The following is a 72,089-nucleotide window of genomic DNA, read 5'->3' as shown; positions in this document are numbered from 1 at the left end:
GCTCAAGCTGGATGTAATCCATTTGTAGTACCTCGAATGGTGCAGAAGGTGGAACGAACCCTCCTTTCGGAGTATGCGTCCCTTTTGCAGGATTGTGCTGTAAACATATCAGACAGGTCTGCACTACTCTCTTGGCCGTGTTAGCAATCTCTGGATGCTCCCAAACTCGTGTTAGCAATCGAGTAATTGCAAGAGCTCCAACATGTGCCAACCCATGTGTCATCTGGACCATCGCTTGCTAGTAAGCTGCAGGCAATTTCCATCGTTCCATATCTTTACTCCTCCAACAACCCTCATCATCCAGCACCCCCTCTGCTGCCCAGGTTGCAAGTTCTGCTTCAGTCGCTGATTTCTGAATGTCTAATATCTCCGCTCTAGCATCATGCCATCGCTCGGCCTGCGACTTCACTACATACATGGGGGAGTCATTTCGTGACATAGCCGTTTGTCTTGCTATACTGTCTGCAAAGGCATTACCTTGTCCCACTTTGTCAGTGACCTTTTTATGTGCACTGCATTTGATTATCGCCACTTTCTTTGGACAAAGTAACGCGTTTAGGAGATCACGCACTAGTTCTCCGTGCATGATGTGTACTCCATGCGAAGTCAAAAACCCACGCTCTCTCCAGAGTAGGCCAAAGTCATGCGCTACTCTGAAGGCGTACCGGCTGTCTGTGTAGATGTTCACACATAAGCCAGTACTCAGTTCGCAGGCTCTTGTCAAAGCTATCAGCTCCACTGCATGGGCCGATTTCTGTGGTATTCGTGCTGTTTCTACCACTGTCTTAAGTGTCGTGATCGCATATGCTGCAGAAGTTGTGCCATCTGGCAGCCTCAAACACGATCCATCAACCCACAGTTCCCCATCCACATCTGGAAGTGACGTATCCTGTAAGTCGACACGACCCTTTGTTTGTTCTTCAGTCAGGAAAACACAATCATGGTGTTCTTCCTCCTGGCCCTCAGCAACCGGATACGGCAATAAAGTGGCTGGGTTCAGAGTAGCGCATCTTTTTAGTGTAATGTGTGGCGCCAGAAGTGTAAGCTCATATCCTGTCAAACGTGCGCTTGTAAGATACTGTGTTTTCGTTTGATTTAACAGGGCATCTACTGCATGGGGAACTAGTACCAACAGTTTGTGCAACAAAACTATTCCCTCACTCTGCTGTATAGCTACTGCTGTTGCTGCAACCGCTCGGAAACACCCAGGTAACCCTCGTGCTACAGGATCAAGAATGGCTGAGAAATACGCACATGGCCTCTGCTTATCCCCGTGTGTCTGCACTAACACTGATAACACGCACCCATCTTTCTCGTGCACGTACAACGTGAAAATCTTTGTGTAATCTGGTGCACCTAACATGGGTGCAGAGCAAAGGGCCTGTCTCAATTGGTCAAAAGCGTTTTGACATTCATCGGTCCATTCAAGGGGCATTGGTGTAGTTTTGGACAATAACGCTAACAAAGGTTTGATAATGTGCGAAAACCCCATTATCCACTGTCTACAAAAGGACGTTAGTCCTATGGAGGCGCGTACATCTCTCTGAGTGCGGGGGACTGGTGTATCTAAAATCGCTTGAATTCGATCAGATGTTAATGCACGCCCCTCCTTAGACAAAAGATGACCGAGGTAGGTCACCTTATATCTACAGTATTGTAGCTTTTTCTTAGAAACTTTAGGATTATTCTGAGCCAAAAAGGAGAGGAAGGCAATTGTACTTTCCTCACATTGTGCATAGGTATCTGCAGCCAATAGGAGGTCATCAACATATTGAATAAGGGCTACTCCAGATTGCAATTCAAATGAATCGAGCTGTCTTTTTAAAGCCTGGCTATAAATGCTAGGGCTCTCTGTGTAACCTTGAGGAACACGACAAAATCTATACGATTTATTATTTAACGTGAAACCAAATAGGTATCCGCAGTCAGGGTGAATGGGAATGGAAAAGAACGCATTTTTAAGGTCAATAACAGAAAAGGTCGTTGCAGTGGGGGGGACCAAAGTAAGCAATGTTGTGATGTCAGACACCACCGGTTACTGGGGAATGACAATTTTGTTAATTTCTCTCAAATCAATAATAAATCGATAGACTTTGTCGTCAGTGTCTTTCTTAAGGATCAGAAGAATAGGGCTGTTACAAACATTGTAAGGAACTTCCTCCACTACTCCTGCAATAATCAAATCCTGAACGATGTGCGTCAGGGCAATTTTACCATCTCTAGATATCTTATACTGCGGTACACGTGGCAAAGATACTCCCTCCTTAACAGTAATTCGAATAGGCGGGATGAGCATCTGTCCCACATCCGTATCTGATGTCGCCCATAACGTGTGTGGGAGAGAGGCTAATGCTTCAATTTCCTGCATGGTACAAAATCTGCCTGAATCTGGGTAATTGTCATTCAAAATAACCCGCACTCCTTCTGGAGCGCAGCGTATCGTTGCTCGAAAATATTTGAGCAAATCAATGCCCATAATGTTGTCTGGAGTATGGGGTGACAACAAAAATGGACAAAAACCAAAAAACGTATCAATACAAAATGCAAGAGGTTGTGATAATGGGCTTGGAGAGGGTGTGCCATCGAACCCTATACATGTAATCGTTTCGCCAGACAGGGGAGCCCTTGGAACCAAGTTTTTAGACAAAGCACTACGAGTAGCTCCTGTGTCAACAAAAAACTGATCAGTAGAACCCAAAATGCCCGCTGATACATATGGACCTCTTCGATCTACTGGCACTTCAACCGATTCCACACCCCATCCTACGCAATCCTATGCATGCACATAATCTTGACTCTCCACGTTCTCACCCTCCGATATCTGATACTGATTTCGCCGATCAAAAGTGTTTCGTTCGTCCTGACCACGACTCCTCGCTTCAAACCTACCACGATCACCTCCACCACCTCTCGCTCCCGAATAACTATTCCGCGACCTTCCACCTCCTCGACCACGCTGACTAAGTTGCTCACGAAGCACTGGACAATCTTCAGCCCAATGACCAAACTCTTTACAATATGCGCATTGATCCTCAGCAATATCTGTACGGCCATACGACGCAGTACCCCCTCCTCGTCTGCCTCTGTCATTCCCTCTAGATTGCGTACCACGAACCTGTGCCAACATCACCTTAGTCTTCAACTCCTTCGCCTTCTTATCTACACTTTCCTTAGCCTCTAATTCCTGCCGCTCATAATACTGTGCCATAGTTAACAAAGACGCAGGGGTCGCCGTGGTCCAGGAACTTTCACTTGTTTTCAATCGCTTCGCAATCTCCGGTAGGAGATTAGCCACATACTTGTCGACAAACAGATGTCTACCCGTATCATCTGTTAACGATTGTCCACTGTAATCATGAAACGCTTCTTCAAAACGTGTGAAAAAGTCAGAAACCAATTCATCTTGTTTCTGTTTGCACGATGCTAACATAGTCCAATCAATCTTTTTAAGGGGAACAAGCGTTTTTAATTTATTCAAAATAGCTGTTGGAAGATCTAAAATCAACTGACATGGTTTGCATGCAGGCTTCCTGTCTAAATCAGCTTGGCTTATATCTTTCCAAGTTGCCCCAAACATTGCTTGACTATCGAACTTACGAATCGCTCTCCACATATCAGGGGGGAGAATTAATCCAAAGAAAAGATCTATATCAACGAGCGTCATAACACAAGAAGAAATAGCCCCCTCCACTCCTTCATAGAAAGCTGCCGGATTCTTACGGGGATCGGGTAAAGCGTTTTTCAATGCCATAACATCCGCTCTATTCCAAGGCGTATACACCCAATTATATATAAAATACCCTTTTGCATCTACGGACGTTTTATCATCATCTGTACCTTGCCCTTTAGGGGGAACATACAAAGGTGCAGCTTCACGCATAGGCATAACATGCACTTTAGAACTCTTATCTGCTCCAAAGATAGAACAATCTTTGGACTGCTCCGTCGACCCCGGCACAGACTTCTCTGATGCTTTTCGTGCTTCCCGCAATCTGGATGCCTCATCCCGTAGCTGGACCAATCGTGGAAAAAAGGTATCCGAATCTGAAATATCAAATAAACCTTTACGCATATTATCATGATGAACTGATATATCCTTAGATTCTAATTCCTCGGAATTTTTACGAAATCGGGCAACAACTTCGTCTGCAAAAGTACTTAAAAAACACATCTGTTCACGTTCTGACCACTTATTCCGTTCAGCATTAAGTTCTGACAAAGTTATGTTATTCAGATTTAGTTTCCTAGCGAAACTAAGCAATTCCGCGGCTCTATTAGCAGACAGCCTTATACTTGCACTATCCCGGCTATCATCACCAGAGTCCTCTTCCGGAGCCGTAGGCTGAACATACGGAGGCGGAGATCGATCTAATAACGAAAAATCATCAACTTCATTAGTAAGGACAGGATAAAGCGGACGTCGAATAGGAAATTGACCGGTCGTTTGCAAATTACGTTCCCGTGCCTCCCTCTCTTTCTTCTCCTGCAATTCCTTCTCCTCCAGCTGTAATGCCTTATCTCGAGCAGTCTTGCGCTGCTCTTTGTCCGCCAAGGCAATCTCACGCTTCATACGTTCACGCACTGCTTTCTCCCACATTCGCACACAATCAAACATATCCTGTTTAGACCTGCGCTGAAACAAACATTGCTCCACAAACTGAACCTTTCGTAAATCAAACGACCCATGTAGTGGCCATTGCAACTCGGGATCAGATTTAGTATATTTGTTCCATAACTTACTGTACAGTATAGGGGGAAGGCCAAACTTTATATACATTTCACGATTAGGGGTCCCCTCTGGGGGAGCCGGCTGAGATTCATTTAATCTGTATGTGGTACCATTTCCAAGACAGCACATCCCTCGGAGTGTGCTTAAAACAGGCATGTTCAAAAAGTACCGCGGAAACGTGATACCGTAAAAATGGCACTTACGATACTTCACACAAATGTGCCGCTCAAAGTACAAATGAAGTTAGAGAAACATCTCTACATGCCTGCCTATGTGAAGTGCACTACACATATGTGTTCAAATTCACAAACTCAAATGTTAGCTAACTCAAATCATAGTCACATTCATAGAACTACAGTAAGCGTCCGCAGACTACCTTACCAATCACAATTCTTACCCAAATCTCAAATATCCAGGTTCCAACTGCCAAGGTCTTTGATCGAATCAGCCAAACAGGCACTGTACAGCAACGCAGACGAGCAGGATCTCAGTCGGAGACCGGCGCCACCTGGAAGGTCAGATCAGAAGGAAGGGAAGAAAACACCGTGGGTGCCAAGACTCGGGTCACTCAGTGGCAGCGTACGCGTCCATGGCGAGTTTCCAATCCTTCGTCACGACCTCTCCTTCGGGCATCCGAGTCGCCGATGAGTCCCTTCATGGTCGCCAATTTGTGGTATTGGGTTCTCCAGGCCTACATACTCCGCAGAATACCCACTACACCATAAGAACTGTTGGCACGGAAACTAGAAAATGTAAAAGACAAGTTTATTAAGACCCCATGGGCTGGTGGTACATTCCTACAGCACCCTTCGGCAATGCAAGAAGTATCACACCGAACATCGGTGCGAGTCCTTCTTTTATACAGTTTACAAACATAAAAAGGTAGGCGGTACATGGTTACAGAGTTTTAGGTACATATATGGTCATTTTTGGAACACAGCCAACTCATGGGAGGGGTTACAACACCACTGGTCAGTTTGGCGGAACATTCCTAAGGGATGACTGGTCAATCGGAACTGCGCATGTGCGGGCTTGACCGTTACTAAAAATAGCCTGTTGCTGGGCAAACTCAAGTGGTCAGTGGCACGGACAAAGGACTAAAGGGCACGCTGACCACGAGGCAGCTCGTTCTCTAAAATGGCCGCCGTAACATTCAAAATGGCGTTTTTTAAGTAAGGCCAAGATAAGGGAAATAACGTGTAGCAAAGCTTAACGCTAACCCAGTCATTGTCAAATTACGACATGCCCAATTCCTCCACGTGATAGGATGCATAGATGGGACACCTGTTGCAATATCCCGCCCTCAAACAATGAGTACGTGTTCAGGAACCGCAAATGCTACCATTCACTAAACATACAGGTGGTGTGTGATGCCAAACACATCATCACTGACATAGTAGCAAAATATCCAGACAGCACACGCTTTCATCTTACGTCACAGTGGGATATACCGTTGACTCTCAAGAGAAGAGTTTAGCGAGGGATTTCTACTAAGTAAATGCATTAAAACATAGGGCACATTTGTACTGACTACCATGTGCAGTTCAGTGACTAACCATTAACATTTCAACCCACTGGTGACAGTGCATATGCAGGCCGGGATTTCATTTTGACGCCCTACCGGAATCTTGACAATACTGGGGAGCAGCGATACAACAGAGCACACATAGCAACCAGAGGCACCATTGAACGAACATTCGGGATACTGAAGAGCAGATTCCGCTGCCTCCATAAAAGTGGAGGTGCACTACAATACAGCCCAAAAACATGTTGCAAGATAGTGGTAGCATGTGCCATGCGGCACAACATCGCCACCAGGAAAGGCACACCAGTGGAGCTGAGTGAATCAGAATCCTCTGACGAGGAGATGCCTGGACCAGGACGTATGGCAGCTGGTGTAGCTGGTGTAGCAGCTGGGCGCCAGAGGCGTGATGAGATTACGCACAACTATTTCTAGGTAAGAAAAAATGACACAATGCCATATTTTATGTGTGTGACTGTGTTTTTATTCCTTAAATGCAGGAGAAATAATGTCACACATCCTTAATGCCAACTAGTCACACTCCATTTATCATGCACATGTTTTCCTCACAGTGCAATATAGAAAACAGGAGTGAGTGTAAAGTCAAGTCCAAAGCTCCCCTCTATCAGTGGTATCAAACTAAACACCTCATATGCGGCGCAGCCTAGCTGAGGCCCCTGTTGGTTGTTGCACAGTGTTATCCTCATTGGACATTGTAGGCCTACTGTTTCTGCCACTACAGAGCCTCCCCATGATGGGTGGTGGGGTGTTGATGCTGCGCCCTGACTGTGCATCCTCTTCACCGGGAGTAAGTACTCCAGGCCCTGTAGTAAGAACTGCCCACAGCTCGTCTACAGCAGATGTTACCTGCACACAACAAATCCCGCTGCATGTGTATGCTGCACTTGGACAGGATGTTTGTGGCAGAGGCCAGGTGGTTAATGGCCCGTGTATATCGATCCAGGCACTGTAGCTCTTGGCGGCTAGCAGCACGGTCTGCGCGTAGTTCTTCACAAAGCGCCTGCATGGCACCCCTCAGTTCACCCGTTATTCTCCTGAAGCCTGCCCTCACCTCTCTTTGTAATGACTTAATGTTTTTTGCTTGCAGGTGCTGCACCTGCAACATATTCAATTCCAGGCCGGCAAACACTGAACCCTCACCCCGAACTTCATTATTGCTGGTTGTGCGACGTCTGCACCTGGTTGTGGCTTGTGGGACTTGGTGATCTCGTGCACGTACTTCTTGCTGTGGCTGTGTGGTTTCTGAGTGCACATTTTATTCGCTGTCCTCTGCCTCGCCCTCCATTGGTGGTAGTGGTCTGACTATGTGTCTCCTTTGTTTCTTTTGAGTGATGACAGGGCTGTCCTCCCCATCTGTTTGCTCCTCATGCCCAGTGTCTCCTAAGTTTGGACGATCAATCAATGTTCCACTGCCTGTAGGCTGTGTTGTAGACGGTGCTGTGGACAGAATAGCACACATTTAATAACTGTACTCACTTGCACTTTGAAAATAATACATTTCAGCGTTTGGGATTAAATTTGTTAATATTTCCCCTTTCCTAACCTGCACATGCTATTTGGGACTGGCTGGCTGAAAATGCACAACTTTGAATTTCAGGTGACTACATCTCCCATAATGCATTGCTGTGTCTGCCTGTGTACCCGTTCTGGACTACAACACTTTTTTCCTGCCCCTAGGTCGCTGCTGGGGGTGTTTGGGTGGTGTTGGGGTGTAATGGCATGCTTCTTATCTGATCCAGATGCTGGTTGATCGGAGCTGTCGAGATCAGCCACGCCCATTACTCTTTCTGGTTGCAGGGTCCCCTCCACCAGTGCCTCCAGAGGTGTTGAGTCCAAAACTGTTGAGGTCCCTCCACCGGTGTGCCTGGACTGCTCCAGCCTGGCAGCTAATTTCTCTTTGGAGCGCTGGTGCAGGTCATACCAGTGTTTTCGTAGTTCATCTAAACACCCCCACTGCATTCACTTTCTGCTGTATGTCAGGCCAAATGCTCCTTTTGCGGGTCTCTGGCACCTTCAAAGATTTCCTGCCAAACAGTAGCTCATGATTTGGCACCATTTCCTGTATTATGGCCTCCAGTTCAGCCTCAGAGAATTTCTGTTTCCTCTTCCTTGCACATTCTCCCTCCTGCTGCTGCTGCTGCGTTTCCTGGCTGGGCATGTCCCCAGTTTCAGCCATGTTTATGAAAAAGCACAGTTCACTCTCCAGCACTCCTTCACTCTGACTCTGACTCATCAACTCAGGTGCTGCATGGGTAGTCAGTCACTTCCTGGTTGTGATGCCATCAAGCTGCACTTGAGTTTCCGATTGGCTGATTTGCGAAATTCGAAAGATTGCGATTTTTCCCGTTAAGAAATCTCAAAATTGCGATTTCTTAAGATTAAGGAATCGCATTTGTGAATCTCGCCATTAAATAGCGATTTTTACCGAATCGCTATTTAATTGCGATTTGTTACATACATACCAATTTGCGATTCTGAATCTGCGATTCGCAAAAAATGGCAAATTCAGAATCGCAAATGGATACATTGATACATATGGCCCTCAGGCACCATGCTTAGAACCCTATGGGTACGACCAGGTTTTTCACTCATAGTTTATCCCTGGGTTACAGGGCACAGCAATTCTGACCCATCAAGATTTGGACGGACTTTGGTGGGAGGTACACTCTTGTGGAGGGTACACTATATGGAGATGTATTGATTCTGGGTAGCTTTTATGCCCCGCCCTTAGGGCAGGCATTTACAGATAGGGTCCTGGGCCTCTGGGGGGAACTATTGGTCTGTTTGTCGGTGATGGGGGGTGACTGGAACAACATCATGGTGCCAGTTGACAGGTGGTGTGTAGAGGGACTTAACCACAACACAGGAGAGTCCAAGCTCCACTTCCTGGTGTCCTCCCTGGGATGGTCAGCTGTGTGGAGTGCCTACCACTCTGCAGAAGCTGGCTATACCTTCTTCTCTGCAGCTCACAGGTCCCTCTTTAGGTTGGACTATCTATTCCTCCCCCACCCCCAGGTTCACAGGGCCACAGCGGTCTTAATCCTGCCCCTAGGACTGTCAGATCATTCTCCAGTGACACTCAGATTACACATAGGGCCACAGAGATCTTCATTTCAGTGACAAATATTGCCCTGGCAACTGAGAGATCCATCTTAAAATAACACCCTCTACCAGGCAGTCACAGACTACTTGGCATCCAATGTCGACACTGCTCCATCGGGTCTGATATTGTGGGAAGCCCTGAGGCCCATGTTGCGGGGGGATGATATCAGTTACTGCGCCAGTGAGAAACATTGCAGCTCTACACAAGTTGTATAACTGGAGACCAATCAGTGAACCCTTGAGGCCGAAGTAAGAGAAGGCGGCAGAGCATGAGCCAAATGCTGTCTACTCCGCTCCCAACAGCAACTGCACCAACTACTAACAAATGAGGCCCACCAGGCATGGCAAGTGACCCTGTGTAGAATATACCAATGGGGTGATAAATCAAGCAAGATGCTGCCCCTCCAGTGTCAAATGGCACAGCAGCCAACCCCAGTGCCAGTACTACAAGATGCGGAGGGTGGCCTGTGTACTAACCCCTGTGCAGTTGCTCAGGCGTTCGCAACTTATTACTCAAGCCTGAATGTGAAATGGGAAGTCCTGTCCCAAGACCAAATTAGTGAGTTATTAGGAGTCATACTGCCAAAAGCAGTCTCAGAAGAACTCAATAAAGCCCTATCAGGCCTAAGCCCTGGCTGAGCTACGGGACCCGATGGGTTGACGAGCGGAATATAGCATGTTATGATGCATGCTATTACATCGCATTCTATTACAACAGGGTCGTTACAATGACCGCCTTGTTAGAACGGGATAACTTTACATCGCAAGTCATTAGATTGACTTGCTGTAGGGGTACGCTGGACTTAGGAATAGTATCAATTACTATTCCAACTCCAGCATGTGCAACAATAGGGAAGGAGTTAGAATAGTAAATTATACTATTCCTTAGTTAAGAGCACCCACTATCGCGAGTCGATCTAATAACTTGCAATGTAAAGGTATTGCGTACCAACAACGCGGTTGTTGTAACAACCGTGTTGTAAGAGCACTGCGATGTAATGGCAGCATTGTAAACGCTGTTTCCATCATGAGCGAGTTCCTAAGGCTACACATGCCCCAATTGTGTCCACACCTGCTCAGAGCACTCCAGGAAGCCTTTGAGCAACAGATCCTCCCATTGGACTGGCAACATGCAGAAATTGTGGTATTCCACAAGCCGGGCTGCCTGCCCAAGGAACCTTCCTTATTTTGCCCTATCTCATTACTGAACTTTGAAGCTAAACTCTTGGGCAAGGTTCTTGCGGATTGCTTCTTCCCACATATCTCTAACCTCATCCACCCTGACCAGGCTGGCTTCATGCCAGAGCGAACCACACGTCACAATATCAGGCATGTCCATAACACCCTCGTGAAGGCGCCAGAACTCGGTCGACCCACAGCCATCTTCTTAGCTGACATTGATAAAGCATTTGACTTCCTCAACTGAGATTACGTATTTCTTCTCCTGCAAGCTCTCAACTTTTGCTTGAGGTTCCTGACATATATCTGCCTTCTCTACACAGACCTCTCTCTCTCAGTGCGCGTGGTAGGGGCACTATCAGATCAGTTTCCAATCCATAAGGGTACCAGGCAGGGGTGCCTGCTATTCCACTATTATTTGCACTCGCAGTCGAGGCATTAGCCACACCGGTGATGCGTGACCCCTTGTGCGTGGACAATGGTCCACCGAGACATCGGACAGGATCACACTATACGCAGATGACACCTTTTCTTCATTATGGATTCAGGATTCACAGGTCCAGGAATCCTGCAAATAAAGAGTATTCGGGGAAACCTTCCGATTTTTGGTTTGTGCCTGGGTTTTCCTTTTGTTTTGTTGAAGTTTTGAAAGACTTGTACTGCTCAGAACTGTACTGCATCTTGATGCTTTTATATGTGCCTTTTAGGCCATGCAGTTTTACCAATAAAACCTCAAAAAATTGTTGTTAAAAGCAAAAAAAAACACTGTGAGTGAACGGTAAAATGACAGTGCATCACATCCATAAGAAAGGACTTTTGATTCCCAGTTCTATGATGTTCTGACAGAGGGTAATGACTTTTTGACAACCCCATTCCCGATAGTAAATGTGGAATTCACTCCATATATTACAAATACATTCAAAACTGACAGCCGTTGATGTGTATGCATTCCATTGTAGTTTGGTGTAATTTATTTAGTAATGTCAAAGGACATTTCAAAATGGTCACCACAGATGCAGGCGTATTAAGGCAGTTTTGTAAGCTAAACAACTGATTGGCAAAGTGAACAACTTTCACTGCTAAGAACTATTGGCTTTACTAATGCTTGTTAATATTCAAATCTATTAAATTGATATTTTGGGGTTAACAATTAGAACGTGTTACATGCTCTCTGTTCATTCTCTCTGCAAGCCCAAATGCAATAATAATTTTATGGGCAGTTGATTTGTGTTCATTCAATGAACCCCAAATCCTTCCGTAATTTGTGATTGGTATGTTGTATGTTGTATTAAATTACACTGTTCATTAACCAGCAGGCACCTTTACATGAAGTTGATTGTAAAGAACTTCACATATTTTAAAGGGCTCATATCTTGCTTCTTTCACAGTTGAAGAGTGTGCATTGCTGTAACACAACTGCCACATACAAGACTCATGCCAACAGTGCAGACAACAATGTGTTATGTGATTTTCTGTTATGTTATGTTATATTGATTAGTATAGCACACTAATCACCTGAGAAAGTATCCAGGCGCTTGGGCAGATCAGTAGTTTTTTGGTCCTCAAGGTGCTTATTTGAAGAGCCAGGTCTTCAGCTTATTGCGGAACTCAAGGAGTAGAAGTCTTTGATGTTTTGAGGGAGGTTCGTCCATGTCTTGGGTGTGATGTAGGAGAATGAACAACCTCCAGTTTTGCTTTTTTGGATGTGGGGAATGTGTGCGAGTGAGAGTGAGGCAGAGAGACAATAGAAGGTTTGTAATTTAGAGAGAATTATTATATCAATTGGATTTTCTTCCACAAAGATCTCAAAGATCATTCTTAAGGTGGCAGTTGCTAAAATCCTTTCTAAATGTCCATTGACTTTGAGTTTAAGACCAATTAAATGAATCTCTGGCTGAATTATACATTGCATGTGGATTTAAATGTCATATTCCTATCTGATTTGTATATTCGTCAACCTTTTGTTATTTCATTAAAGCCATAAGCCATTTGTAGCAAAGTGACTGGCAAATGTTGCAGTTGTTTCTTTGACATTAATTTTCTTTGACAAGAATTAGTACTTTACAAGAGAGAGTACCTATGATCTTGACCATTTTGGTAGTCTACATTAATTACCAAATTATTAATTTGTTCCTAAGGATTCATTCCCTTACTTAATGTTTGGTGAGAGGAACACTGTAAAGTGACAGCCCTTCCACCTCACTAAACCATGTGTTCCCCTACTTTATTTAGAGTTCAGGAAACAGTTGCATTCCCATTTGTGAAGCCTTTTCTGGCTCTGCCAGCAATAATTTCTAACCTAGCAGTCCATCCACCACAGGACTCCTGGGTCACACTGACATTTGTCCCACCCTATTGAGGGCAAGATGACCGATGATCTCGAATTTCTCTTGCCTTTGTCTGCTATGCAACCAGAAATGGGTGGGGGAAAAAGTTAAATAGCCCTACAGGCAGAGAAAAAGTTTGATGTCTATCAAGGCAATATACATTTTGCTCGGAGAACAAAACACCATTCAGGTTAGCTGGGCAAGTGCTATAAACATGGTACCCACTTAGCAAACTCATTACTTTGAAGGTCACTTGCCATGGCTGTGGCTTCCTTCACAGTAGAGAGATGATCTCAAGTGCAGGCATCTCTAAATATAGCATGCAGCCATCCATCGGAGAGAGCGACATCATGATCTCCCTCTCCTCCACAGGGCTAGGCCTGGGCGGTAAATTCCGTTCCACTCTATGGGACACTTGCTAAGGCCTAAAAAAGGTTTCATGTATTATTTCCCTCTGGCAAGGGCATTTGCACCTGTTTATTCCTCACTCTGCAATAATGGGTCAGAAGCATAGCTCATAATGTGTAATGGATGGAAGAAGCAAATATTAGTTAGTGTGTGGGAGCCTTAGACAGTAGTGCTGTGTTAGCGTGCTCTCCAGCCTGGGTACTCGTAAATGAATACACCACACACAGAGCTTGAAAATACACATCTTTATTACTCACTGTGTAACTATAATCTCAACACTCTAAACATGAACTCCATTCACTACATCTGAACACTAACATCATAGTTCTACGGAGTCCATCAGGAACACAAAGGGTCTAGCATCGCTAACTCACATGACACTACATCTCCCCCTTTGTTAAATAACATATTCAATTTTATGCAGATATGCATATATATACATTTCAATTTCTCAATAAGTCGTAGTGGAGCTCTGACCAAATGCCCAGATCATGTTGTCTGATGCTGGGACGAGAGAAGAGTAGTGTCCATGGCTGGCACTGGGGATGTAGGGACAGATGCAGTCAAGGGGTTCTCTCCAGTCTCAATTGAACCAATTTTAACTCTGACATCAGGTATTTGCAAATGATGAGGCAGATGCAAAGTGGAAAGAATCTCACAAAAAGGACTTTCCAGGATGGTGAGCAGTCACCAGGTGTTGTTTACTAGTCACAACTTTGAAGTTTTCAGCATCAAAGGGAGCATCAGATTTGTGTTTCCTCTGTTGTCGTGCCAATACTCTATCACCCACATTGAAATTAGTGTCTTTGGAACTTTGATGCTTGTCGAAATAAACTTTCATCTTTTGTTTACGATACAAGTTTATTTTATGAAGTTCACCACCTGGTGTAGATCTTCTGTTGGCCCATTGTGGTAACTTGGTCGTGATGGCTCCCCGGAGATCAGGGTGGCAGGACTTTCAACTGTAGTTGAATGAGGAATCTACTGGTAAGCTCAAAGAGCAGCATGGATAGCAGACTTCAGATCAAGCCTCTCCAATGTAGCATGCCTGACAGTCTTTTTATGTGTGGTCATAAAACATTCAACAATGCCCTTTGCTTGTGGCCAAAGAGGTTTGCTTTTCTGATGCTTCACTTTGAAAGGATTAAGAAAGTCTCTGAATTCTCGACTAATGAATGGTGAGCCATTGCCAGATTTTAAATCAAGGAACACCCCATGTTGTAAAAATGCAATCTAACCTCTCGATGACTCTTTCTTGAGTGTCAATGAGCAATCTTCTACCATTAGAAAACAAGAGTATTCATCGATAACCACCATCAGGTGATGTCCATCTTTAAGAGGGCCAAAGAAGTCAACCACAGTGATTCTCTCTCATGCAAGTTTTGGTAAATCAGACATATTCAAAGTATGTTGAGTGGTTTTGAGAGATAAGCAATTGCATAAATGGCAGGCCTTCAACTCTCTTTCAACTCTCTTGTCAAGATGAGAAAAACAAATTCAATCTCGGAGAGCTTGTTTAGTGGAAACAAATTCACGATGTCCTTCATCGGCCACTTCAATTACTAATTGTTTCAGACTCTCCGGTATGACAGTTCTCGAACCTTGTAAGACAATACCTTCTTGACTAACGGGCAGGTCATCTTTCACATTTTTGAACATTTGATACTCGTTGGCACTTGTGAGAGGTTGATTGTGCTGTTTCCATGACTGATGTGCAATAATGTCTTTTAGTATCAACATGTCACTATCTTTGCTTTGTGCAGCAATGATTTGTTCCAATAAAAGAATGGCAGGTGTATTGGACTTTACAAAGGAGATAATGTAGGCTTCAGTCGCTTTGGAAGGGGCACCTTAGCACCGTACAGGCACTCATGAAAAATATTCAGCAGGGTTTTGGTCTTTCCCTAGTTGGTGCACAATAGTGTAGTCATATTCCAATAGTCACAAACCCCAACATTCAATTTTAGGAGGTATCTTGGCTTTTGAGTTGCCAAAGACGCTTGATGATCTGTTACAAGAGTGAAAGGTTTTCCATTTAAGAATACATGGAAAGGTTCACAAGTCCACACCTCTGCTAAACTTTCTTTCTCAGGTTGTAAATAGGCACGTTCAGTTTGTGACAAACTCCTGCTTGCATATGCCACAATATGCCTTCGAGCATTTGGATATCCACTGTGTTGGACAAGGATCACGCCCAACCAGATCAGGCTTGCGTCAAGAACAACCTCCATATGGAACTTCAGATCAAAGTATGCCATTTCAGTGACATTCTCAATTGCATGCCTGATTTTCTTAAAACTTTGTTCCCATTCATGTGACCATTAAAATGAAGCATTTCTTGTTGCCAAGTCTTTTAAGGGAGCACTTACTGTGGCAATGTGATGTATGTAATGAGAACAGTAACTGGCCATACCAAGGTATGAACGTAACATGGTAACATTTTGAGGGGGATTGGTGGAAGACAGAGCTAGTGCTTTAGCTGGATCCGGCATCACACTCCCATCAGAAAAGATATGGAAAAAGAATTTCAGCTTTGTTTTGTGGAAATCACATTTCTCAGCATTCAAAGTTAAACCTGCATCAGCAAGTAAACAACACACTTGTGTAAGAGCTTTCTAATGTTCCTTTTGGGGAGCTCCGAAAACCAATATTTCATCCCTGTAATTGAAAGCATTTATGAAAGGTCGTATGATACGTTAAATAGCATCTTGAAAATGTTTGACAACTGACAAAACACCAAAACCTAATAGTTTATAACTGAATAAACCAATATGGGTAGAATAGGTGGTAATTTATCCGCAATTTTCATTGAGTTTCAATTGAGGAGATCCTTTGTTCAGATCAAGGTGAAAAAAGACTTTGGCACAATTTAGCTGTGTGATCATGTTGGCAATGTGTGGACCGGGATGTCGTTCTCTTTCAATTGCCTTGTTGGCTTGACCCATATCAACACAGACACATGCAGTTCCTTCACTGTCCTTTTTTAACACTACCACTATGGGCAAAACCCATGGAGTTGTACTAGTATATCGCTAAATGATATAATGCTATAGCTCTTTCTCAACAGCTTCCTGTAGATGAAATGCAGTTCATCTATGTCTTTGAACAACAGGACGAGTGTCTTCATTGATAGCCAGTTGCACTTTCATGGTCCTAAGTTTTCCCAATCCATGAAACAATGACAGGAATTGGCCTACTATTTTGTGATGTGCATTCATGTTGTAGTTCACAGATATCAGTCCCATATCAGCAGCAGCATTGAATCTGAGTAAACAGGCACTTCATGCAGTACCTTAAATTACATGAATCGACTCTTTAATGACATCAATACTGCACAGGTGTACACTTTAGTCTTTGACTTTGTGAGACTGGACAATAGAGACAGTTCTTTGTATTTCTTCTCAGGTATAGTGTTTATTGATGCACCACTTTCGATAATAAAAGGTATTGAGCAACCATTTACTTTGAGTGTTATTTTTAGGCAATGTTTGAATTACTTTTCAGATTTTTCTTGTCAACTTTTCTTAGACTCGTATTTCTCTTTGCATGCGGCCAGTCCGATATGCGCAAATTTTTCAGAGATAAACATCAATATCACACATCTGTCTTCCTCACTGTTGATTGACAAAGAAACTGAAAAAGTCTTGGAAGAAGATTTCAACAATGATAGACTTCGTATGGTGTTGATTTCCTCAGCTGGGGCTGCTGCTTGGCCTTACGGGTGTGCATAAAATAAGGCTTTTGAAATGTTCGGGCAGTGGTGTAACAATAGTCCCCACAGCCCCTGCGGTGTTGGGGGGCTGAGCTCCAGGGGACCCTGTCTGGCACTGTGCATGGATGGTGGCTGAGAGCTCTGGAGTGGGTCAAGAGTGTGGGGGGGCTTTATCTGCTTTTCAGGGGGGCATCAAATTTCATTACACCACCACGTTCGGACATCCATTTTGTTTTCTCATCATGACTCACTTAGCTTTTCCTTCCTGTTGTAAATCATCACAAAATGGTACTCCTTCCCACAGCCTTTGCATACTTGTACAATGGCAGGAAATTTACCTTCATGTGAAAACAAAAACCCACATCTAAAGCATAGTTTCTTTGTTTTTTAGAGACATCACTTTGTGTCCTTGAGCTTTGTGCTTCTGCTTGCTTTTCACTTTAATGACTGACTTTTCTGGGCTCTTCTAGCCTCCATGTCATCAGCTTGCCAATCCATACGTTCTTCACCTCTGGCAGCCATGAAAACTCACTCCGGATTAATGGTTTCTCTCAGCATTCGTCATCTGAGTGATACTGAAAGACATCCATTGATAACTCCTAAACATATAGCTTCTTCATCATTGAAATGATTGAACTGACAGTGTATGATGAGCGAATCAAGTCTCTTAACACATTTGTCGATTGTTTAACCAGCTTTTTGTCCTTTCTGACTGAAGATATATCTTTCAGAATGGTTCTGTAGTGGATTAAATTTGAGATTTAAAGCTTCTTCAGTTTGACGGTATGTGCCAATTTGCAGTATTTTCTTGATCATTTTTTTTACTTCTTCACCGGCAAGATGTTTGAGGGATTTGACACTCTTTTGTTATCTGTTTCTTCCAGTCCATCGATGAAATCATCAAACATTTCTCTATCCAGGTAGTCCATCTGTCACCAATATTTTGCTTTTTAGCAGTGTTGAATGGAGGTGGTGGTTTCAAGAAGGCGGCAGCTCCATAACAAGATGTGTGACCTACTAATGCTGACATTCTATGCTGTGCGACTGGACTTGCACCATTCATATCATCGGCAAGACCTTGCGACATGCTTGTTTTGGGGTCGATATGGCCAATCAGAAAGTGTTGAGTTTCTTTAGCATGGCCAACAGAGCATTTCAACGCTTGAACGACTTTCAAGTCATGCGGAACGCACCCAGCACTTTTCATTATGTCTAGTAAAAAGCTATCCCTGGCAAAAAATACCATGGACAACTACCTAGTCCAGGTAGTAGCTAAAATCAATAGTGAGAGAAGATCCTCACTTGGGTTGGGTGTATCACCTAAATCACCTAAATCCACCTTGCCAGCACCTGACCTGGCCCAACTCCCTGATTCAGACAACAGTAGTAGCACTGTTGCAATATTTGACCCTGTTGACAAGGCCATTTCGGCTCAGATTAACTGTGTAGCAGTAGATAGTGATAATGGGGAGGAGGTCGAACTACACCCAATTTAGGAAAAAGCCCCTACCCCAGTGCCTGCACCGCGTACCACCAGAGGAGTTAGAAAGGGCGAGGCTAAGCGCGGAGGGCTACGATCGAGCCGGAAAAAGCCTGTTTCTCCACCTAGCAATATTGTTGTGGTGGAGGAAGAAGGGTTAATTGATGAAGTTTGCATGTCTTTAACTAATGAGCAATTTAAGAAGCTGTTGGGTATGATAGACACGAAGATTAAGGGCATTGTAAAGCCTTTGGTAGGCAGGATCGAGAAGCTCACTGACGAGGTAAACAGATTAGGGGATCTATTGAATAAAACTCTGTTGAAGTAGAAAATTTGCCTGATGAAGTCGCAAATAGAGTGGAGCTAAAGAAGGGAACCTCTAGATCTGAGGGTGGCGGTGGAGTTTTTCCTTTATTCAATCAACCGGCGGCTCCTCAGGTAGCCATAGCGGATGGTGAGCCAGGGGAAGTTGCCCCTCCAGTTGTATCTACTGCTCCGAAACCCGTGAAAGGCTCGGTTGAGCTTATTGTTGAGGCTTCCCCTCTAGTCCTTGTTTTAGCTAATGTCCCCACATTGGCCCAAGGACAGGATGAAACTACCTCATCCCTGCTGTCCAAGGCCCTACACTGGCTGACTAACAATATGGTGATAACTCCCTGGGGTAAGCAACAGTTGGCAGAAGAATTAGTTATGGCCAGGAAGGTGGAGTGGATTGGAAGTAGTCCAAAAAGATTTAGGGGTGATTGTGTCGTTTTGAATTTTTCAGACCCAGATGTATTAACCAACATACTGCCCAACCTTCTACCGCCACAGCGAAGATCCACCGACATTATTCCACTCACCTTAGACTTTTTCTACTACCGGAGTGGGAGGGGTCCTAACCAGTGTACACTAAGGACAAAATGGAATGTTGTATCAACCAAGGGGAGGAGGGTTGCCCAATCTACTGAGTGGGGACTAAATATTGAGAATAGGTTCTCAGCTGTCTCTAATTTGAATGAATGTGATTGACTTCCTGGGGGCAAAAGTTTCGCACTATCAGCTTCAACCGATCTGAGTATATGCAGCTTGCCTGCCCAGAAGGGCAATTGTTACAGAAATAAGATGGTGCCTAGGTTTGGGGCCGGGTTCGGCCAGAAGGATCCTCAAACGGTCACAGCCTTATCCCCTGTATGCTATGATTTTGTATTTGGCTTGCAGGGGACAGGTAACAGTGATGTCATAAGCAATGTAGCCCAGGCAACTCCTGTAGTGATAGTAGCGGGTGAGCCTAGTAACCCAAACCCTACTCCTAAAGCGCTAGCTGGTTCTTCGACTGGGACGGGGAACCTAATCTCTTGGAATCTGGCCGGGCTGTGTTCTAAATTAGATTGTGGTGACTGGCTTGGCTTTGTTAGTTTATTCGATGTATGCATATTTCAGGAGACTTGGGCATGTGAACCTGTTTTTGTGCTGGGAAATTTAAATTTTTCTGTGCCAGCAATAAAGGGTCCAAAAGGGAGACCAATGGGGGGTCTCACAATTTGGGTCCGACGGTCCCTTAAATTAAAAATCAAAAGTATAGTGACTAGCCATAATGATATCCAGTTGATCAAGATAACTAATGATATTTCAGGGTCACTCGATATCTATAACATATATGCCAGAAGTGCCAAGGGTGGTCGATCTGAAGTTTTAATTGCCTTGGGTAACTTTCTTGATACATATTCGCAAGACAACCATATTGTTATAGCAGGTGACCTTATTCGGACTTTTGAGCCTTTGGTCACGGGTGAGTACTTCCTTGGAGCAGAAGAGGACTCCCACTGGGGTATCCCTGAGTTAGAACTGAAGCCAGTCACACATTGGACCGAGAACATAATAGATCTGAACGCCATGTGTCTCGAAAAAGGTCTGAGAGCTTTGAATGGAAGAACAGCATTGGATAAAAAAGGCTCTATGACTTTTGATAACGGGAGACATAAAAGCAGAATAGACTATGTAATCTGTAGCATGATGCTATGGCCATCTGTCTGCGACATGGAGGTTGTCGTGAGACCCGAGAGTGACCACAATCCCCTATGTGTGGAGCATAAATGGTTGCCCGCTGGGACTAATTCAACTTGCCCGAATGCTCTTGTTCCACCTTTGATCATTCCAGAAAATAACATGTGCAGGCTCAGATGGGCTAGTGTAGTGACAAACCAACAGGCCATCGATAACATTAACCATGAAACTGACAAAGCTATACTAGCTATGGAATCGACTAGCGTTTATGCCTCTGGCTTGGGGGATGTGGTCAACATCCATGATACCCTCTTTGGCAAGATTAAAAAACACTTTTTGAAACCTGCTAAGCGCAATGATGCAAGAGTTTGTAAAAGTCCAAAATGGTATAATGCCGAATGTAGGGCGGCACGACTTGCTCTGGGTCATGCCATTAAGAAGAGGGAGCCCGAGACCATCCGCTTAGCCAAGAAGGGTTACAAAGCCTGTATAGCGAAAGCTAAGAGAGCCTGGGACGAGCAACATTGGTGCAAACGGAAAAAAGCTAGTGACAGAAAGGATTCCAGAGTGTTCTGGAACATCGTCAAATGGGGTATGGAGAGAGTCGAGGAACCCCCTAACAACAATGTACCACAAGAGGAATGGGTAGAATTTTTTAGCTCACAGTATGCTGTTAATATTCAGATTACAGGTGAGGACAGTATTACTATGTCTTTTCCCCAAGGTAATCTTTTTACTTACAAAGAGACTGTGTTTGCCCTAAATACAGTGAACAGAGGGCGTGCCCCTGGTTTAGATGGCGTCCCTGCCGATATCTTCTTAAATGACAAAGAGCGATGGTGTAAATATATTCACTTACTTATTAACTTCATCGCTAAAGGTGCTGAGGTCCCGGCTTCGTGGAGGGGAGCTGTGATCATCCCAGTATTTAAAAAGGGAGACCGTGCGCAGCCAGGCAATTATAGGCCAATAAGCCTTATCGACACCGTGCAAAAAATAGTTGGTCGTGTGGTCGTAAACAGGATCCTTGACTGGGCAGAAGACAATAACATCTTATCACCCTACCAAGTGGGATTTCGAAGGGCAACAAGCACGGTGGACCAAGTATTCCGCTTTCAACTGCTACAATGGAAGACTGTGGTGCTGGGAGGAGGTTGCCTAAATGCGGCTTTTGTCGATTTAAGGGCTGCCTTCGACCTGTTGCCACGGGTTAAATTGTGGCAAGTCTTACAGAGTCTAGGGGTCCCTGTGGAGCTACTGACCTTGATAATGCGCCTTTACGAGCTTACTTTTGCTAAAATCCAGTGGGGCGGTCATGGGATGGTCACAGCTGACTTTCCCGTTGAGCGAGGGGTTCAACAAGGGTGTTCAATGGCCCCAACCTTGTTCACTTTGTACATAAATGGTCTTGTTTCCCACATGGTATCAGCGTCAGTAGATGCTCCCTCCCTTTCAGGTCTAAAAATCCCTATTTTAATGTTTGCGGATGACACGCTTATTCTATCTAAAACTCCCAGTGGCTTGCAGCGTGCTCTGTCCATTTTTGAACATTTCTGTGGGGAACCTGGTCTAGAGGTGAACGCAACTAAAACTAAACTCATGATTTTTAAGCCGCACCGCAGTTTTAAGTCTAAAATTGTCATGAGTGGTCGGCCTCTTGAGGTGGTTAATTTATTTACGTATTTGGGTATTCATATTGCAGATAATAACAGGTGGTGTCAGCACATAAACGTTGCTACCCTGCGACACAAGCAATTAGCTGGTGCCATCAATTCGGAACACAGAAAGTCTTTGACCAAACCCGTCAAGCCAGCTTTGCTGGTTTACGAAGCAAAGGCAATTGGGTCCGCACTCTATGGTGCGGAGATGTGGGGCTTTGAAAATTTGAATACCCTACAAGCCTCAGAGAACAAATTCTTACGGTTACTCACTGGTACCCCGAAAAGCACTCCACTGTTGCCTTTAAGATATGATCTTGGTAGGAAACAAATCAAGGATCTAGCCAGACTACGACCAATATTGTATTGGCGAAGGCTCTGGACTACTCCCGAGCTTTCTCACTATGCTGAAGGTTTTATTGATGTCATTAAGGCGGACTGTTTTCATAAAATTAGCTGGCTCAAATCACTGAAAGCAATATTGTCTGAGCTTGGGTTAAGTTTAATAGGGCTAGATCCAGCAGGTGCAACATTTCCCACCAAGTCTGTCCTAAAAAATATATTTTGGGAAAACGTTGCTAGTAGGAGTCTGAGTAGATCTAGCCATGGGTCTATGACTGCGGGTTTTCTTGAGGTTAAACTGTATCCCGCTTTGGAGTTGTACTGGGATATTATTTCAAAGCCGGGAAACAGAAAGCTCCTATTCCAACTGAGAACTGGAGCCCTCCCCATAAGATCTCTGACAGCTAAATGGGGAACAGGGGGGTGTGACACCTGCCCAGCCTGTGGAATGGGGAAGGAAAAACTTGGTCACTTTTTGTTTTCTTGTAATGCTTACTGTGCTCCAAGACGTGTCTGGCTAGCACCTATGTGTAGGAACCTTGGGACCACCTGTAGTTCTGTTGCCCTGCGTATCATATGTTCAAGCCCACTTACATGGATATTAATAGCCACAGCAAAATATATTGGATGGGCACGGGCGATCAGACAGAGACTGCTAGTTAATTAACTATTCTCTGTCGGTAAAATCTGTCTCCATGAAATTGTTATTATTGTTTTTTAGACCATTAATGTTTTTACAACCTTGCTATTTTTTATCAATGTATTAATCTCTTTTTAATTATTCAACAAATACTGTGAGAAACTTTTTAATTGAGTGTATTTTATGGATTTAATAGTGCACTGTCTTTGTGAATGACTGTAAATTTAATTGTATTTTATCATCTTGTGTATGTCTTGCTTTTATGAGTAATTACTCGAGTAAAGCACTATCTGACTTGACTTGACTTGAAATTATGTCCGCTTCAGTGATCAACAGCTTTGCATTCACAACCCAGTGTATTCTACTCTGGTCACTGTGACTATCTTTACTCAGATTTTGGAAAGTACCACAATAATCTCTCAACCTCGTTTTTTACTGTCTTTCTCATTTTTCTGTATTTGGCTATTTTTGCTGCTGGCGCTAATTCGCCCTTGTCTGTGTCTGCCACCAGTGCTTCTCTGTACTCTTGGTTGCTGCTATTAACATCAACATTCTGTATAGCTTATGTCTACTGTGGCAAACACAAGGAAATGCTGGACAGAGCGCTTAAACTTTTCAGACACTCATCACCAGTCACAGATCTGGGTTGAATCCATCATTGTTCTTTAGCTCACTTTGCCACCCCAGTTCAAACACAGCTATTTGCAGATTAGTTTTGACCCTGTGGCTAACAGCCCTCATCAGTCAGGCTAGCTTGAATCCAGGGGCAAAGTGAGCAAGAGACCCACATATGGGCATACCCTGCCAACTTAGGGTGAACAAGGCAAACATAAGGAGATGATGGACAGAGCTCTGAAACTTTTCAGACACTCAACCGCAGTCACAGATCTGGGTTGAATCCATCATCGTTGTTTAGCTCACTTCACCACCCCAGGTCAGACACGGCTATATGCAAATCAGTCTTGACCCTGTGTCTCATGGGAACAGTCCTGCCCGAACTGTTAATCCATGTCTTCCCTGGACCAGAAACAAGCATCCTGGGACAGGTTTCGGGCTAGCAGTCCTCATTAGCCAGGCTAGCTTGAATCCAGTGGCAAAGTGAGCAAGGGACCCACATCTGGGCATACCCTGCCAACTTAGGGCGAACAACAAAAAACACAAGGAGAAGATGGGTGGAGTACTGAAACTTTTTAGACACTCACTTCCAGGCTCAGATCTGGGTTGAATGCATCATCATTCTTTAGCTCACTTCAACAGCCCAGTTAAGACACAGCTGTTTGAAGATCTGTCTTGACCCTGAGGCTAACAGTCCTCATCAGTCAGGCTAGCTTGAATCCATTAGCAAAGTGAGCAAGGAACTGACGTTTGGGCATACCCTGTCAACTTAGTGTGAACAAGGCAGACACAAGGAGTTGATGTACGGAGCGCTGAAACTTTTCAGACACTTATCCCCAGTCACAGATCTGGGCTGTATCCATCATCGTTGTTTGGCTCTCTTCGCCACCCCAGTGCAGTCACAACTATACGCAAATCAGTCTTGACACTGTGCCTTACAGGAACAGTCCAGCCTAAACTGCTAAGCCATGTCTTCCCTGGACCATAATCAAGCATCCTGTGGCCAGTTTCGGGCGTATAGACCTCATCAGCCAGGCTAGCTTGAATCCAGTGGCAAAGTGAGCAAGGGACCCACATCTGGGCATACCCTGCCAGCTTAGGGCGAACAACGAAAACACAAGGAGAAGATGGGTGGAGTACTGAAACTTTTTAGACACTCACTTCCAGGCTCAGATCTGGGTTGAATCCATCATCATTCTTTAGCTCACTTCACCAGCCCAGTTCAGACACAGCTATTTGCAGATCCGTCTTGACCCTGTGTCTCATGGGAACATTCAAGCCCGAACTCTCAAGCCATGTCTTCCCTGGACCAGAAACAAGCATCCTGGGAGCAGTTTCGGGCTAACAGCCATCATCAGCCAGGCTAGCTTGAATCCAGTGGCAAAGTGAGCAAGAGACCCATGACTGGGCATACCCTGTCAACTTAGAGCGAACAAGGCAAACACAAGGAGATGATGGATAGAGCGCTGACATTTTTTAGACACTCACCCGAGTCACAGATCTGGGTTGAATCCATCATGGTTGTTTAGCTCACTTTCCCACCCCAGTTCAGACATTGTTGTGGCACAGTACCTCTTTTGCAGCCTTCAAAGCAAGTTTCTGGACAACGATGAGTAAACTTCAAAAGTGAGGCTTTCAATATTATAAATGCATCTCACTGGCAGGAGCGGTGCTTTGAATCGCCATATGTCTATCTTTACTTCGACTGAGGCACATCTTTCATGCATGAGCAGTTTTCTGGGCAGGGCAAACTCATTGGTGGAGCACTTTCGATCTTCGACTTACATATTTCCCTATCTTGTCACCAGTTGTAGTGTCCTCCCCAGCCTGGGTACTCGTAAATGAATATGCTACACACAGTGCTTGATATTACAGGTCTTTATTCGTCAGAGTGTAACTGTGAGCTCAAAATTCTAAACATGAACTCTATTCACCACAGCCAAACACTTATGTCATTGTTCTATAGAGTCCATCAGGAACGAAAAGGCCCTGTCATCGCGAACTCACAAGACACTACACTGTTAGTACTTGTTCCACTAATCACAACCATCACCTAAGGCATTACAGTACATTATAGTGAATGTACCTCACAAACCAAAGAACCCTGAGGAAATCTGCTGGTTTCTTCTTTGGTTAAGAAAGGTTTAAGTTCTTTAGGTGGTGTTGGCAGCTTGTTCATTATAGAAACAGGAGGGCTGGACTGGGGAACCAAAAGCAAACCCGGAAAAAATGCTTAGACCATCCTACTCCTTTCTTCCCCTCACTCTATCCCTTTCTTTCAATCCATCCATTCTCTCTCTGTCCTTGTCTTTTCATTAACTTCTTCTTCCTCTCTTATTGCTTTCCTCTCCTTCTATTTCTCTCTTTCTTAATTCCTCCTTTGCCTGCTGAATTTAACCATCTGGAGAGAGCAAGAGAGCGTCTACGATCGACCCTGAGCTTTCAAAACTGGGGCAATATCCAGTGTAATAAATGGCCTATCCAGCCCCGAAGAGAAGGTTGCCCAGTGGACAAGTGAGGTCTGAGTATTAAATTGTACCTTTTACAAAAGGATATGGACATAACACTAAGATTGTTAATTGTGTATCATATTTGTACAATGGCAATACATACCATAAAACGAATGTCTACAAATAAAAAAATACAAACAATTTAGCACTTTTAATTTGTTTATACAATTACTATAAGTATAGACAATTGATGTATGTTAATATTTAACCAAAAATATATTGTTACTATTGTTTTGAAAGTTGAATACACTTTCTAAATTGTTCTTATACTTTACCATTGGGTGATTCCCACTCGCGTGGTGTGAAAAGTCACTTTACAGTCATAAGTATGGTTCCACCTCTTGATTCAGAGGGTGGCGACATGTAAGTCTACATTTTGAAGCAAATTTACATTCTGAAATAGAGAATAGACAAAAGTAGTAAATATACTACCCTACAATGTGTAAGAATACATTTACACAAGTAGATTACTTACATGTAAATTTACCTGTGGCCATAGACCCCTTTACATTTACACTCCAATACAAGTAATGCAAGAAGAAGGGACACATTCTCTGCAACCCAAAAGTCTGGAGTTAGGGCCAGATGTAGGTAATCCCCAACTACAGAGTCCTTAATAGAGATTTTTATCGAATCGCTATTAAGGACTCAGTATTTCCGATGTAGGTAAAATAACTCGGTAAAGAATATTGATTCAGTAATATTCGCAAAAAAATTTGTGATTTTCTATAAATCGGTAAAAAAATTACAGAATCCCCATTACCGAATCGGTATTACAGAATCTGTAATACCGATTCGGTAATTAGCGATTCGGTAATTCAAAAGTTCTGTAATTGGCGAATCAGCCAATCCTGTGCATCCACATTACCTCACAGCCAGGAAGTGGCCACACCCATGCAGGTGCATTGAATCTGTAGCTGTTGGAGAGACTAGGAACAGCAGCAAGAGCAGAGGAGCTGCACAGCCAACACACATCTAACACAGAGGAACTGCACCATGGCCACACAGGAGAAGGGGAAGGATGCTGCCAGAAGGAAAAGAAAGCATAAGTTCAGTGAGAGGGAGTTGCAGGTCCTCATAGGACCTTGACCAGCTCTTTGGCAAAAGATCACTGAGCATCCCTGAGTCCCAGAAAAGAAGCATTTGGTTGGCAATTCAGCAGAAGATCAACGTGATTGGCGTCACACATCGCACAACTGACGACTTAAAAAAGCGATGGTATGACCTGAGGGCACATGCGAAGGAGAGGATGGCTTCCGGCAGAAACAAGTGGGCAAGACAGGCGGGGGAAGCTCCACAATGCCTGCTCCTACGGCCCTAGACCAACTTGCTAGAGTCCACCCTCCAGCCAGAGAGCGTCAGTGGCATCGGGGACATGGATAGCTCAGCAACAGCATCCAAGAGACAAGGTAAGATGTATGCACAGCATGCTGTCTCCCCTCCCTAACTCCAATCCCCCTGCATTAATTCCACTCCAGATCATGTTTTATGTAAGTTCTGCAATGCATCATGGGAAATGTAGTCCCTATCAACTGGTAGCAAATCAGCCAGTCCCCAATAAGCATAGGCATGTCACACACATCAATAGATGAGATAGCAGAGGACAGCTAGATTGTCAGTTGTGAAATTTATTTGCAGACAGATGCTGGCAGAAAAGTGAGTAATAGTACATTCTGTATCCACAGGGAGAACAGCGCTCCAGGCAGCAGAAGCGGAGACTGGCGATGCCTCCAGCGAGGAAAACAGAATTGAGGAGGAAGTCATGTCACCTGCAGACACTACACCAACATCCCCACTACCACCACCACCACCACGGTCAAAGAGGTACATAGTGGCTACACTCCAGGAGATAGATGCCACAGAGGAGGACAGGCAGGAAGCCCAACAGACCACACCGGGCGAAGAGACACAGGTATCTGGGGCACAGTCCCCAGTGGAGGAAACCACCACAGGTGCCCGTAGACACGACAGAGGTCACAGAGTCCTGTCACTGAGGGATTCAGTGTCTTCTCTAGACTGGAGGGGCAGATGCTCAAAGTTCAGCACCTGCAGGGGAAGACAATGAGGGCCATTCAAAGACAGATGGTGTCTAACAACAGGAAGGTTGATGACATGGAGGCCGCCATCTACTGCCTCAACGGTACTGTGGCTGAGGGAATGAAGGAGGTATCAGAGGCGGAGAGACAGGCAGGTACTTGCAGGCTTTACCAAGTTCGTGAACAGGCTGTGCAATGCAACCCATGTGCTGAGTTGTAGATCTGTGGCCATGCAACTTGATATGGCAAAGTGCAGCCGTGAGGTTACTCAAGGCCTGGTCATAGTCACCAGTGCCGTAGAGGTGATGCAGACTACCGAGATTGCTGGTTAACAGGAGGCACAGTGTGAGGCTTGGTACTGCTGCAGGACACAGCACTGGTGAGGACAGTGTGCATGCTGAACGCAGCACTGGTGTGTGGGGGCGCAGGAGATAGGCACGGCCCTCTGATCCCATTCAGTTGTGGGTAACGTAACCCATTGGACACATTGCTGGTGTTACGGTGTGCTGGACAATTGCCTGTTGTAAGGTCTATTAAACACCCTGACACAATTGCATGGCCTGGCTTTGTCTTATTACTTACTCAGCAATAATTTTGTGTGATCTCTGACATCTCGGTTTCTTATCTGCTGCAGCTGCACCACCTGCTGCGCTGTGCTATGGCTGTGTACCTTCCTGATCCTCATCCTCCTCTTCAGAATCACACATTTCCACAGGTGTCCCCCTCTTAGTGGCAAGGTTATGCAGCATGGCACATACAGCTATGATTTTGCAGCACACCAGGGGCTGGTACTGCCATGCACCTCCACTTTTGTGCAGGCAGCAGAACTGGCTTTTGAGGAGTCCAAATGTTCGCTCAACCACATTGTGTGTTGATCTATGTGCAACATTGTATCACCTTTCACTGGGGTGGATGGGTGCAGGTACGGAGTCAGGATGAAAGAGCGCACCGCATAGGCACTGTCACCTGTGTGTGAGAAGGAAGTAAGTAATTCACAGTCTACAATCGCAGCAACAGGTGTATACTTCAGGGGAAGTCACATGTACTTACCTAGCAGGTAGCCTTCTCCAAATTCAACTCCAAGGATACGGGTATAGATCCCACTGTTCCTGAATATGTATGAATCATGGCTGCTCCCTGGGAATTTTGCAACTATGTCGGTGATGATGGAAGACAGATCACATATGACCTGGACATTGATCGAATGTGAACTTGCGATTGCGGTAGATGTACTAAGTTGCAGCAGGGGGGCAGATTGGTATATGTGTCCCGTCAATGCAACCAATGACGTGTGGGAACTGGGCCTTCTGATAAAAGTCCAACTTGGTCTTCAGAAGTTCTGCCTGTGTGTTGGAGAATTTGATGTTGTATGCCATCCTTTGCAACATAATGAACAAAACAATTGCCAGTACTGTGCACTAGTTTAAATCCAGGTGAAAGAAGAAGCTCCTAGTCGCTACTTCCAGAAAAGACCACTCTTTCAGTCGAAGTTTCTAGTATAAAAATTAGAACTCTTTTATTTAGTCTTTCTGTTGTCAATTTAGTTTGTTTTTTATGTATATTTTTTCAAAGGAAAGATTTTTCACATATAAATGTACATACATGTATTTACAACATCAAACATTCATCATATATAGACAATGGAGGAGTACAGTTTTTTGGAACAGGGGGGATTGATGGATTGTGGAGACACTAAAGACACAAATAGACACAAGACACGTGTACACAAGACAGTGAATATATAACTAACATTTCTGGGGCGCGGTGGTAATTGGTGGTATAGTTTTATCAAAAATCCTCAACTACTTCAGTTGCTGCAATTAATTACGGAGCTAAATCCTAAACCTATTAGCAGTCATAGGAATGGTGGAATACAGTACATAAGCTCCAAAAAAATCACAAAAGTAACTAAGACCAAACACTATTTCCCAATATTTTTCTATCACTCTTATTTAGAGCACAATTTGATCTAAGGCCAACAACTTGGCACGAACACAACTACCACCTCGGTCGACGCGTTTCGAATCCTTAAAGTATTGTAAAGGATTCTCTTCAGGACCATACAAAATCAATCTGGAAAACACAATAAGTGAAAGCGTTCTGTCAGTGAAAAATGAATATAAAAGAGAAACTCTCAACTCACATTCAGCCACCACATACTCTCAGGAAGCTTACCTGTCACAGAGTTTCAATAAAGATTTGAGATAGTAGTAAGCTGAAAAGGATTAAAAACCATGGATCAGAACGAGGCCATAGTTTAGTCATACTCCATCAATATATATGGAGGGGAGATTTTTTGGAAAAATACTCACTAGCAAGTGGCTATGTCAAGTCCAGTTATAGGTCAAAGTCCTATCGCACATTCAGTATGGATCTCTGGCACTCCTCAGCGCTCAGTCAATTCGGGTCGTAACACCTCGGGAACAATTCTGGAAAATGATGGGAGAGGCTGTTACTTAGGCTACTCGTGCCATGGTGATGGCATCTTGTGAGACAATTTAGCATGGTCACTAGGCTAGCCGTGGGGGGGCGTTCGGGAGATTGGCCATTCTGACACAGTATGCGAAAGCTGCTAGGGATACCTCTCTATGACGGAGCTGACGTTCAGGGTGTTGCCTCGCCTTTCGTGCAAGCGCGGGCTGCCATAGCAAAGTTAAAACTATAGTGCGCAGTTTAGCTCTACGGAGTTCGCTGTGCAAGAATGTGTCGTGCCATCCTTCCTTACTTGAGATCCGCCGTCCGTCTCCTCCAGATTAGTTCGCCATTGTGAATTAACGCGATGCCGATTGGATCCGGGTTAGCCTTATTTTAATGGGCGGTGTTTCCGGGTTAACTCGCATGCCTCATGGGAGTTGTAGTATCACTTCAAATGTGACGCGAAGCCCTAAGTGTATAATACTGCATTGTGATGCTGTAGTTCTAATATCGTCTCTGTTGCGAAACCATTAAAAACAATGGAAATGTGCTTTGTGCAAACGGAGCAATATACTTTATATTCTGTTTGAAGGGCATCAGGTATAAGGTAGCTAAAAGGGGGACAGTGTCATGCGTAAGATCTCCAAGTCTACTCACAGATATCTTTGAAGTATTTTCTGAAGAATATCTAAGGTAAATACGAATTGGAGGTGTGTCACATGGGGCTGGAAGTCCAAAGTGGGCGATGTAAAGAGGGTGCCGTGGGATGAATGCATGTGCTGGATATAGCCATTTGCTCAAGGGAGGAGTTTATAGTTTGTATAACTCAGACATTTCGTTGAGACCTTGTGTTGTGGTATTGAACTTCAGTATTAGCATTGCCTCGCGTTGTCGCAGTTTGGCCTCTACGTCTCCGCCTCTAGGGTCAGTGTCGATTTTAGAAATTATTGTCCATTTGAACTCATGTTCGCTGTGCGTTTTCTCTATCCAATGTTGTACCAATGGAGCTGTGAGGACTTTTTTCTTAATTCTGGACTTGTGTTGAGACATTCTCTGTCTCACTTCTTGGGATGTCTTGCCTATATATAGTTTGTCACACAGACAGAGTATCCCGTAGACCACATTTTTCGTTTTACAGTTGATGAACTGATCATGTTTCCAAAATATCCCTGCATGCTGAAAAAGATTACCTTCAATGGTTGATGCGCAACAAAGACATGTGCCACATTTATGATGGCCTGTTATAGGTGGCAGGCTCAAATAATCACGCAATGTTGGAGTTTTAGATTTAGGGATCGCAGCTCGAACGATATGGTTTGCGATACTTTTATCCTTTTTGTATGCAAAAAGGGGAACGTCTGTGAGTTGGTCGTCAAGGTCCTTAACTAGATGCCAGTTCTGGTGGATCAATTTTTTGAGGATGTTAGATGAAGGGCAGTATGTGGATACACAAACGGTGCGTTGTTGGTGGATTTTTTGTTTTTTGGTCAATAGTTCCTCACGAGGTGTCCACCAAGCTCTCTTAATTGCTTGTTTGAGAAGTTTGGCTGGATAGCCACGAGCTAACAGTTTCCCTTTCAGGACATCAGCATGTTCCATAAATTCATCTTTGAAGGTACAGTTTCTGCGGATGCGCAAAAACTGACCTATAGGAAGGTTTTGTTTTAAACTTCTTGGGTGACTGCTAGAGAAGTCCAATGCTTTATTGTGGTCAGTTTTCTTTTTAAATAGAGTAGTGACCAGTTGTCCGTTAGAACAATAGACTTCTACATCTAAAAAAGACATCCTTGTCTCAGAAGTCTGGAGGGTGAATTTAATATCTTCTGTCCTGTTGTTAATCCAATCATGGAACTGAGTAAGTTGTTCTGAGGTGCCCGACCAGGTGAAAAAGACGTCATCTATGTATCGCACCCATCCACCAATCCATTGGTGGAATGGGTTGCCATTGTGGATAAAGGTATCTTCATATTGACTCATAAAAAGGATCGCTAACTCTGGGGCGAAAGGACAGCCCATAGCGACCCCCTTTATCTGGAAGAAAAAATCTTCACCAAACTTGAAATAATTTTTTGTGAGTGCAAGTTTGGCCAGTTTGAGAATACATTCTGTGGGAATTTTAAATGGGCTCTCACGTCTATTCAGAAAGATTTCAAGTACCTCCAGTGCTTGATCTTGTGGTATCTGGGTATAGAGTGAAACGATGTCCATGCTTACCAAGAGGTCGTGGTGCTCTGTAAATGGTAATTGGTCCAATTTTGTCAAAAAATCCGTGGTGTCCAATATGAAAGATTTGACCGTCTGAATAAATGGTTTTAAGAAAAAATCAATGAATTTCGAGACTGGTTCAAATAAAGAGTCACATCCAGAAATTATAGGTCGTCCAGGTGGTGTTGTCTCATTTTTGTGTACTTTCGGAAGTACGTAAAATAATGGAATTCGTGGGTGTTTATTTAGTAAAAAATTGTATTCATTTTTACCGAGGAATCCTTGTTCAAGTCCATCATTGAGGATAGTGCTGAGTTCTTTATGTAAATCAGCGGTCGGGTCCGTATTAATTTTGCGGTAACACTTAGAGTCTGAAAGCTGTTTAGTGGCTTCAAGGATATAGTCATCTGTTCCCCAGACTACAATTGATCCGCCTTTATCGGCTTGCTTAATGATAATATTTTCATCCTGTTTGAGTGATTGCAACGCCAATTTCTGTTGTTGGGAGAGATTCGGTTTAATATATCCTTTCTTTTTCTTTTCTTGAGCTGCCAAAGCAGAAAGGATGGTCTTCTCAAAATGGACAACTTCTTTTGGTATTTTATTTGCCGGCGGGCAGAAATTTGATTTTCTCTTAAATCCAGTTGTTTCCAGTTGAGGTTGTGTTTCCTTATCAGCAAAGAATGTGACCAGACGGATTTTCCGACAGAATTCTATAAATTCAAGTTTTAATCGAACAAAGTCCGTGAATTTAACTGGTACAAACGATAATCCCTTTTCTAGGACACTGATTTCCACGGAAGTTAGGACTTTTTTTGAGAGATTATAAATGGGAGATTTTTCATTTGTTGCTAGTTCTTGTAGTTGTGTCTCCGTGTTGACATCTCCCATGGTTGGTTGTACCTTGTTTTTCCTCGGGGCTTTTGCTGGCCCTGTCCTAAAAAAGGTTGTTGTTGTTGGTTTTGGTAGTTCGGTTGGCAATTAGTTTGGTATTGTTGTGGTAATTTCTTTGGAAACCCCCTCTTTGATTGAATTGGGGGCGGGAGGGCCCTTGTTCCGGCTCGCTTCCTCCTGAAGATGAGGTGTCGGAGAAGGTTAGGTATTTAGTCCTTGATCTACCTTGGTTGTCAGACAAAAACCGTTGTGCTTCAGGTCTAGTATAAAATTCTTGTTGAAGGTAAGGATAAGCTCTCTCGAAGGTTAAGTTGCGTTTGTCTCTCTCAAAGTTATTCTCTTTTTGTTGCACAGTGAAGTCCTTGAACTCAAGTATTTCTTTCTCTACTTTATCAAGCAGGATCTTTGAGTCTTGTATTAGGGGGTTGACTTTTATTTCCGCCTCTAATTTCTCAATCTCTTCCAGTTGGGTTTTAGACAGACGTTGAGCTGTTTCTATAGTTAGGACCATAAGGTCCCGACTACATTTAGTCTCTATAAAACTAAAACCTTTTTTATACACACTGTCTTCTGTGAATATCACCGGTATGTTTTTAACGATCAATCCAGTTAGTATAGTACCTGACCTAAGATGTTGGAGTAAGTAGTGGCCATGTAAATCTGTCCGTATCTGTTTCTTTTTCAGTCGGATTAATTTGTCTGATTCATTATTTACCTGGGCAGAGTTGCTGAGTGTAGCTGAGCTGGACGAAGGAGAGTCTCTCAGTAAATTTTTAATGTGATCTTCGCTATAGGCAAATGTTTGCTCCTCTCACATTATCTCGGACTTGGAATAGTGAGAGTATATCAAAAAGCCTTTTCAGAGTGAACACTTGTAAATCACCCGTACAAAACATACACAATCAAAATTATATAGTGAAAGAATAAATAGTGAATGAAGAAAAGAATGCCACAGTGGAAGGTGCCCACAGTCCACAACAAGTGGACACTGATAGATTCGAAACCAGAGACTACCTTGAATGTCTCACAGAAACCTCGCGGGCCGGCGCCCGCTATATAAACCACGAAACTTAACGGGTTTGGCGGTGAGCACAGTAAGGCTGCGCCACAATGTAATGAACAAAACAATTGCCAGTACTGTGCACTAGTTTAAATCCAGGTGAAAGAAGAAGCTCCTAGTCGCTACTTCCAGAAAAGACCACTCTTTCAGTCGAAGTTTCTAGTATAAAAATTAGAACTCTTTTATTTAGTCTTTCTGTTGTCAATTTAGTTTGTTTTTTATGTATATTTTTTCAAAGGAAAGATTTTTCACATATAAATGTACATACATGTATTTACAACATCAAACATTCATCATATATAGACAATGGAGGAGTACAGTTTTTTGGAACAGGGGGGATTGATGGATTGTGGAGACACTAAAGACACAAATAGACACAAGACACATGTACACAAGACAGTGAATATATAACTAACATTTCTGGGGCGCGGTGGTAATTGGTGGTATAGTTTTATCAAAAATCCTCAACTAATTCAGTTGCTGCAATTAATTACGGAGCTAAATCCTAAACCTATTAGCAGTCATAGGAATGGTGGAATACAGTACATAAGCTCCAAAAAAATCACAAAAGTAACTAAGACCAAACACTATTCCCCAATATTTTTCTATCACTCTTATTTAGAGCACAATTTGATCTAAGGCCAACAACTTGGCACAAACACAACTACCACCTCGGTCGACGCGTTTCGAATCCTTAAAGTATTGTAAAGGATTCTCTTCAGGACCATACAAAATCAATCTGGAAAACACAATAAGTGAAAGCGTTCTGTCAGTGAAAAATGAATATAAAAGAGAAACTCTCAACTCACATTCAGCCACCACATACTCTCAGGAAGCTTACCTGTCGCAGAGTTTCAATAAAGATTTGAGATAGTAGTAAGCTGAAAAGGATTAAAAACCATGGATCAGAACGAGGCCATAGTTTAGTCATACTCCATCAATATATATGGAGGGGAGATTTTTTTGAAAAATACTCACTAGCAAGTGGCTATGTCAAGTCCAGTTATAGGTCAAAGTCCTATCGCACATTCAGTATGGATATCTGGCACTCCTCAGCGCTCAGTCAATTCGGGTCGTAACACCTCGGGAACAATTCTGGAAAATGATGGGAGAGGCTGTTACTTAGGCTACTCGTGCCATGGTGATGGCATCTTGTGAGACAATTTAGCATGGTCACTAGGCTAGCCGTGGGGGGGCGGTCGGGAGATTGGCCATTCTGACACAGTATGCGAAAGCTGCTAGGGATACCTCTCTGTGACGGAGGTGACGTTCAGGGTGTTGCCTCGCCTTTCGTGCAAGCGCGGGCTGCCATAGCAAAGTTAAAACTATAGTGCGCAGTTTTAATGCTCTACGGAGTTCGCTGTGCAAGAATGTGTTGTGCCATCCTTCCTTACTTGAGATCCGCCGTCCGTCTCCTCCAGATTAGTTCGCCATTGGGAATTAACGCGATGCCGATTGGATCCGGGTTAGCCTTACTTTAATGGGCGGTGTTTACGGGTTAACTCGCATGCCTCATGGGAGTTGTAGTATCACTTCAAATGTGACGCAAAGCCCTAAGTGTATAATACTGCATTGTGATGCTGTAGTTCTAATATCGTCTCTGTTGCGAAACCATTAAAAACAATGGAAATGTGCTTTGTGCAAACGGAGCAATATACTTTATATTCTGTTGAAGGGCATCAGGTATAATGTAGCTAAAAGGGGGACAGTGTCATGCGTAAGATCTCCAAGTCTACTCACAGATATCTTTGAAGTATTTTCTGAAGAATATTTAAGTTAAATACGAATTGGAGGTGTGTCACATGGGGCTGGAAGTCCAAAGTGGGCGATGTAAAGAGGGTGCCGTGGGATGAATGCATGTGCTGGATATAGCCATTTGCTCAAGGGAGGAGTTTATAGTTTGTATAACTCAGACATTTCGTTGAGACCTTGTGTTGTGGTATTGAACTTCAGTATTAGCATTGCCTCGCGTTGTCGCAGTTTGGCCTCTACGTCTCCGCCTCTAGGGTCAGTGTCGATTTTAGAAATTATTGCCCATTTGAACTCATGTTCGCTGTGCGTTTTCTCTATCCAATGTTGTACCAATGGAACTGTGAGGACTTTTTTCTTAATTCTGGACTTGTGTTGAGACATTCTCTGTCTCACTTCTTGGGATGTCTTGCCTATATATAGTTTGTCACACGGACAGATTATCCCGTAGACCACATTTTTCGTTTTACAGTTGGTGAACTGATCATGTTTCCAAAATATCCCTGCATGCTGAAAAAGATTACCTTCAATGGTTGATGCGCAACAAAGACATGTGCCACATTTATGATGGCCTGTTATAGGTGGCAGGCTCAAATAATCACGCAATGTTGGAGTTTTAGGTTTAGGGATCGGAGCTCGAACGATGTGGTTTGCGATACTTTTATCCTTTTTGTATGCAAAAAGGGGAACGTCTGTGAGTTGGTCGTCAAGGTCCTTAACTAGATACCAGTTCTGGTGGATCAATTTTTTGAGGATGTTAGATGAAGGGCAGTATGTGGATACACAAACGGTTCGTTGTTGGTGGGTTTTTTGTTTTTTGGTCAATAGTTCCTCACGAGGTGTCCACCAAGCTCTCTTAATTGCTTGTTTGAGAAGTTTGGCTGGATAGCCACGAGCTAACAGTTTCCCTTTCAGGACATCAGCATGTTCCATAAATTCATCTTTGAAGGTACAGTTTCTGCGGATGCGCAAAAACTGACCTATAGGAAGGTTTTATTTTAAACTTCTTGGGTGACTGCTAGAGAAGTCCAATGCTTTATTGCGGTCAGTTTTCTTTTTAAATAGAGTAGTGACCAGTTGTCCGTTAGAACAATAGACTTCTACATCTAAAAAAGACATCCTTGTCTCAGAAGTCTGGAGGGTGAATTTAATATCTTCTGTCCTGTTGTTAATCCAATCATGGAACTGAGTAAGTTGTTCTGAGGTCCCCGACCAGGTGAAAAAGACGTCATCTATGTATCGCACCCATCCACCAATCCATTGGTGGAATGGGTTGCCATTGTGGATAAAGGTATCTTCATATTGACTCATAAAAAGGATCGCTAATTCTGGGGCGAAAGGACAGCCCATAGCGACCCCCTTTATCTGGAAGAAAAAATCTTCACCAAACTTGAAATAATTTTTTGTGAGTGCAAGTTTGGCCAGTTTGAGAATAAATTCTGTGGGAATTTTAAATGGGCTCTCACGTCTATTCAGAAAGATTTCAAGTACCTCCAGTGCTTGATCTTGTGGTATCTGGGTATAGAGTGAAACGATGTCCATGCTTACCAAGAGGTCGTGGTGCTCTGTAAATGGTAATTGGTCCAATTTTGTCTAACAATCCGTGGTGTCCAATATGAAAGATTTGACCGTCTGAATAAATGGTTTTAAGAAAAAATCAATGAATTTCGAGACTGGTTCAAATAAAGACTCACATCCAGAAATTATAGGTCGTCCAGGTGGTGTTGTCTCATTTTTGTGTACTTTCGGAAGTACGTAAAATAATGGGATTCGTGGGTGTTTATTTAGTAAAAAATTGTATTCATTTTTACCGAGGAATCCTTGTTCAAGTCCATCATTGAGGATAGTGCTGAGTTCTTTCTGTAAATCAGCGGTCGGGTCCGTATTAATTTTGCGGTAACACTTAGAGTCTGAAAGCTGTTTCGTGGCTTCAAGGATATAGTCATCTGTTCCCCAGACTACAATTGATCCGCCTTTATCGGCTTGCTTAATGATAATATTTTCATCCTGTTTGAGTGATTGCAACGCCAATTTCTGTTGTTGGGAGAGATTCGGTTTAATATATCCTTTCTTTTTCTTTTCTTGAGCTGCCAAAGCAGAAAGGATGGTCTTCTCAAAATGGACAACTTCTTTTGGTATTTTATTTGCCGGCGGGCAGAAATTTGATTTTCTCTTAAATCCAGTTGTTTCGAGTTCAGGTTGTGTTTCCTTATCAGCAAAGAATGTGACCAGACGGATTTTCCGACAGAATTCTATAAATTCAAGTTTTAATCGAACAAAGTCCGTGAATTTAGCTGGTACAAACGATAATCCCTTTTCTAGGACACTGATTTCCACGGAAGTTAGGACTTTTTTTGAGAGATTATAAATGGGAGATTTTTCATTTGTTGCTAGTTCTTGTAGTTGTGTCTCCGTGTTGACATCTCCCATGGTTGGTTGTACCTTGTTTTTCCTCGGGGCTTTTGCTGGCCCTGTCCTAAAAAAGGTTGTTGTTGTTGGTTTTGGTAGTTCGGTTGGCAATTAGTTTGGTATTGTTGCTGGTAATTTCTTTGGAAACCCCCTCTTTGATTGAATTGGGGGCGGGAGGGCCCTTGTTCCGGCTCGCTTCCTCCTGAAGATGAGGTGTCGGAGAAGGTTAGGTATTTAGTCCTTGATCTACCTTTGTTGTCAGACAAAAACCGTTGTGCTTCAGGTCTAGTATAAAATTCTTGTTGAAGGTAAGGATAAGCTCTCTCGAAGGTTAAGTTGCGTTTGTCTCTCTCAAAGTTATTCTCTTTTTGTTGCACAGTGAAGTCCTTGAACTCAAGTATTTCTTTCTCTACTTTATCAAGCAGGATCTTTGAGTCTTGTATTAGGGGGTTGACTTTTATTTCCGCCTCTAATTTCTCAATCTCTTCCAGTTGGGTTTTAGACAGACGTTGAGCTGTTTCTATAGTTAGGACCATAAGGTCCCGACTACATTTAGTTTCTTTAAAAATAAAACCTTTTTTATACACACTGTCTTCTATGAATATCACCGGTATGTTTTTAACGATCAATCCAGTTGGTATAGTACCTGACCTAAGATGTTGGAGTAAGTAGTGGCCATGTAAATCTGTCCGTATCTGTTTCTTTTTCAGTCGGATTAATTTGTCTGATTCATTATTTACCTGGGCAGAGTTGCTGAGTGTAGCTGAGCTGAACGAAGGAGGGTCTCTCAGTAAATTTTTAATGTGATCTTCGCTATAGGCAAATGTTTGCTCCTCTGACATTATCTCGGACTTGGAATAGTGAGAGTATATCAAAAAGCCTTTTCAGAGTGAACACTTGTAAATCATCCGTACAAAACATACACAATCAAAATTATATAGTGAAAGAATAAATAGTGAATGAAGAAAAGAATGCCACAGTGGAAGGTGCCCACAGTCCACAACAAGTGGACACTGATAGATTCGAAACCAGAGACTACCTTGAATGTCTCACAGAAACCTCGCGGGCCGGCGCCCACTATATAAACCACGAAACTTAACGGGTTTGGCGGTGAGCACAGTAAGGCTGCGCCACAATGTAATGAACAAAACAATTGCCAGTACTGTGCACTAGTTTAAATCCAGGTGAAAGAAGAAGCTCCTAGTCGCTACTTCCAGAAAAGACCACTCTTTCAGTCGAAGTTTCTAGTATAAAAATTAGAACTCTTTTATTTAGTCTTTCTGTTGTCAATTTAGTTTGTTTTTTATGTATATTTTTTCAAAGGAAAGATTTTTCACATATAAATGTACATACATGTATTTACAACATCAAACATTCATCATATATAGAAAATGGAGGAGTACAGTTTTTTGGAACAGGGGGGATTGATGGGTTGTGGAGACACTAAAGATACAAATAGACACAAGACACGTGTACACAAGACAGTGAATATATAACTAACATTTCTGGGGCGCGGTGGTAATTGGTGGTATAGTTTTATCAAAAATCCTCAACTAATTCAGTTGCTGCAATTAATTACGGAGCTAAATCCTAAACCTATTAGCAGTCATAGGAATGGTGGAATACAGTACATAAGCTCCAAAAAAATCACAAAAGTAACTAAGACCAAACACTATTTCCCAATATTTTTCTATCACTCTTATTTAGAGCACAATTTGATCTAAGGCCAACAACTTGGCACAAACACAACTACCACCTCGGTCGACGCGTTTCGAATCCTTAAAGTATTGTAAAGGATTCTCTTCAGGACCATACAAAATCAATCTGGAAAACACAATAAGTGAAAGCGTTCTGTCAGTGAAAAATGAATATAAAAGAGAAACTCTCAGCTCACATTCAGCCACCACATACTCTCAGGAAGCTTACCTGTCGCAGAGTTTCAATAAAGATTTGAGATAGTAGTAAGCTGAAAAGGATTAAAAACCATGGATCAGAACGAGGCCATAGTTTAGTCATACTCCATCAATATATATGGAGGGGAGATTTTTTTGAAAAAAACTCACTAGCAAGTGGCTATGTCAAGTCCAGTTATAGGTCAAAGTCCTATCGCACATTCAGTATGGATCTCTGGCACTCCTCAGCGCTCAGTCAATTCGGGTCGTAACACCTCGGCAACAATTCTGGAAAATTATGGGAGAGGCTGTTACTTAGGCTACTCGTGCCATGGTGATGGCATCTTGTGAGACAATTTAGCATGGTCACTAGGCTAGCCGTGGGGGGGCGTTCGGGAGATTGGCCATTCTGACACAGTATGCGAAAGCTGCTAGGGATACCTCTCTATGACGGAGCTGACGTTCATGGTGTTGCCTCGCCTTTCGTGCAAGCGCGGGCTGCCATAGCAAAGTTAAAACTATAGTGCGCAGTTTTAATGCTCTACGGAGTTCGCTGTGCAAGAATGTGTCGTGCCATCCTTCCTTACTTGAGATCCGCCGTCCGTCTCCTCCAGATTAGTTCGCCATTGTGAATTAACGCGATGCCGATTGGATCCGGGTTAGCCTTATTTTAATGGGCGGTGTTTCCGGGTTAACTCGCATGCCTCATGGGAGTTGTAGTATCACTTCAAATGTGACGCGAAGCCCTAAGTGTATAATACTGCATTGTGATGCTGTAGTTCTAATATCGTCTCTGTTGCGAAACCATTAAAAACAATGGAAATGTGCTTTGTGCAAACGGAGCAATATACTTTATATTCTGTTGAAGGGCATCAGGTATAATGTAGCTAAAAGGGGGACAGTGTCATGCGTAAGATCTCCAAGTCTACTCACAGATATCTTTGAAGTATTTTCTGAAGAATATCTAAGTTAAATACGAATTGGAGGTGTGTCACATGGGGCTGGAAGTCCAAAGTGGGCGATGTAAAGAGGGTGCCGTATGATGAATGCATGTGCTGGATATAGCCATTTGCTCAAGGGAGGAGTTTATAGTTTGTATAACTCAGACATTTCGTTGAGACCTTGTGTTGTGGTATTGAACTTCAGTATTAGCATTGCCTCGCGTTGTCGCAGTTTGGCCTCTACGTCTCCGCCTCTAGGGTCAGTGTCGATTTTAGAAATTATTGTCCATTTGAACTCATGTTCGCTGTGCGTTTTCTCTATCCAATGTTGTACCAATGGAGCTGTGAGGACTTTTTTCTTAATTCTGGACTTGTGTTGAGACATTCTCTGTCTCACTTCTTGGGATGTCTTGCCTATATATAGTTTGTCACACGGACAGAGTATCCCGTAGACCACATTTTTCGTTTTACAGTTGGTGAACTGATCATGTTTCCAAAATATCCCTGCATGCTGAAAAAGATTACCTTCAATGGTTGATGCGCAACAAAGACATGTGCCACATTTATGATGGCCTGTTATAGGTGGCAGGCTCAAATAATCATGCAATGTTGGAGTTTTAGGTTTAGGGATCGCAACTCGAACGATATGGTTTGCGATACTTTTATCCTTTTTGTATGCAAAAAGGGGAACGTCTGTGAGTTGGTCGTCAAGGTCCTTAACTAGATGCCAGTTCTGGTGGTTCAATTTTTTGAGGATGTTAGATGAAGGGCAGTATGTGGATACACAAACGGTGCGTTGTTGGTGGGTTTTTTGTTTTTTGGTCAATAGTTCCTCACGAGCGGTCCACCAAGCTCTCTTAATTGCTTGTTTGAGAAGTTTGGCTGGATAGCCACGAGCTAACAGTTTCCCTTTCAGGACATCAGCATGTTCCATAAATTCATCTTTGAAGGTACAGTTTCTGCGGATGCGCAAAAACTGACCTATAGGAAGGTTTTGTTTTAAACTTCTTGGGTGGCAACCCATTCCACCAATGGATTGGTGGATGGGTGCGATACATAGATGACGTCTTTTTCACCTGGTCCGGGACCTCAGAACAACTTACTCAGTTCCATGATTGGATTAACAACAGGACAGAAGATATTAAATTCACCTTCCAGACTTCTGAGACAAGGATGTCTTTTTTAGATGTAGAAGTCTATTGGTCTAACGGACAACTGGTCACTACTCTATTTAAAAAGAAAACTGACCGCAATAAAGCATTGGACTTCTCTAGCAGTCACCCAGAACAAAACATGGGTCCACGCACGTGAAAAGCAACCATCTCCAGTTAAGTTGTGGTAAGGATTTGAGTCATCAGGGGCTGTGGTGTTTCTGTTACTCAGAATTGGGGCCTAAATTTCATCAGGCATACCTTTTTAGGGGATAGCATGAGGGTGAATTGCACTTTGAGTATTCACATTCTGTACATCATTGTGTCCCAGGCTGTGGCTGCATAGCTTCAAACTTTGACATCACCTTGTCCCATAGAACACCAATGGGGTGCCCAAGAAGGCCGCTATTTTCCTCAAAATGTAATGTAACAAGTCTGCTCATTACTCAGTTCATGACTTCTGCCCAGCAGCAAATCAACGTTCAGAAAGATGCCAAAACATAGCTTTCACTCTCTCTGCCAAAAACAGCACCACGCTCAGGAATATCTCCTCCAGTACCTCTGCGATTTCCTTCCAGTACCTTTTATGATGTGATCTTCCCATACCGTATGGAGGAAGACCCATCTGTGTAAGTGTATCTGTGGCATGGTAAACGTGATTTTTGTATGCATCTTTTTAAGCCTATAAGCAGTTAAAAACATTCTCTAAATGTAAGTAAATTGTATGTATTTGAAGTGGGAAATTCTAGAGATCCTGTGGGTGTGTTGTAATGCCTTTCTCTTGTCCCTATTTTTCAATTTCTCAACACCCATTTCTGTTTCAGATTTTTTAAGTTAACCTTTATAATGGAGCCTGTAAAGCCAGGTGACCTATCTTTTGCTCAGGGTTGTGGTGTTTCTGTTAGTCAGAACTGGGGCCTGAATATCAGCAAGCTTACCCTTTTCAGGGATAGCATGAATCACACTTTGGGTAGTCACAATCTGTATATCATTGTATCCCAGGCATGTGACTGCATAGCTTCAAACTTTGACATCACCTTGTCTCATAGAACAGCAATGTGTTGCCCCTTAACCTTCTGGTCAGACTGTCGGTCCACTGCTGCTGCTCCCCTAGTGTCTCATTTCCCTTCTTCTGTACTACGCTGTATTTCTGTGTCTATCTGATTTTGTAGCTCTCTTCTGTAGTGTATTTTATTTGCCTTTGACTGCTGTTGTTTTGCATGGTTTTCCCCACTCGTTCAATTTTCTTTACCACTCGCTGCCGCCTGCTAGACCCTTCCACCTCCAAGGACAACTTATGGAGGCCGCAGTACAGACATGCTGAAGGTGCACCACCGGAATACCTGAGGTGTGCCAAAAGCAAGTCCATCTGCACTCATCCACACCGGGACCTTGTCCACTGCTAGGAACCCTGGCTAGTCGACCCATTGCAGCTACACCGACACAGACCTCCGAGCCTTGTATCCCTGGTACATCGACAACAACTGCTGATGCGCATCTCCATGCACCACCAGTGGATTGTTCTCCTGCCAGCACTGCCACTTCACCTGCAATGCAAAAGCAACCAACAACACCAGAGACACCACGCCAAGCAAGACCGCCATGGCACAACTCCAGTGCATAGTAGTCACTGCACGATCACTCGGCAAAGACGCTATGGAGATCTTGGACAGCATCTCATCCCTCACTCCAAACTTAATTTTCCTCGCAAAGACATGGCTGGACTCCGCCTCTGCACTGGACATAGCCATCAACACCTCCAAAGACTCCAAATTAACGCACTGGGATCAAACCAACAAACACGGATGGGTATTGCCATCATGTACAAAGACACCATCTGTTGCTCGATCTCCTGAGACAACAAGACCCCGATAATGGAGCACCTCAACTTCCAACTTCACACAGACAGAAAAAGAACGATTGGGGCACCCTTGCCTACAGACCACCAGGCCCCAGCTTCTGCAAGGCCATCCATGACCTCATTGTCCAGATTGCCATTGATTCCAAGCACTACATCTTCCTAGGGGATTTTAACTTCCACCTCGATGACCCTAGTAACACCAACACAACTGACCTCCTGGAAAGCATAAAGAACATCGGCCTCAAACAACTTGTCACTGACCCCACCCACATCACAGGACACATGCTCAACCCCATTTTACATCCAGTGACAGATTCAAGTACAGGCATGTGCCACAGCTCTCCTGGATCACTACATCATCCACTTCACCATCTCATGACCCACCAACATTGACAATCCAAGTGCAGAAACTGGAAAAGATATCAGAACATCAGTGGAACAACACTCCCAACTCCCAGCTCCCAGACACAACATCCACCCAGAACAGGCTGCAAAGAACTTCCCCTAGTGGATCACAGAAACAGTAAACACTATTGCCTCCGCCAAGCCAGCCAAATCCAATGGACCTGCATAAGAACCAACTGGTTCACTGAGGAGCTAACTCCAGCAGACAGAACGCAGCAAGGAACTTTTCGCCATCGTGAAGGAGTTCTCCAACGCCACAGCTGCCGAGAAGATATCACTCCCTCCCAAGAACTGTGTGACACCTTGGCAGACTTCCTTCATGACAAGATCTCAGTCATCTACTGAAACTTTGAACACCAAACCCCCGCTGATGACAGCATCATCCTGCTAACACCCACGAAAACAAATATAGAATACATGCTCACCAATTGGGACCTTCTCACAACTCAAGCCACCATGTTCCATCTTGACTTCTGTGCAATTGGGAGCATCCATGGGCCCCTGTCCCAGCACATATTCAACCTTGAGAGCAAGACAATTGGCAACAGGCTGAAGAAAGTCCTGAACACCTCCATCACCTCGGCCCATCTCCATGCTCCCCTTTCCAGCGAAGGTTCTCAAGAAGGCAATCAACCAACAACTCACTGAAGACCTGGACCACAACCCCCTACTACACCCCTCTCAATCTGGATTTTGAGCCAACCACAGCACAGAGACAGCCCGACATCAGGGCCGTCCTGGACTGTGGCAAAAAGGCAGCCCTCATCCTCCTGTCAGCTGCCTTGGACATCGTCTCCCATCACATGTTGATAAACAAACTCCAGAACATCACAATCCAGGGAGACATCAGAATCCAGGGAGACACCCTCGTACCTCACAAAAAAGAACCCAGAGAAATTGTCTCCAAAATTGCATGGACTCAACATAATCTCCTACACCGATGACATTCAGCTCATCTCCTGCTGGCAGAAGACCTCTCCACCACCAGAGCCAACTTCTAGAGATTTATTTATTTATTTATTTATTTTAAAAATTTATAAAGCGCAACATATACCCGTGGGTGTCTTGGCGCTGTGACTTAGCTAACGATCTCTGATTAAGCATGTGTCTACCTTAGGAAATGTTGTCCTGAGCAGTTATTGGTCAAATAACCAGGTTTTTACCAATTCCCTGAATTGGAGTAGCGAGGGTGCCAATTTTATTTCCTTTGGAAGCATGTTCCAAAGTCTGGCTGCAGAATTGGTGAAGCATCTGTCGCCCCATGTAACCGTCCTGGTACGTGGCACAACCAATAGATGCCTCTGTTCAGATCGTAGAGATCTTTTCGGTAGGTAGAGGAGAAGTTTCTGTTTGAGGAACGCTGGGCCATGACCCTTGAGAGCTTTAAAGGTGAGACACAAGGTCTTGAATCTGATGCGATTTCTCACCGTTAACCAGTGGTAGTTCCTTATTGCTTGCTTGGTGGACTGAAATTTGGGAATGCCAGATAGTAGCCTTGCGGCAGCATTTTGAATAAGCTGCAGTTTGGCCACCACTCGTGCCTGAGCATTTACAAATAATCTGTTGCAATAATCAAGTGATGAAAGTACTAAGGAGCTCACCACTGTTTTCCTTGTACTCTCAGGAAGATAGGGCAGGATTTTTCTGATGATCTTAAGCTTGTAAAAGGCAGACGACGCTACCTGATTGGCATGGCTGGAGAAATTGAGATTGTCGTCGAAAATAATTCCTAGATTCCTGACCTTATGCACAGGTTCTGGGGGGGCTCCAAGTGGAGTCGGCCACCAAGTGGTGGACCACTGTGGCGATAATTTTCCAAAGATCATTACCTCAGTTTTATCTGAGTTGAGACGTAGGCAGTTCTCAGCCATCCATTCCTTGATGGCCACCATGCCTTCCTGGAACCTGGCGGCTACTTCCTCACCATCATTCTTAATTGCGATCACCAGTTGGGTGTCGTCGGCGTATGAGGTAAGGCTCATCCGGAAGTTCTTGATTACCCTAGCTAAGTCCGACACATAGATATTAAAAAGTGTCGGACTTAGGGATGAGCCTTGCGGAACGCCACATGGGAGGGCAAGCTCATTAGATTGAAATGCGCCCAGGGTCACTGCTTGCGTTCTGTTAGACAGAAACGAAGCCAGAAGCTCCTTGGCCCTTGAGCGAATGCCCATTTCTTCGACACGGTCAATCAGGATAGCGTGATTGACCGTGTCGAAGGCCGCCGAGAGATCCAGCAGGACCAGTATCGCTGTTCCTCCTTGGTCCCTGATGGTTCTGATGTCATCAGCAGCCTTTATAAGAGCAGTCTCTGTTCCATGTAGTTTCAGAAACCCGAACTGAGACTCGTCCAGGAGGTTGTTCTGTTCGATGTATTCAGCTAGTTGGCTGTTCATAGCTTTCTCCACTATTTTGGCTAGGAAAGGCAGGCTGGCGATAGGTCTATAGTTTTTGAGGATTGATTTATCTAGACCACTCTTTTTGAGGAGGGGTTTCAGTAGTGTGATGTATGATGAATGTAGCCAACTGGATGAAGGACAGCTGTTTCAAGCTCAAGATAGACAAAGTTCTCATCTTTGGGAACAACACCTCACCTTAGGACGACTTATGGTGGCCTGTTGAACTTGGCCCATCCCCCACTCGACAAACAACATCAGTAACCAGTTCGCTAGATTCATTAATCCCTAAGAAAATATCAGATAAAAAAACTAAACCAAAACTGCCACCTTGGAATACGCCCAAAGTAAGGGAACTGAAACAAAGGTGCAGAAATCTAGAAAGGAGTTGGTGGCAGGCACCAGAAGCTGGCAGTAGAAATGCCTATAGAGAAGCAATTAGAAACTATAAAGCTGAAATAAAAAATGCGCAAGCTGAATTTTATGAGGGCAGGATTAGCGCTGCTGCTAATTCTCCACGTGAGATCTTTCGGATTGCCAAATCTCTATCAGCGTTCCTCAAAAACTCCCTAACCGTAATGAGGCCCAAGCTCGGTGTGACAAGCAGGCTGAATATTTCCATTAAAAAATCAGCTTATCTCTCTTTCTTTTACTCCTTCCCAGGGCAAATCTGTCTCCCCTGGTTCTGAGAGCAGCCTTGTGAGTCCACAGTGTCCTCTATATGAGTTCCCTCTGCTTGATGAGGCACTACTGTCCATACTAATGTCTAGAGTAACATCTGGTTCTCCCATCGATCCAGCCTCTCCGCGCCACCTTATGCTAGTTAAGGATGTAATTCGGCCAGTGATCCTGAAGGTTTTAAATGTTTCCATCACCTCAGGAAAGGTGCTATTTGCTTGGAAATGTGCCCAAGTTAGAGCTTTACTGTAGAAACCCAATCTGGATCCTTCCATCATGGCCAATTATTGCCCTATCTCTCTCTTTCCCTGGTTGGGCAAGCTGCTTGAGAAACATATTAACACCATCTTGGTCAACCACCTGGAGTCTAACAATCTACTCCATGATTCCCAAGCAGGCTTCTGTCCTAAGCTTGGGACGGAAGCAGCCCTCTTGGCAGTGACAGAGGGCGCCCGGAGGCACCTGGACCAAGGCGGCACAGCAGCAAATATTTTGCTGGACCTTAGTGCCGCCTTCGACACTGTGGATCACAACATATTGCTTTCCCGATTAAAACATCTGGGGGTGTTTCAGCTCTCACCTGGCTGCAATCCTTTTTGGAAGACCGTTTTTTTCAGGTCTCAAAGGGTGTTACTTTTCCTAAACGATGGCCTCTTAGCTGTGGGGTTCCGCAGGGATCTGCCCTGAGCCTCAGGCTTTTTAATGTCTATATGGAGCCGTTAGCTGGGATAGTGTTCCCTTTCGGCATCGAAATTGTAACCCATGCAGAAGACACCCAACTGGTGGTTGCTCTTAACCACCCTGAGGGATCATCTAGCACTTTGGGCATTTGCCTAGAAGCGGTTGCCGATTGGATGGCACTCTCTCATCTTAAGTTAAACAGGGACAAGACAGAACTGATGTTCCTGGGTAAGTCTCCCTCTCCCAGAGCAGCGTTGGTGTGACCTACCTGTCTCGGCACTATGCCAGTGCCTAAAGAGCAGATTAAGAGTCTGGGAGTGTGGCTAGACAGCACTCTATGCTTTAACCACCAAGCCACCAAGCTCTTCCCCACTTGCTTTGGCCTGATGAGGTTACTGAGGAAATTGTTGCCCCTTCTCCCTTTCCAGGCTCGTAGGATTATGGTGCAGGCTCTCATCCTGTCCCGCCTTGATTACGGGAATGCTCTGTATCTGGGTGCACCACTGGCTACCATAAAAAAATTGCAGGTGACCCAGAACTGCGTGGCCCAATTACTTCTGGAGCTTCCTCGGAGGCAGTCTGTTTCATCTGCCTTGAAGAAGCTACACTGGCTGCCAATTCAGGCCAGAATCCGGCGACGTATATTGCTCATAGGGCCATGTAGAAATCAGATCCTGCTATGATTTGTTCTTTAGTGACCCCCTACCACCCTTCTAGAAGCTTGCGCTCCAGTACAGCCTTCCTTGCAATGCCACGGAAAGTATGACGAGACAGATCGGGGGGGGGGGACTCTCCTTCTCGTGAAATGCTGCCATTTTTTGGAACTCTCTGCCACCCACTCTGCGCAGTGAACCCAATCTACAAACTTTTCGCAGACTCTTGAAAACTTTCCTCTTCCACTAATCTGTATACTCTGGTCTCATATTCTTGCCCGCCTGGTCCAAGCGCCACAAGGCCTCAGAGTAGAAGCGCGCTTTATAAATTGAATTTCATTAATTCATTCAGTAACCTCAACGTCATCTTGGACAGCAAGCTCTCTATGAAGAAACAGGTGAACTCACACTGTGCAAGCTCTGCATCAACGTTTTCCTGGTGCTGATGGGGAGCCACTTGAAGATCTTGCAGAGCATGGGGAGAGTGTGGAAGCAGGCTTAGCATATGGCATTGATTTGATGTTTCATGTAGAGTTTGCTGTCCAAGATGATACTAAGGTTGCAGGCATGGTTTTTAGGTGTGGGGGTGGAACCGAGTTCCGATGGCCACCAGAAGTCATTCCAGAGGGAGGTGTGTCTGCCAAAGATAAGAACTTCAGTTTTGTCCGTGTTGAGCTTTGGGAAGTTGTTATTCATCCAGGCTGAGACGTTCTTCATAAAGTTATGGAAGTTGGTCTTCATTGAGGTATGGTCTGCTGAGAGCGAGAGGACAAGCTGCGTATCGTCGGCGTAGGAGATGATGTTGATGTCATGGGTTCTGACAATGTCTGCGAGTGGTGTCATGTCATGTAGACGTTGAAGAGGGTTGGACTGAGGGATGAGCATTGAGGAGCGGCACAGATGGTGTGCTTGGTTTGTGAGGTGAAGGGAGGGAGACAGTTCTCTGGGTGTACCCCATGAGAAAGGACATCATCCATCTGAGAAGGTCATCTGTGATTCTTATTTGACACAGTCGATCAATGAGTGTGTGGTGGGAGACGGTGTTGAAGGTTGCGCGAAGGCAAGCATAATCAGGGCGACTGATTCTCCTCCATCGAGTAGGATGCGGATGCCGTCTGATGCAGCAAACAAGGCTGCCTCGGTGCTGTGATTGGCTCTGAAACCTGATTAGGAAGGAGGGTCCAGCAGGTTTTTTCTCTCCAGATGTTCGGTGAATTTGAGGTTGATGGCTTTCTCCAGGACTTTGGTAGGAAACGGGAGCAGCGAGATTGGACTGTAGGTAGTTCTGGAGCTCGTGGGGTCTGCAGAGGGTTTGTTGAGGAGGGGTCTCACCTTTGCATGTTTCTAGGGACCTTCCTGCACATAAACAATTTTCCCCTCAACACAGGCACCCTTGCACTATGGTGCAAGTGTGCCTGCATTGGGGCTAGGCAGCTAAAGTTAGCGCCAGCGCAGGCGGAAATGCAGGGCTGCACCATATTCTAATAAATATGGTGCAGCCCTGCGTTCCTAAAGTGACAAAATGTGTTGTTAGCCTTCTTGGCTTAATGACACGCTTCATCACTTTATTGTAAATATGCCCCTTAGTGTGTAGGGCAGTGTATGCAGGATCTCATCTAGGGCCCAGAAATCCATAGACCTGCAATTCCACTCCCAGTTGACACAACTCTCCCTGCCAGCTCTCACCTGTGATTCTCCTCAGTCCATTTGTGAGAAAGAGCCAGCGTCCCCGGTGGCAGTGTTCTCAGTTGGGAAGCATTGCAATGTGCAGACCGGCATTAAAGAATAGAGAGGATGTAGCATCATGTTTCAAGAGTAGTAAACTCTCCCCCTATTAATTAGGACTATTGTCTGCGAGTTCCCACCATTTTGGGTTTTTATTTCACTTAAACAAAATACATTTCAAGTTACAGTAGTCATTTAAAGTAGAATCACAGTCAAATACAGTGCTCATTGCACAGTCTTATTCAATAGAGAACTGATCAGTAGATCCACTATGAATACATTACATCCTGTGCTAGGCAGCTGAAAGGTCATCAGCCATATTCATGTGTGTAAAAAGTTATAGGACCCAAGGAAAGTAGCGCGAGGCAGGTGAATAAGGAATCTTTACTCTGGGTTAGTGGTATCAGTTCCCTCCCAAACACAAGTCCCCACGTCTGTGTTTCATTGGGGGAGATAGGCATTAAAGGGTTCTCAGATGTCTTTTGGATAGGAACGCAATGGCATGAGCTCCGAACATGTGGACAGTTGTTCGCAACAGCAGGACACATCTTGTACCCAGGACTGGATTGTTGGGGCTTGTTTCCTTCCCCAATGTATTGCGACCCTATGCTTGGTCAAAAGAAATAGCATAGCAGCAAGTCTTCGGTGGGCTGTAGGTATCTCTTTCACATATCCCAGAAAGCCAATCAGGGGACTGGGAGTATTGGTGCACCGATAATGTCTTGCAGTATATTGAAGAGCTTGCACCAGAAATCGGCGACACTGGGGCAGTTCCACAGTAAATATATAAAGGTGGCCTGCGGTGCTTGGCAGCAAAGGTGATGTGAAACGGCAGACAGTCCCATCTTGGAGAGCTGTGTTGGTGTGCGGTATAACTGGTGAATGTATTTGAAATGTATAAGGCACTGCTGGTAGTTGGGTGATATTATTTCTAACTGGCCGTAAAAACGCCAATTGTGTTTCAGACAAATGGTGGTCTAGGTCAGAATTCCAGGCCTTGCAGGCCTTTGCGAGGAGGGTTGATGAGTGTGTTGCATGTGAATCTAAATATGGGTTATCAATGTACGTTGTGATTGGTTTGTATACATGTATTCCAGAGCAGTGAGGGTCACCGGTGGGGCATGGAAGGCGCAGTGAAGCAATCATGATGCCGCTTGCAGTTGGAAGGGCAGATTGCTGACACAAATTCAAGGAAACCCACCCCTTCCACAATTGAAAAAGGGAGGAGGTCCAGCACTAACATTTTAGCCAGCTTCTCATTGTACAACCGTGCTGTTGGGTGGTTGCGTTGGAACTGTCGCTCTAAGCTAAGCATGCTCTCAATGGTAGGCTGGCTGACTCTTCGTTTTGGTACGTAAGGCTGAGAGGTGGTCTGTGGTGAACCGGGTCGCCCTGAGTGGGTTACGTCCTTCAAGAGTGAGAAATCTATGGTCCCCTGTCATTGGAGAAGGTTGGAAATCAGGTGGGGAATTGGCATTTGGGGACAACAGTCACAGAACTTACAGTAACACTATGCAACTTCTAAGCAAGAATCGCAACGCCAAGTGGACCAATCAACAGGACGATGGGTGTCTGTAGAATGGCAGTGAAGAATTGCCTCCTTCCAACAGCCACGGCTGTGCTTCTAGATGCCAGCAAGTTGTTTGATATGCTTGAATGGGCATTTTATTTTCCATTGCTATAGTGACTAGGTCGTTTTCATCAGTTCATTAAACAAATCCAACTCCTATATACATTTCTGGCAGCCTGGGTGTGACTCAATGGCCTTGTCTCTGAACCTGTCCCAGTCACATGGAGCACCAAGCAAGGATGCCCGCTCTCAACGCTTTTATTCACCATCGCCATGGAACCCCTAGCTTCTATGCTGCGGCAGCACCACACGGACAAGGGTATAGGATTTACAACCAGGGGGTTTAGTTATATCCTTATATGCAGACAACACCACTATATATGCACATGACCCCCAGACTAATCAAGACCCCCCTAACACATGAGGTGGTGCGATTTGATGGAAACTCAGGTATCCAAATAAACTGGTCTAAGTCTGTTCTTTTCCCATTAATTAATCGCATCCCACATTTCCCCACAGAATACCCTGTGAAATGGGCAACAGGTCCGACCAAATACCTTGGAATATGATTGAGCAGGGACCCAGTGGAGCTGTGGCAAGCCAAATATGCTCATGGGCAGTCGACTGGCTAGAACATGTTCTGGTATGGTCCAGACTTCCGTTAACTATAGCAGGCTGCATCGCAATAGCAAAATTGATCATGCTTCCAAAATTCCTTTAACTATTCGTAAATATCCCAATCCCACTCACCATGTTTTTTTCAAACGCTTGCGGTCCAATTTGATATCATTAGTGTGGATGGGGAAACAACCTCATGCATCCTATGAATTGCTCACATTACCACAATCACAAGGCCACCTAAGGAACACTGGATATGCAGCTCTATGCTTTATGTGCGCATCCCCAAGTGTTACATTACTGGCTTCATCCCACACCATTCCAACTGCATTTGGCCATCAAGCGTGACAAAGTATCCCCTTGACCACTCACAACCACACTGTTCCTCCCCCACAAAACCCCCAGAGAAGAAATCAACATTGTAGGATGCTTGGGCTAAGTGTGGGACGGACTCAGAAAGTGGGCCAGCGCCCTTTTACTCTATGCTCCCTCACTCCCAGCAGCCATCAATCCCTTACTCCTCCACTGCAAGACAAGCATACAATCAGTCACGCAACCAAATTGGGCTTAAAAACCTTTGCAGATATATACCCCGACATCCGCAAAAGAACTGGGACAGGCAATCTGCGTTGGTGTGTTCTGTCCCAGGACGGTGTTTCACCATGAAGTTAATTCCCTGTAGGGAGATGGACCACCTCAGCCGTTTTAAATTCTCCACCCTCATTTGCATTAACCACCTGAGGGGCCTGTAGTCTGTGTGAACCCGGAAGTGAGTCCCAAACAGGTAGGGCCTCAGCTTCTTCAGCGCTCAGACCACTGCAAAAGCTTCCCTTTCCATGGCACACCACCTTTGCTCCCTGGGTAGTAGTCTCCTGCTAAGGAAGACTACCGGCTGGTCTAGGCCCTCTTCATTCAGTTGTGAGAGCACCGCTCCCACTCCATGCTCTGACGTGTCGGTCTGCGCAACAAATTCTATGACAAAGTCAGTGGCCTTGAGCATGGGGGCCGTGCACATGGCAACCTTCAGGGTATCAAATGCCCCCTGGCAGGATTCAGTCCAGATCTCCTTTTTTGGCTGCTTCTTTGAAATCAGCTCAGTTAAGGGGGCCACGATGGTGCCATATCCCTTAAACTTCCAGTAGTGTCCTGTGAGTCCTCAGCACCCTCAACACTTCCCTGAGGTGTTGCAGGTGTTCGTCCTAACTGGAACTGAACATCGAGATGTCGTCCAGGTATGCAGCTGAATTCCTCCAGCCCGGCCAACACCTAGTTAACCAACCTCTGAAACGTGGCAGGATCATTTTTCAATCCGAAGGGGATCACACGGAACTGGTAATGCCCATCCGGGGTCGAGAATGTAGATCTTTCTTTGGCCCCCTCGGTTAGGGCGATCTGCCAGTACCCTGACGTTAAATCAAACATACTCAGGAATCTGGCCACTCCCAACTGGTCGATGAGCTCATCAGTTCGGGGGTGCGTCACTCCACTTGACGGCACTGAGCCCCCGATAGTCCACAGTTCCGAGGCAGCACCGGGTGCCGTTGCCTTCCGGACCAAGACCACAGTGCTGGCCCAGGGGCTGCGGGCCAGCTCAACCACCCCCAACGCCAACATCTTAGAGACCTCTTCTTTGATGCTGGCCTTGACCTGGTCAGCCAACCAGTAAATCTTATGTTTCACCGGGGGGCTGTCACCAGTTTCCATGTCATCGGGCACACCAGTGAGTAACACCGGGGGTCAAGGAGACCAAGGGGGGAAACTGCTCCAACAACTGGTGACACTTGCTCTACTGCTCCACCGTCAGGGTCGGGTAGAGGGTCTCACCGTACACCGATCCATCCCCCTCTTGGGCAGACAGGAGGTCTGGGAGAGGCTCACTCTGCGCTTCCTCCCCGTCTTCTGTCGCCAAGAGCATGCTCACTGCGGACCTCTCAAAATGGGGTTTGAGGTGGTTCATGTAGAGGGCCCGCAAAGGGTTCCGAGGAGCCTGCAAATCCACCAGGCAGGTGACCTCACTTTTACGCTCCACCACCTCGAAGGGCTCCATCCACTTGTCCTGCAAGGCACAAGGTTCTACAGGGACCATAACCCACAGTTTTTGTCCAGGTTGAAACTCTACCAGAGTGACATTCTGGTCATTCCACTTCCTCATTTCTTCCTGACTGGCCTCGAGGTTCGCCTGAGCGAGTTTTCTAAAGTGGGCGGTTTGGTTGCGGAAGGCCAGCATGTAGCTGAACACATCCTGGGGTGTCTTCTTGGGAGCAGCCTCCCAGCCCTCCTTCACCAAGCTGAGCCGTACTCCCATGGGGTGACCGTACAAAAGCTCGAAGGGGCGGAATCCAAGAGAATTCAAGGGTACTTCCGTGTACACAAAGAGCAGGCATGGTAAGATGATGTCCAACTTACGCGTCATGAGTTCAGTGAGACCCTTGATCATGCCCTTTAAGGTCCGGTTGAAACTTTCCACTAGACCGTTACCTTGGGGGTGGTAAGGAGTGGTGAACTTGTACGTAACACCACACTCCTTCCACAGGGATGTCATATACTTTGAAATGAAGTTGGTCCCCCTGTTGGAAACCACCTCTCTGGGGAACCCCACATGGGAAAAGATCCCCATTAACGCCCGGCCCACCACTGGTGCCGTCGTTGTCTTGAGAGGGATTGCCTCCGGGTACCGAGTGGCATCCTCCACCAAGACCAGGATGTACCTGTTGTCCATGGCTGTCTTGGGATCCAGTGGCCCCACGATGTCCATCCCACCTTCCACTGCTATAATATCTTCCCCTTATTCTTCATGCCCAACATCAATGGGTTGATTTTCTTTTACTTTGTTGTAAGTGAAGTAGGTGATTTTCCCATACGATAGTGAGGTGTATTTTTAGATGACTTGTTTGGCCTCCGGAACCATATTTTGTACCAAGCTTACCCCGCCGAACACCTGTGCGACAAATTGAGCATATAACAATGTTCTCTTCCTTAGTGCTAAACAAAAAGAAGTCCCAAACTGGGCAGGAAACCTTTCTGGCGCTGCTGAATGTGCCACTTTCAATACCAGCTGAACTGGAGGGTGTGCTTGGAATGTGACTCGGTGCAGTTACGCTGTGACTTCTACTACCACCACCTACTGAGATGGTTGAGCTGGATGTAGGTCCCTGCTGGGCATTTGAAAATATGGCAGCTGGAGGTCATGGTGGTGTAACCTGTGTTGGTGGTATACGTGCTACATCTCGCTCAGATGCAGCATTTTTGGATAGGGTGATAATGTTGGTTTCCATCCCCTTTGGGGTGGGAGTGATGTGCGTGCTGACTGGCTCGTCTTCATCAACATCATCCCCTTCTTGTACATCTACCTCCATAACTCCAAGTTTTTCTGGAACCTTCCGTTTCAGCAGCATTGTCTTATGGCGTGCATCACTCTCAGACTGAGCTGGTGGCTGCCAAGTGGCATCACAATCATCAGAAGCGGGGCTGGAAGAAGAAGATGATGGACTAAGCCTCCCTTTCCTTGCTGGTGGTCTGCAAGACAATAGATCTTCCAAAACAGTGGTTTGCTCCACTTTGTCTGCAGGAAGCTTGATTTCCTGAAATGCCCCTCCTTCAGGAGCAACAAGTACTATTGAGGGCTGTGCCTTGCGGCTGCTGCTGTTCTTGCGGCTGCTGCTGTACTTGCGGCTGCTGCTGTTGTTGTTGCGGCTGCTGCTGCACACTTATCTGCTGAGTTTCTGCCTGCGTTGATTTGTACTACTTTGCGATAATGACATTTCAACATTGCTGCTAGTTAGTAGACTGGCTCCCTCTGAGACATTCAAGGGCTTGGGCCTTGGTTGGTGGGGTTGGACCGCTGGTGCGGAGGTGCTGCTCCCAGCTACACGCGTAATTTTTTTGGTCCCATAAAAAACATTCACCGGCACACCAGTCGTGGTTAGTGGCACTTCCTTTTTCTGTTCCTTCTTCTCACCGGCAACTTTCTTGATACTGGACCTTGTACCTTTCTTTGGGGCATCTTCTTCAGATTTTAGGCAGGACGCAGGTGCACAAGTTGTGGTCACACATGAGCGTGATGTGCAACAGGACTTCTGTCTGGCAGTACAACGGGTGATGTTGATGACACCTCCTCCTCTGGCTTTTTGTGCACCTAAAAGCAAATAAGCCAGGAGAAGAACATCAGTGAAACGTTGCATTTGTTGTTGTGGTTCAGTTTCTACTGTACTAGTACAGAGAAACAAACAAACAAAAGATATAGTCTAGCCATTTCGGATACTTTGTCAACAAGGGCTATGTTATATTACTGTGTACACACTTCACTCTCAGGAAGGATAGGAAAGAGAATTAAAAAACAACAAAATACAAATGTAATGGAAGTGGGGTGGACCCTGTTTAGCAATTATTTATTTGAGCATCACATCATTCATGGAGTTGCTGCTGGCAAAGGGGCTGGATGGATGCAAGCAGTAAGCCAATAGGACAACCATGCAAGACTATATGGCAAAAAGAGGACACTAATAACTCCCACCCCAAAAAAAGGTCAAAAATTCAACAGACCACACAGAAACACATGTTTAATGCACCTGTGGCTACCTGCTCTGAGCCTACTGGATGGAAGCAGGCCTGTTGGCAGACAAGGCCAGACAAGCTTGCAGGCCTAGGCTTCAAAATGGCCACCAGCCACATGGTCAGGCCAACCCAACTACAAGAAACAGAAGACAGACAATGCACTGCAGGCCACTTGCTAAAAGCACACTGCCAGTCTTCAAAATGGCCGCCAGCCTCATGGCCAGGCCTACCCACAACAAGAAGCCTAGGCCACAAAGGAATAGCATGCAGGCCTATATGGCAAAAGCAGGACACTAATAACTCCCACCACAAAAAAGGCCACCAGCCACATGGACACTCACAAATCACAAGCAACAAGCAGGAGGCCTGGGAAACACCATGAACTGACAAATGGCTGATAAAAGCCAGGCAAAGGATGTATGCTAAAGCACACTGCTCTGACTCTTTAACGCAATAAAATGCAAAAACGGAAATACACAGGCCAAATAAAAGGTCTGCAGGGTGCATGCATTGCACACCAACACACACCAGACACACACAGCAAAGGCATTTCTTTAAGCCACCCAATAAAAAAACCCGACCCCAAAAAAACACATTTCCCTACTCAATCCAATGCCATTCATGCCCTAAAAGATGTCTAACTTCAACAGACCACACAGAAACACTTGTTTAATACCCCTGTGACTACTTGCACTGAGCTTAGTGGATGAAAGCCGGCCTGTTGTCAGACAAGGCCAGACAAGCTTGCAGGCCTAGGCTTCAAAATGGCCGCCAGCCACATGGCCAGGCCCACCCAACTACAAGAAAATGAAGATAGACAATGCACTGGATGCCTATTGCAAAAAGCACTCTGCCAGCCTTCAAAATGCCTGCCAGCCTCATGGCCAGGCCTACCCACAACAAGAAGCCCCGGCCACAAAGGAATAGTATGCGGGCCTATATGGCAAAAGCAGGACACTAATAACTCCCACCACAAATAAAGGCCACCAGCCACATGGACACTCACAAATCACAAGCAACAAGCAGGAGGCCTGGGAAACACTGTGAAGTGACAAAAGGCCTATGAAAGCCAGGCAAAGGATTCATGCTAAAGCACACTGCTCTGCCTTTTTAATGCAATAAAATGCAAAAACGAAAATACACAGGCTAAAAAAAGGTCTGCAGGGTGCATACATTGCACACCAACACACACCAGACATGCACAACAAAGGCATTTATTTAAGACACCCACCAACAGAACCCCCCCCCCCCACAAAAAACACATTCCCAAACTCAATCCACTGCCATCCATGCCCTAAATGATGCTTGAAAATGAAATACATTCAAAACACACCAAAGGAAGAGTTGCTTCATCATTCACCCACCCATGACTAGCTCTGGGCCTACTGACTACTACTACCCACAACAATTTAAAAAAAAAAGGAATTATAAGTACCAAAATTACATTGTAGTTGCAACAACTGCAATGCCCCCAATGAAACAGACACAACACCAACTTACTTGTAAAATATCAAATTCAAAAATCCTCCAATCCAATGATAACGATGCAGCAGACAAAAAGACTGATCTTTCCAGCTCAAAATCCAAAGGCAAAATGAGCAGGAGATGAACAAAGCACTGGGAGGAGCCTGCTGGACAGGAACAGGACGTTGGAGATTCTGTGGCACTTCTTCCCTCTCCCCCATTTTAAAAAAGACTCGGAGCACAAAAAAGGACAGCCAAATGTCAATATGAGGAGTTTTTTATCCAAATCATCATTTACAGAAGGTTTTATGCTGCTAGAGATGATATTCTTCTTCAGATTGAAAATTTTACATGTTTGGTTCTGGAGCTTCACCTTATTTCCGCCGGATGTTGATGCCACATCCAAAATGACGTGTTTGCATTCTCTCACTCCCTGTCACGTTGGATATGATATGTTCGCGTCCTCACGCTCTCGCTCGCGGTGGAGAATGACGCGTTTGAGATCTCATACTCTTGCGGTGCATGATCGCGAGACGAATGACGTGATCGTGGGTGCAAACTCTTGAGAGATAGTGCAAACGGCTACCAACATCTCATGGAGCACTCAACTGGATCGGGAAAACTTGTCAGCGAACGCCGATATCCCGATAAGGCGATCGCGTGCTTGAGAACGTATTTTCTAAGCGCGAGCATGAAAAAAATCTCGGGTACACTGCGGATCGCAGAAATGGTGGCATTTTCGCACTCTCCGCGGAACACAAAAATGCCAAATTATCGCAATTTCCGCAAGCGGAACGGAATTTGACGCCCATCCCTACTCAGGAACTCATCTAGCTGGATGTGCAACAAACATTCTTTTCATCTTACATCTGGCAATCTCCTTGGCTACCTGATCCGCAAATGCATTCCCTTTACCCACGTCATCAGTAACCTTTTTATGAGCGCTGCATTTAACTATAGCCAATTTCTTGGGAAGTGTTAGTGCAGATAACAATCGCAATATGAGGTGTTGATGCTGCATTCTAGTGCCATGAGAGGTAAGGAACCCTCTCTGCCCACAATCAGCCAAAGTTATGGGCAACCCCAAATGCATATTGGCTATCTGTGTAAACATTAACAACCAATCCTCCACTCAATTCACAAGCTTGTATAAAGGTAGGAAGCTCAGCGGCTTGAGAAGACTGATAAGATACCCGTGATGTCTCGGTACGCAATGTAGTGATAGCAAGCATAGTGGTGGTGCCATCTGGTAATTTGAAAAAGAGCCATTGACATATAGTTCTCCTTGGGGTTCAGATAACGGAACACGAGTCATGTCTACCCGTCCCTTTGTCTCTTCTTATGTTTGGAAAATACAGTCATGTTTGTCAACTGCATCTTTCTCAGTAAGGAGGGGTAGTAATGTGGCTGGAGTCAGAGTGGCACATTGTTTAATCGTAATATGCTTAGCAAACATTGTCAATTCATAACCAGTAACAGGCGCGCTTCTAAGGTGCTGTATCTTTGTCTTACTCAAAAGTGTATCCACAGCACGGGGTACCATAACTGTGAGGTCTATATCAAGTACAAATCCAGCCGATTGCCTGACTGAAGTGGCTACAGCCAAGACCGCTCTCAGGCAGCTCGGAAGTGCCCTAGCAACAGTATCAAGCACAGCAGAAAAATAAACACAAGGCCTATGTCTATCGACAAACTTCTGGGTTAAGATAGAAAGTGTGCAGCCAGCCATCTAGTGGACATAGAGCACAAACAGTTTCCTATAGTTAGGTGTACCAAGAACTGCAACAGAGCGAAGCGCCGTTTTTAATTGCTCAAAAGATGGCTGACATTCTGATGTCCAAGCCAAAGGCTTATACACTGATTTTGCTCTTAATGCAAGCAAAGGTTTGATTAATAAAGAATAATTTGTAATCCACTGGCGACGGTAGGAAGTGATACCTATAAAAGCACGCACATCTTTTTGTGTTTGTGGAATGGGCATTTTAACAACAGTACAGATGTGCTCAGGGGTTAACCTCCTACCCTCCTTTGAGAGCAGGTGACCTAAGTAGGTAACCTCCTGTCGACAATACTGAACTTTTGAAAGAGAGACCTTATGTCCATGATGTGCCAAATGCAACAACAGTTTCCCTGTACTGTTCCATATCAAAAGCAATTTACAAGTCATTACCATACTGCACCAATACATTACCTGGGTAAAGCAAGAGGGAATTCAACTGACTTTTTAGCACCTGACGATAAATACTAGGACTCTCTATATAGCCTTGAGGAGCGCAACAGAATCGGAAACTTCTGCCGGCCAGTGTAAATACAAACAAATACCTATTATCTGGGTGTATAGGCATACTAAAAAATGTGTTTTTCAAATCAATAACAGAAAAGAACTTCGCGTAAGATTGAATCATTGTTAAAAGTGTAGTAATATCAGGAACCACCAAAAATTGCAGAACCACTATTTTAGTAACTTTTTGCAAATCAATTGCAAAACGATAAACATCATCAACAGCATCAGAAGAACCCGAGAGTGCCTTCTTAACCCCATCGATGCGGATGACAAAGCCAGCTCGTCATGGGCGTTACCTACGCTGCGCGCATGACGAGCTGGCTTTGTCACAAAAGCCGTGATTTTCAAATTTCAGCGTGCAGAGGGAAAACCCGCTAGCGCGCATGCCGTTAAGGACCAGAAGAATGGGACTATTACAGATGTTGGCAGATGTTTCCTCAACCACTCCCTTACTTAATAAATCCTGAATAATCTGGGGAAGGGCCCGTTCATCTGCCTGTTGTATTTTAGACTCGGGAATACAAGGTAAAATGGCATATCTTTAACTTGTACAGAAACTGGTGGTATATGCAATAGACCCACAACAGTATCACCAGTGGCCCATAAAGTGGGTGGTACCTGTTCAAACTCAGCTGGAAGGGGTGCATCTTGAGATGAGAACTGTCTAGTACTCACATCCAGACACATTGTGATATAAACACCAGCAGGAGAACATAACATGCAGCTTTTTCAACAAGTCCAAACCCATTAAATTCTCAGCCAAATCTGAAGTTAATAGAAATGGAGGCTCCACAGTGAAAGAACCAACAGTAAGTGGAAGGGGTCACAAAAGGGGCTTTGCTACCACTACTCCTGAAAAATCTACCAAAACATTATTTTGGGCAGACAGAGCGGTTCCGGGGACTATATTGCAGGACTAGAATCTCGTCCTATAGGGGACGAAACCTTCTGTAAAAGTACAGGGCACTGGCTATGCCAATGTCCTTCCTCCTTACAATATGCACACTGATTCTGTCCCAAAGGATAAGAAAGAACAGAGGGCACAGAAGCTGGAAAAGTAGACATTATAGATGTCATGGTCGTTGAAGAGAAAGAGTAGGGGACAGAGTAACAGGATCAGTAGGTACAATAGCCGTGGAGACTAGGGTAGCTGGGACAGGCCGTTGCTGCTGAGGGGGAACAATAGGGTATGTGCTTTGCAGAGCATAGGAGGGTGGTGGTCGGGTATCCAACAGAGCTTCCACAAAAGTGTCCTCTTCTCCTAGGCCAGATTCGACTTATCAATATGCAACCAAAATATCCCATCTTCTCATTCTATTCCTGTCTCTTGCTTTGCTTTATCATAGATATGCTACAGTTTTCTGTGTAAGAATCTGTATCCTCCCTTTCCGTGCATCTTTCCCCATTTTTATCTCTCTTTGTTTTGTCTCCTTCAACCAAGCCCGAAGGGAGTCAAACATAGACTATCTACTACGTCTCTTAAACAACTGTTCCAGGAGAAATCCAATATTCTGTTCATCAAAAGAATCTGTCAAAGACTACTGCAACTCGGCATTGTCCCTCATATATTTGTGCCATAATGTGACAAACATGATCGGGCCAATGCCATGTTTCACATACATATCAAAATTAAGGCTGCCTTCAGGAGGCATAGGCTGAGTTTTTTCCAACCGGGCATCTGCAGAGCAACAGCAACCACCATATCCACATTGAACCGAAACATACTCACCTGATATCAAAAGTAAAAACTAGCCAGTTCTCCACTGCCGACTCTTCAGACCAAACAGTCAGATCAATGGTTTTGCAATTCAGGACTCCATGCAGCATGACCACTGGGTGACGCACCCTCCGGTGGGACAAAGCTGTGAGTAACAGAAACTCTTCGTGCAGGGATCCCTTAGCTGTCCATCCGACCTGATGGTGTCCTCGTCCTCCCGTCTGTCTGCTGAAAGGGGATGGATTAACAACCTGAAGGAGGTCCTGTTTGGGCGCTAATTGAAGGAAATGACCCGCTAAGGGCCACCCGGGTCACCACAGACTGCCTCTCAGCCTTTCGTAACAAAATGAAGATCGGTCAGACAGTGGAGAATAAAAAACAATAACTGTTTATTCATATACACTCAGAGTGGAGCCCTATCTGTACAGTCGCTGGGAGTGCTACAGAGGGAACTAAAAACAGCAAGCATAGAGATACATTATGATCGTGTCATAACTGGGCAAAGACACTCCCATAATGGAATTTTCCAGGCAGATGCAGGTAAACAGCAAAATAAAAAAAAAGGTTTCAAGTCTTGTATCTTGCACAACCAAGCACAGCCCAAGGTCGCTTCACCCTGGGCCCGCCACTAGACAAGTGGTAGAGGGCCGCTCTAAGCGCTGACATGAAGAGTTTAATCATTACTGAAACAGAACTTAACATTTTAGAAATGAAACTTAGCAGAGGGAATTTTTCAGAAATGACACTAGATCAATTTCGACCAGCCTAAAATGGGGGCTGAAAAGAAAATGGTGTAACGAATGCCATCTAAAACATGACATTGCGTAAAAATTTGCGGGCCTAATCCAACAGTCTCCAATCCCTCAGACGGGCACATCCACTCAAGTTCGCCATCTGGGAACTCCACAGACTAGATTTGGAAAGTTGTCTCTGGTCGAGTTTTAGAAATCCAGCTTCATCCCCGAAATCCCCCAAAATTATATGTTATGTAACCCATGCACTAGGGTTGCTAATGCATGATGGTAAAGTTTAAGGTAAGACACGCACATGTTGAAAAAATGTGGGTGAGCACTGTCAGCAGGTTGGCACTTAAACTTTGGGACTTAGTGAAAAATAGGGGCATTGTTACAATGAAATTGCATTGAGCATCACCGCAAGCAATCTTACTGCGCCAAGCTGCGCCATTTCAGAAATCATAGGCTGTTCCATATTTACAAGAATATGGTGCACCCATGTGCTCTCCCCTGTGCTGGCCATAAAACAGCAGCGTAGCACCAATGCAGACCCCCTTGCAAGGGTGATTGTGTTTGTGCAGGAAGGGATGCCTTCTTGCACAAAAACCATGATTAATGGCATTTGCTCCTTTTCTGTGTGCTGCAGAATGCAGCACACATAGAAAGAGCAAAAACAATGAGAAATAAATGTTTTTGTCCTCATTGGGCCACTTTGATGCCTCCCACTGGAATAGCATTAGTTTGTCGTGCTGCCTTAGATTTACGAATCCTTGTAAATCTGAGGCAGTGTCAAAAAAACATGAGTGTTGCGCAGGAACACCCACAGCAACACCCATGACATGTCCCTTTAACTAAGAATACTGCATGAAAAAGGGACATATTTACAAGGCCATGTAAAGCCACACAAAGTGGCTTTCTGTGACTTTGTAAATATGGGCCAGCACACAGGCCTGCAGAAAACAAGACAGATTATTGAGGAAAAACTACATTCAGACAGAAAAAGATAATTATAAGTAATGCATTCCAGTCTACAAATCCATGCTGAGAGGAAAAAAAGTCAGTATTTCACTCAGAAAATAGAATCGTCTAAACACTCAACGAAATAACTGTTTTTGATAATAAAGAACCTCCAAATGTCTCATCCAACTACATACAGGAAAGTAGTACGTATATTTGTAATTATATGGCCACATTCTTTCAAAATAAAGTGGAACTTATTGGCTGCATCGTTCAATTTTTAGCGACGGATGACTGGCTGACCCCTCAAACCACTGTGATAGCCACCCTTACACATGTCATCCCATCAACAACCAACAGGTGATAGAACTGATCAACAACACAATATCAGTTTCACCCTAAAATCCATGCCCTGTAAATATTATGCAATTGGCCCCAGTAGTCACTGCTAGCACCCTTACCTTAATTTTTAACAAAATGATTACTACTGGACAATTCACCACACTCTGGAAAAAAAAGTCTTGATACTGCTTTTATTAAAGAAGTTGAGCTTTAATCCCAGGGACCCTAATAGCTACTGACATATTTCCAGACTCCTGTTACTCTAAAAATCATTGAAAAGGCCTTGAATAATCACTGGCCTGTTTCATCCAATAGCATAACCACCAAGACGACTATACTCAGTTTGGTTTCAGGAGCTGTCATAGCACTAAAACCACGCTGATAATGACTACTGAGATCAGTGGGATTCTGGAAAATGGAGGACGTGCTGCTCTTATCCCGATAGACCTTTTGCGGCATTCAATACAGTCATTCATGCACTTTTGGTTGACCATCCATCTGGATCGCATTGGGGTCAGAGGATTGACCGTATCCCTTCTGATGTGAAGTAGTGTGGCTCACTGGTTAGAGGCGGCAGACCCGAGAGCAGAGGACGGCCAGGGACCAGGGTTCGATTCCCGGCGCGGCAGGTTTCTGGACCAGGGTCAGCGGACTCGATAATTCTCTCGCCTCGGTGCCCACTCTAATCAGCGATCACACTCGGCAACTCTGGGCATTAGCTTGCCTCATCTTCACTAACGGCCCCACCAGACCGCCGGGGATGCCTGGTCTCACCCTGGAGATACCCATTAAGGGACCATCTCTCAGGGAAGCCAGGAAGGGTTTCGCAGCGGTCGAAGCGCCTTGGGACCCTACGGGTAAGTAGTGCGCTATATAAATGCCTATACATGTTCTTTTTGAGTGAGCGAGAATAGACAGTGTCCTTAAAGGAGTTAGAATCCAAATCCTTTTCACTGCCTTGCAGAGTGCTGGAGGGGTTTCATTGAGTCCTACACTTTTTAACATTTATGTTAAGCTCGTTGTTATCCTAATTAGTTAATTTGGCTTCTCTTTGGTATCATATGCTGATGATACCCAGATTGTGGTTTCCTTCTCTGACTCATGTGGCAGCACTGCCCATGGATTTCATAACATTATGCTTGCCATGGATGATTGGATGGATATAAATTGTCTAAAATTAAATTCCATAAACAACGAATATGTAGGGTAGCACTCCAGCTGCTTATAGAAATATTAAATTCCAGCAAGACAGAGGTCCTTCTTTATGGCAAGGATACCTCATTTTAGACACCTTGCTGTTGGTCATTGAACCTAAGACATTTGCCTTCCACAGCGAAGAAGGTACTGATCCTGGGTGTTCTCATGGGCAACAAGCTGGTCTTTATGGATCAGGTCAAGGCTACTAGCTCAGCTTCCTTTTACACACTCAAGTTAGTGTAAAAGATTATTACTTACAACCGCACACCTTTGCATAAAACAGTAGTGACAGCCTTGGTATTGTCAAAGCTTGATTGCTGCAACAGGCTTCACCTTAACATCAAAGTGCAGTCCCCTCAAAATGCAGCTGCCAGGCTTCTGTGCCAAACCTGCTCTACAGTAGCTTTAATGGCTCCCAATCAAACACAGAGTCTATTTCAAATCCCTTTGTGTCACCTTTAGGGTATTACATAATCTTGGCCCAAAATTTCTCAGACAGGGTAAAGTGGTGTAATCTGGAGAGGCTACTCAATTCAAGCTCCTGGGGCGGGAGGAGCTTTGTGACAGGGGCCTCGAAATTGTGGAATACCCTTCCTCTGAACATTAGGTCTATGCCTTACCTCCTGTCCTTTCATAAGGCACTGGTCTATCTCTGTAACACAGCAACGCCTCAACACCTCTGGGCGTTTATTTGCACTTTATAAAAATATTTAGCATAACATACCAAAACACCATTGGAGCATCAAAAAAAGTGATGCTCAGTGGCGCTAGGGCTTGTAAATATGCCCCGTAGTTCCTTAAAGGCATGGTCGTATCAGAGGAAGCCATCTTGAAAACGGCATATCTACCTGAAAAGCATACCCAAGTTATTTTCCTCCCCATTGCTCATTCTTCAAAAACGTTGTGGGTTGTTATAATAATAGGACAGAAATGTGAAATAAATCACATATTTGTGCAGATGCAGTGGAGCGGTCAGAATCTGTAAAAGCATACAATGGAACCTCAGGTATACATCTCTCAAGTCTCAAAAAGTTCAGGAAGGGGTGCAGGCACACACCTTCTAGAAGCAGTGCGTTAACAGTGATTAATACCTTACTTACACAGGGCCTTCTGGCCTTACATGGACCCTACTCATCCATTGTGAACAATTGTAAATCATTTTCTTAAATTGTCATGAAGCAACCCACTTTGGGGCTCTCTAGCTAGATAAGTAATTGACAAACACCTGAACATACATGCATGCATAAATGAAGAAATTCATGTGTGCACCCTATGATGCATTTTTAAAATGTACATGCACAGAACTGTTCATGTAATAATATCTGAGTCACAATGATTTTAGACTGTAAAATATCCTTACTTTATACCAGATCTAGAAACCTATGCTTAGGTAACTAACTTAGGTTAGTAAACTCTCTATAAACACATTTTGGCTCACATAAAAACTTACAGGTTAATGCTCCACTCTTAATGCAATGCAATCAACTTCAGATTTTGTAGCCTGGAAAAAGGCTTGAAAAGTTAAGAATGACAGGATGATCACTGAGTAAATGATTCTACTTGCATCAGAATTGAATGTACCATTCAGAATTAAGGAGTGTTGTAATGGAATTTAAACCTCTCCTTTTGAAGACAGTCATTGTAACTTTATTGATCTAGTCTCAATTGTAACCACTTTGACTATGCTTTTTAAGTGACAATCTAACTATTGGATATTTTCTTTTTCTATAAGCTGCACCATAACTCTATTGTCGTAGGTACAAGGAGCCAGATTTATCAAAGAGTTGCATTTCCCTTGCGTCATGCAAGGTAACACAAGGGGAACACAACACTAAAGTCAGATTTACCAAGCCATGCAAGGCCATCTTGCGTGACCCTGCAGTGATAGGTAAATCTGGAGTAATGTAAGGCAACGCCAGTTGTTGCCTTGGGTTAGTCTGCCCCAGGGAGGCATTCCATGTATGCCGACGTAGGAGCTCCTATTCACTTTGCGGCATTCCCACATTCAACATGAGTTGTACCTTATGCAACTCGTATATTCCCCTATGCACAAAGCAGGCCATACCCTAGATTTAGTTTTTTCTAATATCACTGCTATAGATATGGAGAATCCCTGCCCACTGGTTTGGTCGAATCACTGTTTGATTCCTTTTTTCATTAATCTGGCCAAACCCGGTCAGTTTAAGGGTAAGAAAGAGTGCCCCTCTCTGGAGGGTCTGCGGCAGCAGGCCGCAGCCCAGGTGACTGGTGATCAGTCCGGATCACATTGGATCTATTGGGAGAATGATCTCCTGTACAGCGAGCCTAAGGTTGCGGAACCTGGATCAGCCCATGTGCTGGTGGTACCCCAGCGCTTCTGGATCTTCCTACTGGGTCTGGCTCCCCATGACGTGCCTTTGGCAGGACATTTGGGGCAGGACAAGACCTTTGACCAGCTTGTCACCCACTTTTTCTGGACTCAAATGCAAAGGCAGTCCGATGTGCATTGTCGGTCTTGCCAAGCTTGCCAGGCAAGAGTGGGATGAAGGTCAAAACACCTCTCCAACTGTTCCCTGTGGTTGGGACACCCTTTGAAAGGGTAGGGATGGACATCGCGGGGCCACTGGATCCCAAGACAGTCATGGACAACAGGTACATCCTGGTCTTGGTGGACCATGCCACTCGGTACCCGGAGGCAATCCCTCTCAGGACAACGACGGCGTCAGTGGTGGGCCGGGCGTTAATGGGGATCTTTTCCCACGTGGGGTTCCCCAGAGAGGTGGTTTCCGACAAGGGGACCAACTTCATTTCAAAGCATATGACATCCCTGTGGAAGGCGTGTGGTGTTACGTACAAGTTCACCACTCCTTACCACTCCCAAGGTAACGGTCTGGTGGAAAGGTTCAACCGGACCTTAAAGGGCATGATCAGGGTCTCACTGAACCCATGACGCGTAAGTGGGACGTCCTCTTACCATGCCTGCTCTTTGTATACAGGGAAGTACCCCAGAATTCTCTTGGATTCAGCCCCTTCGAACTTTTGTACGGTCACCCCATGAGAGTACGGCTCAGCTTGGTGAAGGAGGGCTGGGAGGCTGCTCCCAAGAAGACACCCCAGGATGTGTTCAGCTACATGCTGGCCTTCTGCAACCAAATGGCCCACTTTAGAAAACTCGCTCAGGCGAACCTCGAGGCCAGCCAGGAAGAAATGAGGAAGTGGAATGACCAGAATGTCACTCTGGTAGAGTTTCAACCTGGACAAAAACTGTGGGTTATGGTCCATGCAGAACCTTGTGCCTTGCAGGACAAGTGGATGGAGCCATTCGAGGTGGTGGAGCATATAAGTGAGGTCACCTACCTGGTGGATTTGCAGGCTCCTTGGAACCCTTTGTGGGTCCTCTACATGAACCACCTCAAACCCCACTTTGAGAGGTCCGAAGTGAGCATGCTTTTGGCGACAGAAGACGGGGAGGAAGCGGAGAGTGAGCCTCTCCCAGACCTCCTGTCTGCCCAAGAGGGGGATGGATCGGTGGACGGTGAGACCTTCTCCCCGACCCTGACGATGGAGCAATAGAGCAAGTGTCACCAGTTGTTGGAGCAGTTTCCCCCCTTGGTCTCCTTGACCCCCGGTGTTACTCACTGGTGTGCCCATGACATGGAAACCGGTGACAGCCCCCCGGTGAAAAATCAGATTTACTGGTTGGCTGACCAGGTCTAGGCCAGCATCAAAGAAGAGGTCTCGAAGATGTTGGCGTTGGGGGTGATTGAGCTGGCCTGAAGCCCCTGGGCCAGCACCGTGGTCTTGGTCCGGAAGGCAACGGCGCCCGGTGCTGCCTCGGAACTGTGGACTATCGGGGGCTCAATGTCGTCAAGTGGAGTGACGCACCCCCGAACCGATGAGCTCATCGACCAGTTGGGAGCAGCCAGATTCCTGAGTATGTTTGATTAAACGTCAGGGTACTGGCAGATCGCCCTAACCGAGGGGGCCGAAGAAAGATCTGCATTCTCGACCCCTGAAGGGCATTACCAGTTCCGTGTGATCCCCTTCGGATTGAAAAATCATCCTGCCACGTTTCAGAGGTTCGTTAGCTAGGTGTTGGCCGGGCTGGAGGAATTCAGCTGCATACCTGGACGACATCTCAGTGTTCAGTTCCAGTTAGGACGAACACCTGCAACACCTCAGGGAAGTGTTGAGGGTGCTGCAGACGGCAGGTGTGCTTGGGGCACCAGGTATGGAGCGGGCAGGTGGCACCCCTACAGCCCAAGATCGACACCATTCTGGCTCGGGAGCCCTCCAAGACCCAGACCAAGGTGAGGGCCTTCTGAGGACTCACAGGATACTACTGAAAGTTTAAGGGATATGGCACCATCGTGGCCCCCTTAACTGAGCTGATTTCAAAGAAGCAGCCGAAAAAGGTGATCTGGACTGAATCTTGCCAGAGGGCATTTGATACCCTGAAGGTCGCCATGTGCACGGCCCCCATGCTCAAGGCCCCTGACTTTGTCAAAGAATTTGTTGTGCAGACCGACACGTCAGAGCATGGAGTGGGACGGGTGCTCTCACAACTGAATGAAGAGGGCCTAGACCAGCCGGTAGTCTTCGTTAGGAGGAGACTACTACGTAGGGAGCAAAGGTGGAGTGCCATGGAAAGGGAAGCTTTTGCAGTGGTCTGAGCGCTGAAGAAGCTGAGGCCCTACCTGGTTGGGACTCACTCCCGGGTTCACACAGACCACAGGCCCTTCAGGTGGTAATGCAAATGAGGGTGGAGAATTTAAAACGGCTGAGGTGGTCCATCTCCCTACAGGGAATGCACTTCATGGTGGAACACCGTCCTGGGACCTAACACACACCAATGCAGATAGCCTGTCCCAGTTCTTTTGCCTTAGTGAGGACAACTCCCAGGAGTGTGGGTAGTTCCCCCTACTTTGAGCTCGAGCGGACATGTGTTATACTTGGCATCTTTTGGCTTGTTTCCCACAAGTTTTTTGCTTTCTGCTCTCCCGGTTTTGACTCTGTTTTTGCTGGTATACCGTTTCTGGGCCCTTTTCGCACTTCTGGTCAGTGGTAAAGCCCTGGTGCTCCTGTGATAAATTGTGTTACGACTGGATGTGTGACTTACTTGTCAGCCCTCAGTAACGGCCACTGTGGGTGCAGGGGCTTGTGAGTCCACCGCTGCTCGTGGGCCTGCAGCACGGATTGTGCCACCCACGTACGTAGCCCGAAAAAGGTATAAATGAATGAAGTTTGGTATGCCTGAACTCAGCATCTAACGAAGCAGCCTTTAGCAAGGG

Source organism: Lissotriton vulgaris, chromosome 2_1 (assembly GCF_964263255.1).
Source record: "Lissotriton vulgaris chromosome 2_1, aLisVul1.2, whole genome shotgun sequence".
NCBI classification, from domain to species: domain Eukaryota; kingdom Metazoa; phylum Chordata; class Amphibia; order Caudata; family Salamandridae; genus Lissotriton; species Lissotriton vulgaris.
The sequence above is the reverse complement of the archived record's forward strand: the minus strand, read 5'-3'. Positions refer to the sequence as shown.